Source organism: Syzygium oleosum, unplaced genomic scaffold (genome assembly GCF_021117445.2).
Source record: "Syzygium oleosum isolate NSW1041296 unplaced genomic scaffold, Sole_v2.1 Sole_v2.30, whole genome shotgun sequence".
In the NCBI taxonomy this organism is placed as follows: Eukaryota; Viridiplantae; Streptophyta; class Magnoliopsida; order Myrtales; family Myrtaceae; genus Syzygium; species Syzygium oleosum.
The window spans coordinates 2,945,516-3,008,739 of NW_026607514.1; the positions used below are offsets into that span (position 1 = coordinate 2,945,516).

The following is a 63,224-nucleotide window of genomic DNA, read 5'->3' on the forward strand; positions in this document are numbered from 1 at the left end:
CCAAACCCAAAACCAAAACCCCAAACCCTAAACCTCAAAATCGAAATCGTAAAACCCTAACCCCTAACCCTAAATCCTAAAATCCTACACCCTAAATTACAATTTCCTCTACTACCATTCGGTATTTGCTTTGTCTATAAGGAGTAATTTTCTTTATGATTATATTAAGGTCATCTAATTCTATATCATAATATATTATTATTCTATTTCTAGTCCAATTTTATCTAAACATGAATTGTTAAGTCCCATAAACTGCAATTTCCTCGACTACCCCGATATTTGCTTTGTCTATAAGGAGTAATTTTCTTTATGATTGTATTAAGGTCATCCAATTCTATATCATAATATATTTTTATTCTATTTCTAATCCAATTTTATCCAAACATGAATCATTAAGTCCCCACCGATAATTTTATAATCAAATGAAAAAATTAGGAGTAGGAATTTTTAGTGTCCTGCTAAACCCATTTCTGTTCTTTTTCTACTCCGGGAATAGAAATTTTGGGCAGTTATTAAACACGTTTTTTCCCTCAGAAACTCGTCTAGGGAATAGAAATAGAAAAAATTATTTTTGAACATAAATTGTTTATGGGAACAAAAACGTTACTAAACAAACCCTTAAAGATCTAGCGAGACAAGGACAACTAGCAAGACGTCCTAATAATCGACTTCGATGTGATGATTCAGATTCTCGTCAAAATTCTAGTAACGAATCCGATTCTACTAAAGGTAACTCTAGTGATTATGAATACCAAGTCCCGAGGAGAAGAGAGAGGCATAAGGATAATGATCGTGAAATAAAAAATGGAGGCGCCTGAACTTGAGGGTAGTCTCAATCTTGACGATTTTGTTGATTGGCTGCATGCGATTGAACGAGTTTTTGACTTTAAGTACTACTCGGACGAGAAGAGATGTAAGGTTGCTGTTTTGAAATTGACAAAATATGCTTCTCTATGGTGGGAGAATCTAAAGTATTAGCAAACCAAGGAAGGAAAAAGTCGAATCAAGTCTTGGGATAAACTCAAGAAACTAATGAAAAAGAGGTTTTTACCCGACAACTATAAGCAAGATTTGTTCTTCCTCAAGCTGAATTCCATAAAACAATAGGGGATGAGCATTGAAGAATACATTAGAGAGTTTGAACAACTCAAGATGAGATGTGAAGTTCTAGAAGTTCCAGAGCAAACCATCGCGTGATTCCTAGGCGGAATGAAGCGGGAAATTGCTTATTTTGTTGAACTTCAACCTTATTAGTCCTTTGAAGACGTATGTAAGTTGGCAATGAAGGTAAAAAAGTAAATAAAGAGCAACAAGAGGTTTTCAATTAGAACCTTGACGAAAGGAGCATCCTACTTTAAGGTGTTTCCTCAAACAAGGCCGAGAGTTCGTTGACAAGAGACAAAGGCAAGGAGAAGTCTGGGGAGCCTGCCAAAGAACTCCACAAAAAAACTAATGGTGAAGCAAGGAAATGCTTTAAGTGCCATGCTTGTGGGCATTTGCAATCTAATTTTTCTAATAAAAAAGTTATGACTCTTCAAGAAATCGAGAAGATCGATTTTGAACTTCAAGAGGCCGAGAAAGATTCTGATCAAGATGACTTTATATCTGAATAACAAGAGGAGCTTGTAGAAAAGGATGATGATGGTGAGTTATTGGTGATCTTGATAGCGTTACACTCTATAATTTCTCCATAGGAGAAGAAACAAAGGGAGAACATCTTTCACACCCGATACATAATTAACGGGAAGGTGTGTACGGTGATTATTGATGGAGGGAGCTGCACCAATGTCGCATATACAACCTTGATCGATAAACTGAAGCTACCAACGTCTAAGCATGTTGAACCGTACAAGCTCTAATGGCTCGGTAAAGGAAGCGATCTTAAGGTAAGTAAGGGTGCGTTTGGTTTAGAATTTGCAAGGGGCTTTAGGGAAATGCAAAGTAGTTTAGCCTAAAGGGCTTTGGGGAAATGTAATGACTGTTTGGTAAACTGAGCTTTGAGAAGCAACTTTGAAAGAAATGCTATTTGGTAGAAACACATTTGAAAAGCCCCTTTAGATGAATAATTTAAGCTTTTTAATTTTTATTTATTTTAAATTGAAACAAATAATGTTAGCAACTTTCCTAACTTAAATATTGACAACAACGTTAAAGATATCGTGTAAATTTTTTCTTAAAAATTCAAATGGAAAAAATTCACATCAAAGTGGCCTCTTTCTCAATTAAAAAAAAACTTTCATTGCAATAAACGTAATAACAAAGCTTGTGTGTTATCCGCAAGTGAGGATGCTGCACAACAAAAATCATTGAAGCAAGACCAAAAGAAAGGATTAGAGGACATTCTAGCTACTAGCATAAACGTAACAGAGGCTGGTTTATCAATCGAACACATATCAATCGTCAATGTCACTTGCTCATTGTCCTATACAATGAGATTTGAGATCGCCTTTTCTTAGAGAGTGAAAGAAAAATGGATACATAGGCAACTTTTTTTCTGGCAATTGGAAGTTTAAACTTGAATTCATTTAACAGTGAACACAAAAATTGCCAATTAAGAGGACTCTTTTGAAAAAAGTTGAAATGGCAAAGAATAAGATGTCACAGACATATTAGCAGAAACAAACTAGCAAAAGCCATTGCTCTTATATTTGAAGTCATTACAAATACATCATTTGCGAAAACTCGATGCTTTTCTACCTGCAATCTATATCCATTCTTTAAGTAGCACGAATGTACATTTCCAACATCGACCTATATGCAAGACTCTGGTGAAGCTCTCATCAGATGGCAGTCTTATTCTGTCGAGTTTCTTCGTGTCTGTCTATATCTATCTATTGCAAACACAACCTGAGCCCAAGAGAGCAGACTTTCTCAACCAATACTGCTGAAATCTTTGCCTCGCATATTCCTTGTAGTCAAAATCGATGTTATTCACACAACCCTGCAAATGAACAGAGACTCAGAACTTCTATCATTTTATAAAGAATTGATATGAAATTGATGTAATGTCTTCACACAAATCTATATGAACTTGTATCATCAAACTAAGGACAAAGCAAAATGAGATCCTCATTGGATTGAGAAATGCAAACACGGTCAACATGCATTTGGTTCAATTCCAGCATGTTTTCAACAAAATTCAGCAAGATTCCAGCATATTTTGACAAAATTAAGGTTGTTTGTACTGTATGCCTGCAAAAGAATGAGGTCGAGAACCTATGCACGAAAGTTATCATATTCGAATTGAAAACAAATCTACTTTGAGCACAACAAGAACAAAACCAGCAAACCCCACTTCATAAACATCCAACACGAATATCCATCCCTATGCGATATAGCAATTACTCAGCTCAACTACATGCTCCACACATGGATTCCAGAATCACGTCTTGAAGTCGCATAACCAATACACCAAAGCCCACAGCATACGACATAGAACACAACTCAATCAAATGTCTACTCAGCTAAAGGAGAAATCAAATACCAGAGCTTAGAGGGATTGTTTAAATCCATTAAACAACAACAATAGCATCAACAACACCCTTAATCTAGAGCTGAAACCCTCGAAACCCCGACCATGACATAGGACATGCCTAACTGCCACAAAACGAACTAGATCCGGCCACCGTAAGACACACACAACAGATCGTATTTCAGCAACCCGAATCAGACTAGAAAAAGATGCAATCAGGCGAAAAGGCGCATATTAGAACCTAATATAAAGATCAAATCGAGAAGAAAATTTCCCGCGAAAGCTCGTTAGCATGCTAGATACACCAATCGCGAGCTAGAGAGAAGGAGAGGAGAGGGTACCTAGTTGTTAAGAGAGAGGTATGCTACGAGAAGCGAGGAGCAGTCGCAAGGGTGAGAGAGCGGACAAGTGGGGGAGTAAAGAGAGAGCAGTCGAGAGGGAATGTGGAGTGAGCTTCTAGGAGAAGGGTTTTGTTTTTGAAAAAAAGGCATAATTGGGTTTCTAAGAAGTTTTTTAGGGCAAAAGGGGAAATTGATCAAATTTCATTAATCCATGGATTTAGTATTCCGAAAATGCTGAATACTCATGGCAGGTCCTTGAAAGCCTTCTCAATGCTGGCTTTCACTTGAAAGCCCATCGGGAGATGGTTGCAAACACCCCAAAATTCTCCCAAGGGACTTTCAAAATGCTAAACCAAATGCACGCTAAGCAAGCCTTGATTTCGTTTTCAATTGAGAAATATTATCAAAATCAGATTCTCTGTGATGTTATTCCTATGGAGGCATTCCACTTGTTATTGGGTAGACCTTGGCAATATGATAGGAAGGCTGTTCATGATGGGCATAAAAACACATATTCATTTAACAATGAACAAAAATACATTACTCTTGTACCCTTGAATCCAGTCATGAACTGTAATAATCAACCTGGGGAGGGAAACACTAGTAAGGAAAGCCTATTCTTGAGTGAAACACGGGTTTAGATTATCAAACAGAAGAATGCATTTGCTTTGCTTATGGTTGAGAAGAAAGAGAGTGAGATAGAGAGACCCTACACCCAAAATTGCATTCCTTGTTCAAAGAATTTGCAGATGTGTTTACAAAGGAATTGCCACCTGGATTACCTCTCATAAGAGGCAATGAATATCACATTGATTTGTCTCCTAGTGCTCATTTACTGAACAAAGGAGCTTATCGATGCAACCCAGAAGAGACAAAGGAGTTACAAAGACAAGTCAATGAAATTATCGACAAAGGAAATGTCTCAGAAAGCATGAGCCCATGTTCCATTCCATCTTTACTCGTGTCCAAGAAAGATGGTTCGTTTAGAAAGTGGATAGTCGAGCCATCAACAACATCACCATTAAGTATAGGTACCCCATACCTAGAATTGATGATATGCTTGATGAATTATATGGTTCTACTGTGTTTTCCAAGATAGACTTGATGAGTGGCAATCACCAAATCTAAATGTGCGAAGGAGACGAGTGGAAGATAGCCTTCAAAACTAAAGGACGTCTCTATGAGTGGCTGGTTATGCCATTCGGACTATCTAATGCTCCGAGTACCTTCATGAGACTCATGAATGAGGTTCTTATTGCTCGATTTGCTGTTGTATATTTGATGATATTCTTGTTTACAACAGGAATGAGGAACAACGTATCTCTAATTTGAAGCAAGTCTTCGACATCTTAAGAGAACAAAACTCTATGCTAAAATGGAGAAATGATAATTCTTCTCTTCAAGTATCGTATTCCTTGGGTATGTTGTTTCAAAATATGGGATTTCCATTGATCAATCCAAGGTGGAAGCAATGAAAATATGATCGGTTCCAAATTCCATCTCTGATGTGAGAAGTATTCATGGACTTTTTTCTTTCTATCGGTGATTCGTGAAATATTTCAATACCATCATGGCTCTTATCACTGAATGCATGAAGAATAGTTCTTTTGAATGGACAAAGGCTACTGACGACGCTTTTGAGTTAATCAAACAGAAACTTTGTGAGTCCCTTGTTCTTGGACTTCCTGATTTTGATAAAGTATTTGAAGTTGAGGGTGATACAAGTAGAGTTGGCATATTTCAGTGAGAAGTTAATGGATTCGAAGAAGAATTATTCAACTCATGACAAGGAGTTCTACACCATTGTTAGAGCTCTTGATCGTTGGAGTCATTACTTGAGGCCAAAACAGTTTATTCTTCATTCTAATCATGAGGCTCTCAAGTTTATTAGCGGTCAATGCAAACTCAATTCAAGACATGCCAAATGGGTAAAATTTTGTCACGCCCCGAGACAAGGCCGTTGCACTTGATCTCGGCTCGGCCGTGATTCATGTAGGTTCCGGGGATTTATCTCAATGTCCTGTTATTGTTTTCTTGATTAAGCACAAGAGGAAGCAATTATCAAACAATAACGAGAACACAAAGTGAGCCAAACGACATATTATACAAACATGCTATATTTACATGATAATGGATTATTTATCTTACAAGCCCCTTTTTCTACGGGCCTTCGTTACTATGCTTACATCCGGATCTCGTCCGGTATTTGCTCACATACTCCGTATTACTGGGTTAAGCTTAGCACAAAAAGAACAAAAGGTTAGTCTCCTTCCCAAGCTTGGTTATCTCCTTACGGTTCCTCCACTCCGGCCTCGGGTGGTCCACTATATCCTTCAATGGGTCCAACCACATCTCCATCCACTAAAACGAACTATGCTATGTAACGGTGGGGGACTAACTCATTCACATTCACTTGAACCCAAACGGTCGTGCTATACTTTCGATATGTGACACCGGCCTCTATGTCAACGATATCTACCACCCGAACATGCATTTCTACGGGACGACCAAAACAGACGGGAGGTGACATGGCCATACCTACAAAGCTGAAAATAAATAAAAGTGAGTCGACAATTAGTAAGTTAAATTCACTATGCTCTGGCTATGAAATAGCCTCGCATTGAACAAGAGAAATACGCATTACCATTGGCTTGTCGATGGTAGATCAATAGCAAATGTATCTTACCTTGCCTTTGTATTAAACATGGCGTATTCAACAAACAAGAAAACATCAAGCATGGTTTTCAATGTTGCATTCAAAGATCAACTCACAGGATTCATCATTTCATAATTGAAATCTATTGATCCTTCCGGCTTACCACCGGGCATCCGAGTACTCCCTTAGGCATCACCTCGAAATCCATCGAATAGCGGCATCGTCCCGAAATCCATCGAAGACAGCATCGCCCCGAAATCTATCGGCGGCAGCAATGTCCCAAAATTCATTGGTGACGGCTATAGTCCTCGTGTGATCATACAATAAGCAACACACATTTCCGGATCTTACCTTGATGTTATTAACCCATGCAAACATGCGGTGCTCGTGTAATTCATGCTCTCTAGGACAATTTGTCTAACATGTGGGGCGTGGTCAAGGGCATGTGACTTAGTCTACCATGCTGAGTGTCGGCTCGGAGCGGGATTTGGGCTGGTTCCACACGCCTCAATGTAAAACCCGCACCAAGCCGAGCTCATCTCGGAACACCACAACATGAGTACGAGATCATACGATGCCCCATTTCGTGCCTCGATTGTGCCACGACTCACGGTCACATGCAAAACAACAAGACATGTGCAAACTCAAGCATCACAAACATAGTCACTCCTCGAGTCCAAACGTGCAATACTATGCCCTAACCAAAGTATAGGGAATTCACTTATAACTCGGAGGCTCTAGGGCATTTAGTGATGGTGCGGTGGTGAGAGTGAGTGACCGGAGAAGAGATGGCCGAGAATGAGAGAGATAGAGGTCGAAGGAGTGAGAGGCCGAGAGAATAGGGAGAGGAAGAGAGGCTTGCTCGGTTTTTGGAGAAAAGAAGAACGTAGCTTGGTGTCTCTCTATTTATAAGCCAATACTTCAATAATTGCCATGTCAAGTGGTCCAATGAAATTCATTCAAGTGGCACATAATAATGAGAGGCAATCTTGGAAAGTCTTAGGGAAATTTTGACCAAATCCTATGCCTAATTATTTGATGGCCCAATCAAATACCAAGTGTCCATCTAGGGTCATAATGCCTTATCTTAGGGAATATAAGTCACCACATGCATTAAATATCTAGAGGATACTTAAGCCTATACATTAATGATCTAGAGGATACATAAGCTTCTATTATTGGTCTCTTCATTAATGATCTTGTCTTGGCTCCCATTATTGTCCTATATCTAAAGATTTCAAGATCACATGCATTAATGAATATCTTATCTTATAAGATTCTTCTAATAATGACCCTCCAATTATTGGTTCAAACCTTGACTTAGTCAACTTTGGCTTCTTGCTCCCCCTAACTTGGTCGAAACTTGCTGATTTTGTCCATTAATGGCACCTAATAACTCACTAAAGACAATCGGCTAATGGCACTTAAGCATATTCTCCAAAAATCAATAATTATACTTAGCAAAATACCTAAGTAAAGGGGGAAATTCCGAGTTTAAAATGATCGATCATTCTATCCGGGTCGAGGTTTAGTGTAGAATTTCCTCCAAATATGATCAAACATAACCAAACTAAAGTCCAAGTCTAATGGTGTAAGCTTGGGTCAGTCGGGTTGCCCAGGTGCATGGCTTGTACAATCGAGCTTGACTGGGTACAGGGCCAGGCACACTTCCGGGCTACACGGGCATATGGCCAGGCACGTGGCCGAGTGCACGAGCGCGGTGCTGGGATGCACGAGCGGTGCGCTGAGCATGATGCCGATTCGAACGAGCAAAGGGCCGGTTTGTGGACCAAACACATGCATTGGCTCATGAATAGGCATAATGCATGGCTCGTGGCCAAGTTCATTGGGCACAGAACTAGGTCGAAGCCGGATCTGACGGGCATATTGCCTGACACAAGGGTCTCTGACGGGCATAATGACTGGCACACAGCCGGGCACATTGTCGGTCTGTGGCCTAGCTGACGGGCACAATGGCCGGTCATGACCGGGCACAAGGCTTGGCCGGTGCGGTTGGCACAATGCCTGGCCCACGACCAAGCCACTAGGCTCTTGGCCTGGCACATGGCTCGTCCATGGCCTACCTAACTCAACACGGCAATCCGTGGCCGATTCGCGACTGATCCACATTCGAGTATCAACGATCCCTGATCAACCCTCGGTTGTCATGTAGCCTCATGGAATCTAGTATCCCGGGATCAACTCATGGTCATCCATGATCGATGCATGGCTGTACGGTATCACCTGCGACTGACGTATGCCGACACGGCACTAATCCATAGCTATCCCATACCATCCCACTAACGTCCCTTACGGTCGAAGGATCAATCCATAGTCGTATCACTCTAATTGACTTGTGTGATTAGGGAATCATTCCACTGTCGATCCGTAGGCCAATTTATGAATAATCTTTCAATCGAACCATAACCAACCCTCAATACACTCGTTCCGACTAGTTTATCAATTCCATTACCGACCCTCGGCTCGATTACTCGCCCGTTCTATCACCATTTACCTTTGGCTATCTTGGTCCCAAATTTGGAGATGTCACAAATTTCTTCAATCCTTTTCTTTTGTCTCAAAATATAAACCTAGCCACAATAATGTTGTAGCGGATGCTTTATCGAGGAGATATTCTATGCTCGCTGTTTTGGATTCTCTGACCCTTGGTTTCCAATTGATAAAAGGATATATATTCGGAAGACCCGGATTTCTCTTTCATCATCGACGATTGTAAACACGGAGTTCAGGGCACTTATTATATCCAGGGTAGATTTCTTTTTAAAGGAATTATGTGTGCCAAAGAGTTCCTTTAAAGAGTTATTGATTTGTGAGACACATGGTGGAGAATTGGCTAGTCACTTCGGTGTTAACAAAACTCTTGAGGTTCTTCAAGAGAATTTTTATTGGTCAAAGATGAATGGAGATGTGCATACTATCATCTCGAGGTGTGCAACTTGTCAAAGAGCCAAAAGTCATTTCCATAAGGGGTTATACACTCCACTTCCAGTTCCATTGCAGCAATGAGAAGATATAAGTGTGGACTTTATTGTGGCTCTTCCAAGAACTCAAAGGGGAAAAGATGCTATCATGTGGTCGTTGATTGGTTTTCTAAAATGACTCATTTCATTCCATGTCACAAAACTAATGATGCATCTCATGTGGCCGAGCTATATTCAAGGAGATCATTCGCCTTCATAGAGTACGGAAGACCATTGTGTTGGATTGTGATTCTAAATTCTTGATCTATTTCTGGAGGACACTATGGAGAATGCTTGGCATGCGACTTTCATTCAGCACCACTTGTCATCCTTAAATTGATGGCCAAATGGAGGTAACCAATTGCACCCTCACCACTCTCCTTCAAGGGTTGGTAAATCTTTAAAAGACTGGGATTTGAAGCTTGCGCATGCCGAATTTGCTTGTAATTGATCACCGAGTTACACTACTGATTGATCACCTTTTAAAGTTGTGTATGGAATTAATCCTCTCACACCGATCGATTTGATTCCAATTCCATCCAACTTGCAAGTGAACTTCGATGGCAAAGAAAGAGCTAAATCGATGAAAAAGCTTCATGAACAGATTCAATCCAAGATCGAAAAGGCTAATGAGTCTTACAAGAAGAAAGCTAATTAGCACCGGAAAAAGGCTCATTTTTAACCAGGTGATATTGTGTGGTTACATATGAGGAAAGAAATATTTCCATCTCATCGAAAGAACAAACTAATGCCTAGAGCCGATGGCCCATTTACAGTTCTTGAGAGAATCAGTGACAATGCATACAAAATTGATCTTCCTAGAGAATTTGGAGTTTCAACAACTTTCAGTGTGAGAGACCTTTTTCCTTATTTGGAAAGTAAAGACTTAATAGATTTGAGGACAAATCTCAAACAACCTGAGGAGAATGATGCGAGAGCATCCGATTCTCTGAAGCATTCTTTAGGTTCCGATTCGATTACATTAACGAGTCCAGCACTATCGATGATCATCCAAGCCAAAGCTAACTTTGGTTATAACTTGCTTCGATGGGTCAAAGAATGAAGATTTCAATGACGAGACTATCGACCAAGATATCAATTAAATTACTTGTTGATTCTTGATTTAGCCAATTTAGTATCATTTCACCAAGATTAGTTGCTGATTTCAAGGCAGATCGATAACATATCGATGGAAGGATGTTCCAAGCAATTTCCTAGGACATTTGATGATTTATTCATATGGTTATCCTCTTGTCAAAGATGGTGGACAAATTTTGAAGATAAACCATAAGGTTGAATAGTCAAGAGTTCAAGTCTCCATGTCTTTATTGCATTTCATAGTCCCTAAGTGTCATCAATGCATTTTCTAAGTTCCTAGGACTTTATGCATCTTAACTGTTATGTAAGTTTCAAAAGTCAAAGTTCTAAGTTCCAAAGACTTTAAACGATTCTAGTTTCCAGGTCTTTAATGTTAGGTTCTTTCCTATATCTTAGTTCCTTCATAAATAGAGGAGAGTCTTCCATTGTAATGCAGACAAGACTTGTTGAATGCAATACATGAGATTTTCCTTTGTGTGATCGATTATCTTTGGAAAGTGGATAACTCCTATTATGGTTTCTTTATCCTTGGAGATTGGATTACTCCTTGGTGGTGAGCTAATAAGCGCTTTATCCATGGCTGATGGTTTTTCCCTTTAGGCTCTGGTGGTGAGCTTCTCCTATCTCAAAGTCCCTCAACTTTGGCGGGTGGCTTGTCCTATAAGCCTTGGTGGTGAACTTTGTCAATCTCGATCCTCATCCTCGATTGATGCACATCATTTATACCTTGGTGATGATCGTAATTTATGCTTCGTTTCCATTTTAACCCATCGGCATACATCCCGCAAACATACACCCATCTATACACATAGCCCAAAAAACCTCCATTTCTGGAATCACTCGCCCACGCACGCATCATTGAGGCATACAAGCATTGTCCTTAAATATAATTCTGCCCCTCAAAATACAAAACTCTATTCGACAGGCTCTAACGGCTATCCTTTAAGGATACAATAGATCTTCCTCTTTACCCTACGCAGAATAAATAGAGGGAACTCGAACAGCAACCTTACAAGTAAAATCCGGCAAATAAATGAAAAGAAAAGTTTTTTTTGGGTATATTTTGATTGTGATTTAAATTTTCTCTTTATAGCCAAAAGGAGAGGGTTAATAAAAGAAATAAATTAAAGCAAACGTTATAAAACCATTATAAATTGATGGTGGTCATAATTACCATTAGAGCTAATACAAAACAATGGCTTGAATATTTCAAATCGTTAAAATATCCAATAATCCCTACGTATTCCAAAAGGTTTTGAAAAGAAAGTAAAAAATGAAAGCTGGGTTAAACTCAATTGAATGTAATGCATCGAAACTAATGCCTTTCGAGCTATGAATGAGAGCTAGAAAGAACGAAATATAATTCACAAAATCATTGGCGAAGTTTGAAACTTCTATGAACCAAGAATTTCTTTTGTGAATTATAATTTTCACAAATCACATTACACCCCGATAACTTTTGTTGTCCAATGCGTTTTTGCACTAATAGGCCATGCGCATGCTTGGTTTATTCATAAGTGCTGTAGAGATCTTGCCAAAATTCTCATAGGAGCGGCCCCACTTCACACTTATATAGGTGATTCCATCAATTGTAGACTGCAGTTTAATACACTGCTAATAATGGCTATGAAGATCATTACAAGCTTAACTCAATCTTTCTTTCATTGTTGTCTCGCATAATCATACTTAGATGGGATAATAATTATTAATAGTGCATCACCAGATCAACAAAGGATTTGTTATTACCCATATGAACCTATTTCATGGGATCACCAATCACCTAGGTTAGGTTATCATCATTGTTAATTTATCTCAACTGGCTTAAGACCCAATCCCCTCAAGGAATCATAAATTGATTTTCTTCCCAAAGGTTTGGTCAAAGAATCGGCTAGATTCACTTCTAGCTTCGTATAATCATTTGACATAATTCCATCCTTAAGCAATTACTTTATCACATTATGTCTCAACCTAATGTGTCTATTTTACCATTGCACGTTTCATTCTTTGTAATGGCTATTGTCACTTGGCAATTGTAATGCATAGACACAAAGGTTTAGTCTGAGGATTGGCCGAATTCACTTCTGACTTTATACAATCAATGAACATAATTCCATCTTTAAGCAATTACTTAATAACATTACGTCTCAACCGGATGTCTCTTTTTACCATTGAAAGTTCATTCTTTGGAATGACTATTGCCATTTGGCAATCACAATGGACAGACACAAAAGGTGTTGGTTCCATTCCCAAAGGGATACCTGCTTAGAAGTTTCTTAAACACTTAGCCTCATTTCCAAATGTGAGTTTGAGAAGAACTATTTCCCTTTCCCTAGAACGTGAGAAATTTTCGAATCACTTAGATAAATAATCTCTTCTCCTTCCCCTACGAGAGTGTAGGAGGATAAACCATTTTGTGTGCGTATATATGCTTGGTAGCACCTGTGTCTACCAACTATTCTTTCACATAATATTGACTTGGCAAATGACCGCAGTAATTATGCCATCAAAATCATTTTCTTCAACTAAGTCAACTTTTGGTTTAACATGATTTTCATTTCCCACAATTTTTGTTTAGTTGATTTCCGAGTCACAACACCTCCACCAAGGGTAAACACATATTCATTAGTGAATTTTGTCATCTATGAATCTAAGATCTAATTAGTATCACTGTATCTTTTTAATATAACATGAAATCCATTATGTAGGATGCCATAGTATGTGGTTCCTCAAATAACATGAAAATATAATCCAAGAACCTCTTACTTGGTGAGTTCTAAGTCAAAATTGACGTGTTCAAGCTATGGAAATACAAATATTCAGCAAATGAGAAATATAAATTCCACCCGACCTACTCCTACGTGAATATATTTGCTGATATTGCCAAAATAATATCCAAATGAGACCAAACCCTCATTATTTGAACAAAAATGAATACGAACAGCAACCATGAACACCTATTAAATAAATTTAAACCATGGACAACTCATATAATCATGAATTTAACCAATTCAAGGCAAGAACAACGAATATGATAAGGAATTCAACAAGTTCTAAGCATAGAAAAGATTTATAGCCACGACTCCTGTATATTTTGAACATGTATAGCAACAATAGATGGGAATCTAGTATATTCGAATGTATAGCAACAATAGGAAGTGCAAGGAGAGAATAGAGCATGTACATCACTATTTAATCAAAAGGAGAATTGAACAAATCTTCGAGGATCAACTATATGCAATTTATAACCGCGATTCTCATTGTTAATCATGAAAACGAACTTGAACAAAATCATTTGAATATGAATAGCAGTTATCTTATCAATGCAAGTCACATTTCTAGCTGAGATGACTCAGAGTCAAAAACACAAACACTTGGTATGCCAATTAAACAAAGTAGCTACTCAATAGGGAACACAAACGACGAATAAAGAGGAGAAATGCAAATAAAATCCAAGCTGAGATGACAACATGTTCCATTTTCGTTTTGGTCCCAAGCGAAATGGAAAGATAATATAATTAAGGGTTAATAGCACGAAAAACCCCAAACTGATACATCCATGATAAATTTACTAAAAACTAATTTTTTGACCACCAAAAATTTCAAATTGATACACCAGTGACAATTTTACTCTGAACTAATTTTTAACCACCAAAAACTCCAAGCCGGTACACTTGTGACAAATTTACGCCAAACTAATTTTTTGACCACCAAAAACCTTAAACTAGTATATTTGTGACAAATTTATTAAATTGGATTAATATCATGAAAAATCACAAATTGGTAAACTTGTGACAAACAAAGGGGTAAAAACCCAAACTGTTACATCCCACTACAAAAAAATCGGGTTTTTCCGACGAAAATTTCCGACGAAAAAATTTTCGTTGGAAATTTGCAACGAAAATTCCAACGAAAAATAAATTCGTCGGAAATTTCCGACGAAAATTGCTTCGTCGGAAATTTCCGACGAAATTTTCCGACGAAAAATTTCGTCGGAAATTTCCGACGGAACACTTTTCGTCGGAAATTTCCGACGAAATTTTCCGACGGAGCATTTTTCGTCGGAAATCTCCGACGAAATTTTCCGACGAAAAAATTTTCGTCAGAAATCTCCGACGATTTTATTTTTCGTGGAACTTTTCGTTGCAAATTTCCAACGAAAATTTTTTCGTCGCAAATTTCCAACGAATTTTTGCGACGAAACAATTTTCGTCGGAAATTTCCGACGAATTTTATTCGTGGCAAATTTGCAATACGAAATATGATGTATTTGATATCTGTCCCGACCCCTAATTTCTCTCTGTCGACTGATTCCTCTTATCCTCTCGCTGTTCTCTCTCCGTCTCTCTCTTTAATTTCTCTCGAATTACTTATCGGTGCACGCGCAAATCAATCTCGGTAAAGCTTTTTCGCCGGTAAGTGTCGTGGCTAATTTCATGAATAATTGGCGACGAAAACGGTTTGTCGCAAAATTATTCTTCGCTGGATTTGTATTTGTTGGTGTTATTAAAAAAAAATTTTTCCTTTCCTCACTGGTTTGGCCGATCGCCGGCCATGGGGCGAGGTCCGGTGGCTGGCCATGGCCGTCAGTCAACCTCGCGCACGCAGGCGGGCTAGCCTCACCGGCCAAGCTCGCCGGCCATGGCGAGCTCGGCCCGGCCGGCGGCGCAGGCTGGCCCTCCCCGGCACCGGCGAGCTCGAGCTCGCCCAGATGTGGGCGAGATCTGGGCCTCGCCGGCCATGGCGAGCTCGAGCTCGCCGGTGGCTTGGCTCGGCCTCGCCGCACCGGGCGAGGCCGAGCTAGCGGGCTGCTTGGCGGCCCTCGCCAGACGCGGCGAGGCCGAGCTCGCCATGGCCGGCGAGCTCGAGGTCGCCTAGATCTTGGCGAGATCCGGGCGAGCTCGCCGGCGGCGAGGGCGGAGCTCGCCATGGCCGGCGAGCTCCGGCTCGCCCTGCACCTCGGCGAGATCCGGGCGAGCTTGAGCTCGCCGGCGGCTTGGCCGGCCATCGCCGCAGCGGCGGCGAGGCCGAGCCACGGCCGGCGAGCTCCCGGCTCGCCCAAACCTCGGCGAGATCCGGGCGACCTCGAGCTCGCCGGCGGCTTGGCGGCCTCGCCGGCACCGGCGAGGGCCGAGCTCGCCATGGCCGGCAAGCTCGAGCTCGCCCGGATCCGGGCGAGCTAATGCTCGCCCGCGGCTTAGGCCGGCCCTCGCCGGGCAGCGAGGCCGAGCTCGCCATGGCCGGCGAGCTCGAGCTCGCCCAGATCTGGGCGAGCTTGCCGGCCATGGCGAGCTCGGCCTTCGCCGGTTCTGGCCAGGGCCAGCCTCGCCGCCGGCGAGCTCGATGTCGCCCAGAACTTGCCCAGGCGAGCTCGCCGGTCGCCGGACCGGCGACCGGCCAAGAAGAAAGGACAAAAAAAAAGAAAAAGAAAAAAAAAGAGAAAATATAAAAGATAATTAAAAAATTAATTTTAAGTCATTTGTTTTTATTTCAGGTACGTGTCTATTTGAAGGTCTCGCAATCCAAGTAAACGTTGCAATTCTCATCAAATAGACCACTTTCTACTACAAAAGTTTCAGTCAAATACTTGGTAAGTTTTCTTGACATGGTAATTTTTTCATTTTTTTCAAGTTGAAAGTAATTATTTCGTAAAAAAGAAAATTGTAATTGTTAGAATTTTATGGTTTTAATTAACAATATTAAACAATAGATATGATATTTTTAATATTGTACGAGAATTTTTTTATTTTTATACAGACACAATGCAAAGAGACAGGGGTTGGATGTATAATAAGAACCTACCTGGACGTCAAGGATTGACCGATGAGTTTCGAATCGGGGTGGAACTATTTTTGGACTTTGCTAGTAATAAATATGAGTTCATGGATGGAAATAAGTTAAGGTGTCCATGTAGAAAGTGCAGTAATGGAAAATTTCAAGACATTGACATAGTTAGAGAACATCTTTGTAGATTTGGGTTTACTCCGAACTATTATAATTGGACTTACCATGGTGAACCATTTATATCTGATGGCGGATATCGAAGAAGCGACCAAATGTTTGTTAGGGAAGAATGTAGCTATTATGACCAATTGAATCCATATCAGGGGATGGTGTTTGATGAAGCAGGCCATAATTTTTTTCCAGAATCGAATCATGCAAGTACTAGTTTAACTCCTCCACTTGAACAAGTGGGAACTAGTCATGCATCACAATTGGAAGAGGCAGGAGTTACAGGTTTTGATGAGAATGTGTGTGATGGAACTTTTCAATCTAATCGGTTATGGGAAGAGTTGAAAACAGCAGATGAACCTTTATGGGCGAGGTTGTGACAACCACACGAAAGTATCGTTGACAAGCAAGACTGTTAAATATCAAGGCAGAGCATAATGTGTACGTGGATTGCTTCAACTCTTTTGTTGAAGTAATGCGGGAAACAATGCCTCGTGATAACATCATGCCAAGTGACTTTTACGATATGAAAAAGCTAGTGGAAAATTTAGGTCTTCCAGTTGTAAGGATTGATGTATGTAGTATGGGTTGTATGTTATATTGGAGAGATGATGAAAATGCAGAATCTTGCAAATTCTGTAGCCAACCTAGGTACAAGATTAACAGGCGGCAAGGTCGTAATCAGAAGCGTAGACCATGTAAACAAATGTTCTACTTGCCCTTAATCCCTAGGTTGCAAAGGCTTTATGCGTCTCAAGCTACTGCTGAACACATGACTTGGCATGCAAATCATGAAACAGAAGAGGATCTAATGTGTCATCCTTCAGATGCAGAGGCATGGAAACAATTTGATAGAACATATCCCGAGTTTGCGATAGAGCCTCGAAACATCAGGTTAGGTCTGTGTGCTGATGGTTTTGCCCCATTTGGGAAATCGGGGAAAAAGTTATTCATGTTGGCCAGTTATCTTAACTCCGTACAATCTTCCACCCGGTATGTGCATGAAGACACCTTATATGTTTTTGACATTGATCGTGACTGGCCCGCAAAATCCGAAAAAGTTGATAGATGTTTATATGCAACCATTGATTGAAGAGTTACAACGGCTATGGGATGAAGGTGTCCCTACGTATGACATTTCTACCGATCAAACATTTGTAATGAAGGCTGCTCTTCTTTGGACGATAAATGACTTTCCAGCTTATGGAATGTTATCTGGATGGAGTACAGCTGGGATCTTAGGATGTCCGATATGTATGGAGATATCGAAGTCATTCAGATTAAAGCACGGTAAGAAGGCCAGCTATTTTGATTGTCATAGGCAATTTTTGCCGCTAAAGCATACATTCAGAAGGAATAAAAAAGAGTTTATTAAGAATAGGATCGAAAGAACACATCCACCATTGAGGTTGACCGGTGATCAAATTTGGGAGCGAGTGCAGGAGTTTCCAACGGTTGTTGAAAACCCTCACGGCACAACTATTGGGTACGGAAGTACACATAAATGGACTAAGCGCAGTATATTTTGGGATCTACCATATTGGAAGGCCCATCTTATTCATCATAATCTTGACGTCATGCACATAGAGAAGAACGTTTTCGATAATGTCATAAATACTGTGATGGATGTCACTGGAAAAACAAAAGACAACTTGAACGCAAGAAAAGATATGATGGATATTTGCGATCGGCCAACACTAGATGTGGATGCAAGCAGCAGGGGACCAAAACCAAAAGCAGTTTATACATTGGACAAGGAGCAGAGACGGGTCGTTTGTCAATGGTTGAAATCGGTGCGATTTCCTGATGGATATGCTTCGAATCTAGGGAGATGCGTTGATTTGAATGAATGCAAGTTGATAGGTCTGAAGAGTCATGATTGTCACGTATTTATGGAAAGACTAATTCCAATAGCCTTCAAGGAACTTTTACCAAACTTTGTTTGGGGCGCCATTACAGAGTTAAGTAATTTCCTGCACGATATTTGCTCAACAGCGTTGAAAGCATCACATATGGAGAAACTAGAGAGAGATATTCCAATTATTCTTTGCAACTTAGAAAGGATATTTCCTCCATCGTTCTTTGATTCAATGGAGCATCTCTTAGTTCACTTGCCTTATGAGGCCAAAGTTGCAGGTCCCGTCCAATTTCGATGGATGTATCCATTTGAGAGGTAAGTTTTTTGTTAAATAAATTTTAAAGTACTTCATTATATATTATGTTCCGATAAATTTTTTTGTATTGCAACTAGGTTCTTATATCATTTGAAGAAAAAAGTGAAGAATAAGGCATGTGTCGAAGCTTCAATTTGTAATGCATATATTGTGGAAGAAGTGACAACATTTGCATCATACTATTTTGAGCCGCACGTGCAAGTGCAAGAGGCGGAGAGCGGGGAAGAAATGATGAGGGCCCCATTGATCCCAATTGCAAATCATTCTCTATTTTCAATTATTTGGGTCGACCAAGCGGCGCAAGTAAGTTTCGGCACTTAACAGGTGAAGAAAAGCAGGCAGCCCATACATATATTTTACTGAACTGTCCAGAAGTTGAGCCATACTTCAAGTAAGTGTACATTTGTAAGTATATGTATTGTGTGTCAAAGATTTGCTAATATATAAATGGTATTTGTTAATAGGATTTTCCAAAATTCAATGTTTGGACTACCACCGAATGAGTTCGACCGTTTGTGCCAGGAACAATTTGCAACATGGTTCACAACATATGTAAGTTGTATGTGGAAGAAATGCAAGTTATTCGAATTTTTTATACATCATATATTAAAATATATATTATTGACATTACGTATGTGACCTTAGATTCACAGTAATCATGATCATGCGACGGAGCAAGGATTGCTATATCATCGGCGTGGGGTCCAAAGTCCAGTACGAACTTGGCCAGCATATTTCATAAACGGGTACAATTTTCACACTCGAACATATGGAATGGGAAAAGCCACAATGAATAGTGGTGTGTGTGTTCGATCATCCAATGGTGGCGAGTTCGAAAGATGATTTTTATGGGTTGTTGGATGAAATCGTAGAGATAGAGTACCATGGACCATTAATTTTGCGGGTTGTGTTATTTAAGTGCATATGGTTCGACCCCGTCAAAGGAATGAATGTGCATACGAAGTTTAATTTGGTTGAAGTAAATCACAAGAAAAGATATATGAAATATGAACCATTTGTCTTAGCACAACAAGCAATTCAAGTATATTATGCATCATATCCTAGTTTGAAACGTGACAAAGCCGATTGGTGGGCTGTATGTAAAACCAAAGCACGGAAAAAAATCGAGGAACACTGGAAGGACACAGCATATCAACAAGAGAAAGTTTGTCACATGATTGAAAGCCGATGAATATACCATTCCAACTTTACGAGATCCATGTGGAGCGATGATCGATGTGGATCCAACTCGAAATTCGCGAATCAAATTTTGAAGTTGGTATAGAACTTGATTATGAGACAGATGATGAAGATGATGCGCATGAAGTAGATGAAGACGAAGATGAAGACGAAGACGAAGCTGCAGATGAAGATGAAGATGAAGATGAAGATGAAGATGAAGATGAAGATGAAGAATATGATTTTTGATACTTTTCACTATTTATGTGCAATTATTATTATTATTGCGACATGTTTTTTTTTTCTCATAAATTTTTGTTATTGTTGTTGTCGTCGTTGTTGTTATAATTAGAATCATGACTAATTCGCCACAGAATTAAAATAGTAGGGAAAAATATTAGAATTTTGCAACGAATTAGCATTTCGTTGGAAAAATTTCCAACGAATTATCATTTCGTTGGAAACATTTCCAACGAAATCAAAATTCGTTGGAAAAATTTCCAACGAATTTACATTTCGTTGGAAACATTTCCAACGAATTTACATTTCGTTGGAAACATTTCCAACGAATTTACATTTCGTTGGAAACATTTCCAACGAATTTTCATTCGTTGGAAAAAATTTCCAACGAAATCCAAATTCGTTGGAAATTTTTCCAACGAAATCCAAATTCGTTGGAAATGTTTCCAACGAATTTGGATTTCGTTGGAAACTTTTTCCAACGAAATGCAATGTCGTTGGAAAAAATTTCCAACGAAATCCAAATTCGTTGGAAATTTTTCCAACGAAAACCAAATTCGTTGGAAATTTTTCCAACGAAATGCAATGTCGTTGGAAATTTTTCCAACGAATTTGCATTCGTTGGAAACATTTCCAACGACATTGCATTTCGTTGGAAAAAGTTTCCAACGAAATCCAAATTCGTTGGAAACATTTCCAACGAATTTGGATTTCGTTGGAAATTTTTTCCAACGACATAGTATTTCGTTGGAAAAATTGCCAACGACTTTGTATTTCATTGGAAAAATTTCCAAATTCGTTGGAACCGTTTCCAACGAAATCGAAATTGGTTGGAATAATTTCCAACGAATTATATTTTCGTTGGAAAAGTTTCCAACGACATCCCAATTCGTTGGAAACATTTCCAACGAATTTGCATTTTGTTGGAAAGATTTCCAACCAATTTCCATTTTGTTGGAAAAATTTCCAACGAACTATAAATTCGTTGGAAATCTCAAAATAATTTTCCCGCAAAAAAATATATAAGCAAATATTTTGCCACGAATATGAAATTTGTGGGAGAAACCGTAGGAAATTTCCAACGACGTCCAAAGTCGTTGGAAATTTCCCACAAAATTGAAATTCGTGGGAAATTTTCCAGCAATTTTCTCACGAATTTCAAATTTTCGGAAATTTCCCACTAACTTCAATTTCGTTGGAAATTTCGTGGGACATTTCCAACGAATTAAAAATCGTTGGAAATTTGCCTTGAATTACATCGAAATATTTTAAATCGTACGAATTTCCAACGAATTACAAATTCGTTGGAAATTTTCCACCAATTTTAGGAAATTTCCCACTAATTTGAATTTCGTGGGAAATTTTGGTGGGAAATTTCCAACGAAATTCAAATTCGTTGGAAATTTCCCACCAAAATTTCCCACGAAATTCAAATTAGTGGGAAATTTCCTAAAATTCGTGAAAATTTCCAACGAATTGAAAAAATTCGTGGGAAATTTCCCACGAATTTGAAATTCGTTGGAAATTTCCCACGAATTTCACATTCGTTGGAAATTTCCCACGAATTTGAAATTCGTTGGAAATTTTGCACTTAGTCTATTTTCGCCGACACTCCATTTTGTTGCAAGAACAATATCGCCACGAATCTCCTAAGAGCCGTCCTCGTCGCCGTCCTCCTCGCCGTCGCCGCCTTCGTCGTCCACGTCGCCGTCGACTTCGCCCAGCCCGGTAGGTAACTCTAAACTATATATTGTGTGAATAAAATGGTGACGCGGCCGTGAGGGGGTGGCGGGTGTCGCGGCGGACTTGGCCGGGGGAGGGGCTCGCGGCGGAGTTGGCTGGTGGGGGGTGGCCGCCTAGATGGCCGGAGGCCGTGGGTCGTAGCCGAGGGGGCCGGAGGGGGTTGTCGCCGGCGAGCTGGCCGTGTGGGGGGTTGCGGGCGAGTGGCCGTGGGTGGGGTCGCGGGCGAGCTGGCCGTGTGGGGGGGTCGCGGGCGGCGGCCGTGGGTGGGGGGTCGCGGCGAGGCGGCCGTGAGGGGGTTCGCCGCCCGGCTGGCCGTGGGGGTAGCCGAGCGGCCGACCGTGAGGGGGCTCGCCGGCCCGGTGGCGTGGGGGTGGGTCGCCGGCCGGTGGCCGTGGGGGGGGGTCGCCGACCCGGCTCGCCGGAGGGGGTCGCTGGCCGTGCGGGGGCCGGTCGCCGATGAGCTCGCCGGAGGGGGTCGCCGGCCGCTCGCCGGAGGGGGTCGCCGGAGGGTGGTGTCGGGCGACCTCGCCGGAGGGACTCGCGGCTATGATTTCGACACGGTTGTCGTTTTTTTAATGATTTTTGTGTTAACATATAAAATTTGGTAAAACGATGCTTATAGAGGGAACAAATTAATGTGTTGCATTTGTGGCAAATTTACTTATTGAACGTAATTTGTGATCTTTTTTTTAGGTCTGTACTAGAATTGTGCGAAATAACATATTTGGGGCATAAATTTGCATAAATGTGGCATCAGAGTTGATACTTGTTGTAATTCGTTCTGCACATTTAATATGCTTCATTTTATTTTTCGTGGAATCTGATGTGGTCCAAATTTTAATAGGTTGTTTCAACGTGGACCAAAGATTGCTATTTATCAGAGGCGATAGTCGGTTTGTTTCATTTTGTCGAGTTTATTTATTGCTCTATTAAACAAAATGGTAAGCAAAATGGCTAATGTCATTTTCAGTCCCTAATATATGTTCATATTTTTAAATATATTTGTCTAACCTTCCTACTTGTCAGTTTAAACGTGGAGGTCTCCTGCGTGGTTCGGGTTCGCAAAGAAGATTAGCCCCTTCCGCTGGCTCGTCCTCGTCCCCGACCCTGTCCTCTTCCCCTGCCCATTTATGTAACCCTCAACCACAACATGTTCATGGACAACACGAACACATTGGCCCATCCTTCGACCCTCAACAACATATTAGGGTAGAATCTCGGGACATGCGAACTGAATTTACTTCAGTTCCATCTCCGATTCGATCTCCTTCGGTTCCACTTTCTTCTTCAGTGCAACACTCGAATGATGAAGAAGATACCCGATTCATTATATGCCCATGTGGAGATTCGTAAGTACTTCATTTTTTTACGTATATATAAATTATCGATGTAAATAAAATTGTTCGTGTTGCGAATTATCCATATGCTTCATTGTCTCATTGTCCGTATTGTTATAACATGTTTTCAGATTCACGGATTCTACGCATGTTGTGAGGGAACTGAATAAAATAGTCAATAAGCTGTTGGATGGGCCAGTTTATTACTTTTAGCAGCGCTCTAGTAACTAAAGACTTTGTGGTGGAATGAGTTTAAGGTTAGTGTTGTCTTCCTTCACAAACTAAGTTCGGTGTAGCATATTGATGGTCAATAATGAATTTTGTCACGAATTGTCTGGTACATTGTAATGGATATGTGACATGTGACCCTAGTGGATAATTTTCAGTTGTTTTTCTATTAATTGTAGCGTAAGTTCACGTGGGATGAAATGGAAGAGGATGAGGTTAAAAGAATTTTCAAGAAGAAAATCGGTGATCACATGCGATATGTGATAAATAGAGCAAAGAGAAAAAATGAAAAGCCGACCTTTTTTACAACTGACAATTGGACGGAAATTACAAGAACTTGGGAAACTGAGAAGTATAAGCTAAGGTGTGAACAGAACAAGAAGAATCGAGCTTCTAGTTCTAGTGACGGGTCTGCGTTTGCCACATATGCTGGGGGCTCTATCAGCATCGGGGAGCATAAAGAAGAATGGTAAGTCTGTTTATACATGTCGGTGCATTTAATGTAATGATTAGTCATTTATGTTTATATTTTGTAGGCGAGATGAATTGGGGACGGAACCCACTTTTACAGCTACATTTGAACGCACATTCCAAAAAAAGATAAGACATGGGTGGCGCTCGAGCAAAAGCTACTAAGGTATGTAAGGTTATAGTTCGGACTTATAGGAAACTAGAATGAAAATCATGAATGTTTTAATATTTATGGTAATATATATGAATTTATTTTATTTCCATCTATAATGTTAATATAGGAAAAATATGATGAACTTTTAATGAGCATTGCTGGTGGTGATGGTGGTGATGGTGGTGGTGGTGGTGGTGATGGTGGTGGTGATGGTGGTGATGGTCGTCTGTGTCTCGAGCCATTGGTTGTGTATGGCATTATGGGTGGAGGCGGCGGGTGGGATGAAAGGAGGAAAAATATTTGGGATGGGATCCTTGTCAAGGATGTACAAATCGAAGGTTGGTGCAACTTCGTCCTCCAATGCATGTTTCAAGGAGGACACAACGTGAGGAGCGAGATAACCCAAGAATTGAGCCAAGCCAAGCGATTGCTTGCTACGAAGGACGAAGAAACGAAGTATTTACTTGGACGGAAGGACGAACAAATAAGGGTGATGCAACAACAACGCAAATTGTCATGCGACATCTCGACATCGATCGCAATGAGGTTCCTCCTCTACCTCATATTAATCCAATTGATGATGGGCATAATGCTGAGCCACAAAATGATGCGGCGAATGGTGATGGTGATGATGATGATGCTGATGATTTTATTGTCGGTCCTTCCTAGTTCATTCTCGAGTACCAAAGCGCCAACGTTTTTATGGTTGTCCGCGTTCTTTCAATGTTTTGAATGTATTACCTTATGTTCATTAGTGCTTAGTTGCCTCTTCGTATTATGAGATTGAAAATCGAATATCATCATATGAGACTTTGCAACTTATGCATTGTAGAAATTACTATTGCTTTCTTACCAAAAAAAAATTAATATTGATAATAATTAGATTTAAAATCGAAATTATCGCTAAATAAAATTGTCGCAAACTTAGCGACGAATTTTGTCACGAATAGCTTTCGTTGCAAATTACCAACGAAAATTGAATTTTTGATGGAAAAAATCGAATTTCCAACGATTTTTTCATCGAATAATTAGCGTCAAATTTTGCAACGTATTTTCCCACAAATGTTGTTTTCGTTGGAAATTACCAACGAAAATTTTAACTTTTTGGATGAAAATTTCGCGGATTTTCCACGATTTTTTTGCAACGAATAAGGATGAATTTATATATTATTTTTCGTTGGAAAAAAAAAACAATTTATATATTATTTTTCCAACGAATTAAATTTTCGTCGGAAATTACCAACGAAACTTGCAATTTTTTGTCGGAAAAAATTGCGATTTCCAACGAATTTTTTTTTCGTTGGAAATTAACAAGGAAAAATTTTTGTCGGAAAAATCCCACATTTCCAACGAATTTTTTTTTTCGTCGGAAATTAACAACGAAAATTGTAATTTATTGTGGGAAATATTCGGGATTTCCAACGAATTTTATTTTTGTCGGAAATTACCAACGAAAATTCGTTTGTCGGAAAAATTCGAGATTTCCAACGAATTTTTTTTTCGTTGGAAATTCAAAACGAAAATTGTAATTTCGTGTGGGAAATATTAGCGATTTCCAACGAATTTTATTTTTGTCGGAAATTACCAACGAAAATTCTTTTGTCGGAAAAATACGAGATTTCCAACGAATTTTTTTTTCGTTGGAAATTAACACGAAAATTGTAATTTCGTGTGGGAAATATTAGCGATTTCCAACGAATTTTATTTTTGTCGGAAATTACCAACGAAAATTCTTTTGTCGGAAAAATACGAGATTTCCAACGAATTTTTTTTTCGTTGGAAATTAACACGAAAATTGTTTTTGAGAAAAATTCCCGATTTCCAACGAATTTTTTTTTCGTCGGAAATTACCAACGAAAATTGTTTGTCAGAAAAGTTCGCAATTTCCAACGAATTTGTTTTTCGTTGGAATTTCAAAACAAAAATTGTAATTTTGTGTGGGAAATATTCGAAATTTCCAACGAATTTTTTTTTCGTTGGAAATTAACAACGAAAAATTTTTGTCGGAAAAATCCCACATTTCCAACGAATTTTTTTTTCGTCGGAAATTAACAACGAAAATTGTAATTTATTGTGGGAAATATTCGGGATTTCCAACGAATTTTATTTTTGTCGGAAATTACCAACGAAAATTCGTTTGTCGGAAAAATTCGAGATTTCCAACGAATTTTTTTTTCGTTGGAAATTAACACGAAAATTGTTTGTGAGAAAAATTCCCGATTTCCAACGAATTTTTTTTTCGTCGGAAATTACCAACGAAAATTATTTGTCGGAAAAGTTCGTAATTTCCAACGAATTTTTTTTTCGTTGGAAATTAAAAACGAAAATTGTAATTTCGTGTGGGAAATATTCGAAATTTCCAACGAATTTTTTTTTCGTTGGAAATTAACAACGAAAAATTTTTGTCGGAAAAATCCCACATTTCCAACGAATTTTTTTTTCGTCGGAAATTAACAACGAAAATTGTAATTTATTGTGGGAAATATTCGGGATTTCCAACGAATTTTATTTTTGTCGGAAATTACCAACGAAAATTCGTTTGTCGGAAAAATTCGAGATTTCCAACGAATTTTTTTTTTCGTTGGAAATTAACACGAAAATTGTTTGTGAGAAAAATTCCCGATTTCCAACGAATTTTTTTTCGTCGGAAATTACCAACGAAAATTATTTGTCGGAAAAGTTCGCAATTTCCAACGAATTTTTTTCGTTGGAAATTAAAAACGAAAATTGTAATTTCGTGTGGGAAATATTCGAAATTTCAACGAATTTTTTTCGTTGGAAATTAACAACGAAAAATTTTTGTCGGAAAAATCCCACATTTCCAACGAATTTTTTTTTCGTTGGAAATTAACAACGAAAATTGTAATTTATTGTGGGAAATATTCGGGATTTCCAACGAATTTTATTTTTGTCGGAAATTACCAACGAAAATTCGTTTGTCGGAAAAATTCGAGATTTCCAACGAATTTTTTTTTCGTTGGAAATTAACACGAAAATTGTTTGTGAGAAAAATTCCCGATTTCCAACGAATTTTATTTTCGTCTGAAATTACCAACGAAAATTGTTTGTCGGAAAAGTTCGCAATTTCCAACGAATTTTTTTTTCGTTGGAAATTCAAAACGAAAATTGTAATTTCGTGTGGTAAATATTAGCGATTTCCAACGAATTTTATTTTTGTCGGAAATTACCAACGAAAATTCGTTTGTCGGAAAAATACGAGATTTCCAACGAATTTTTTTTTCATTGGAAATTAACACGAAAATTGTTTTTGAGAAAAATTCCCGATTTCCAACGAATTTTTTTTTCGTCGGAAATTACCAACGAAAATTGTTTGTCGGAAAAGTTCGCAATTTCCAACGAATTTGTTTTTCGTTGGAAATTCAAAACAAAAATTGTAATTTTGTGTGGGAAATATTCGAAATTTCCAACGAATTTTTTTTTCGTTGGAAATTAACAACGAAAAATTTTTGTCGGAAAAATCCCACATTTCCAACGAATTTTTTTTTTCGTCGGAAATTAACAACGAAAATTGTAATTTATTGTGGGAAATATTCGGGATTTCCAACGAATTTTATTTTTGTCGGAAATTACCAACGAAAATTCGTTTGTCGGAAAAATTCGAGATTTCCAACGATTTTTTTTTTCGTCGGAAATTACCAACGAAAATTTTTTTTGTCGGAAAAATTCGGGTTTTCCAACAAAGTTTTTTTTTCGTTGGAAATTAAAAACGAAAATTGTAATTTCTTGGCCGAAATATGAGGGATTTCCAACGAATTTTGTTTCGTCGGAAATTACCAACGAAATTTTTTTGTCGGAAAAATGCGGGATTTCCAACGAATTTTTTTTTTCGTTGGAAATTATCACCGAAAATTATTTTTCGCAAAAATTCGCGATTTCCAACGAATCTTTTTTTCGTTGGAAAGTAAAAAAAAAAAAATTGTTTTCCGAAAAATTCGGGATTTCCAACGAAGTTGTTTTTCGTCGGAAATTACCAACGAGAATTGTATTTTTTTGGCGGAAAATTTAGCGGATTTCCGACGATTTTTGCAACGAATATTTTGCAACGAATTTTTCCAACGATATTTAGCGACGAAATTTGCCACGAATTAATTTTCGTCGGAAATTACCAACGAAAATTGAAATTTTTTTTCGTCACTATTTTCATTGGAAATTACCAACGAATTTTCCAACGAATTTTCCAACGAATTTTTCCCACGAATATTTCCAACGAATTTTTCCAACGAATTTTTTCCAACGAAAGAATTTCGTTGGAAATTACCAACGAAAATTTAAATTTTTTGTCGGAAAATTTTGCGACGACTAATTACCAACGAATTTTTTTTCGTCGCAAAATTCGTTGGAAATTCGTTTTCCAACGAATTTTGACGAATTTTTCGTTGGAAATTTCGTTGGAAAACTCTTGTTTTTTTGTAGTGTCCGTTAACTACCACGTGTCATTAAGCTTATCAATTTGACAGTAAAATTTAACGGAAACTAACGGAGGGTAAATTTATCTTTGGTGTAATAGTTTAGAGTTTTAGGTGGTTAAAAAAATTAGTTCGGAGTAAAATGTCACAGATGTACCAGTTTGGAATTTTTGGTGGTCAAAAAATTAGTTTGGGGTAAATTTGTCACATGTGTACCAATTTGGGGTTTTTCATGGTATTAACCCTATAATTAATGGAAATGCCGAATAATTTAATAACTTGTGTTAACTAGACATGTGGTTGCCTTAACATTTTAATGCCAAAAAATAAAAATAAGAAATATTAGCCCGATATCTTTCGATTGTTTTCCAGGTTTTCGTTTTCTTTCTCTTTCCAAGAAGCTACACTAAATCACAATGCGAGTTTAAATATTTCTCTATATAGGTAAATGGAAAATTTCTAAACATTCTCCATAAAGAGTATAGAACCCCAAATTCATGGAATATGCTCGATTCGATAAGTCAAATTCGAAGAGAACACATGTGACAAGAATATACTAGAAATTTGCATACAAGATGTCGAATTTCCAAAATTGGAACGAAAGGTCACAAGCTACATGTATGTTCGTCGACTTCAAGTGCCACAACAATGATCGGAAAAGCATGACCTTGTTCGTGAAGGGCGGACTTTACCAATTACCTGTTGGAAAAATCCCTTATATTGTTTTGAAGATCACAAAATAATTAAATGCTACTAATGTGTGTATTGGTTGAGTAGTACCATGTAATATATACACAAGGCATTATGCATATGGTGTCAGAATCAGCACCAAGTGAGCTAATATGAGGAGTGCTACGCCGATATCAAGGGATCGTTGCCGATATCAAGGGTAAACAAGGTATTGAGCATCGAGATGACTACAAACTAGAAGGATCTTGAGGTAAAGTGAACATTTGGAAGGACCTTGATTGAGGGTAAATAAGTCGGGACGAATAGGGATGTTCGTTATGACTTGGAGGTACCAAGATTTGGTGAACAAATTAGATGGACCTATTGATGTTTAACAAGCCTAAGACGGGATGTTCAGTAAAATTTGAAAGGACCATGAAGATGAACAGCTTGATAAAGTCATAATTACCAATATGCTTGGAAGGACGAGAAGATAGAAAATTTGATCGTTATTAGGAACAGCGGATCGTTATTGGAGCTACAGATTGTAGGCGGGAGCAGTTCCGTCCATCAGGGGAGGTGGAAGACTATGATGATACTGGTGACCTATATGAGTTCAGTGAAGACAGATGAAGATAGCGACAAGAGGAGAACCTGTATAATATGATAACGATTTCATAAAGAGTTGGAGGTAACATGGTCAATCTTTCATCAATTAGATGTCTTGAGAAGCTGACATACTTATAAGGATCATTGGACGATTGATTGTAAGTCATTCCATACGGTTTGACCGTGGACAACACCAACAGACTAATAATAATGAGCACTCCTGCTTATGGGTAATGGATCATGCTGATATCAAGTCTTGGAACGTGCTGCTAACTTGCTCATATGATTGGAACATTGATCACAACAAAAAATATTCGTATCAAGAGCACTGGAGTTGATCAGGAGCAGTTTTGGCAACTTTGAGCAGGAGATAGACTCTAACAAGAGCATATTGACTAGTACCCTATCCGGGCGGTTCCTTTTGCTCCCCCTTAATTCGAATAGCGTTGACTATCATTATTTTAGGTGCACGAACTAAGGCTTCAAAATTCATTATGGCAATTATGTGTAGGATGATTTTGTTGGTAGTTTGTTTGTAAAACAAACAACGAGGTGCCTTGTCCCACATCGAAAGCATGTGAGTGCGCACGTGGACAAGATTTGGCACTAATCAACAATCATTTTTATTTATTTATTAAATTTTGAATTTATTATTATAAAATAAATGTTTTGTCATATTGAAACAATGTGACTGTTTCCAATAGAGTAGTGGTTTTATTTTAATAATTTAATTTCGAGTTTATTATTTTTTGCCTAACGGTTATTAGGCGCTTTTACAATCTTTGGAAGGTTGTGTCTATTCGGATATAACTTCTTAACCTTTGGAAAGTCGTGTATGTTCGTACATAACTTCTTCACATTCAAAAGATTATGTTTGTTCAACGTATAAATATTTCAACATTTTTGTTCATTAAGAACAACAATTTTTCATTTCTTCCAATATATATACAGCCATTTTTTCTAATTGTTTCCTTTGAGAGACCTTGGAGAAATACCAGAATTGCTGTCTGGTATTCTCATTGAGACATTGTTGTATTCTAGAGGATTTTTGTAACAGCCCGAATTTCGATGTAATTCCGGGATCAATAAAATTGACATTATTTCGCATTTCATTTTAATGAGTCTTGCCCAGAGTTGATCACTCTCGGGATACTAACCAATAGGGTATGGCTAACTAGGAAACCGGTACGTGGACCAGGGACCCGATCGTGAATCGGGCACCAATCACGAGAAATGATGAGGGAATATTTTGGGTCAATGTGGGCCGATCTCAGGAAAAGTGACAGATTTGGTTTGGCCAAGGCCAACGATGTACAATCGGATCGCAGGTGATTCTACACGACCGAAAGTGCACGTGGCCAACCAGTCCTGAACTGGAACCGAACGATCGCGACCTCTGGGACTAGTGATAATTTCTCATTCTCTCGATGATTGGGACCGTCATGACTCGGATAACACTAGGTTGATATGCGTAAACCCTAAACAGCCGCCCGTTAGTGAGAGACCCTGAAATTGAAAATTTAGCGAGTTTTGGTCACGAGATTGGACTCAGATTTCGGTACCGATTTTCGAGGACTTGTACAGCTATTTTCACGATTCTGATGTCATATTGTGCTGGCCACACACGTTTGGGGATAGTACGGTCGAAAAATGGAATTTCGACCCGGAAGTCAAAAATTACCATTTTGCCCCTCTGGACATCGACGTTGCTTTTTGAGCCCGTATGAGATTATTTTTCGAGGCTGATGACATTTTGGGGTGGCCACGTGCATTTAGAGTTGTTTCGGTCAAAAATTGGAATTTTGGCTCGGAAGTGAAAAATAATATTATTTTATTCCCAGGACTTTGCAGTCGATTTTCGAGGGCTTAAGAGGCTATTTTCGCGATTCCGACGCCATATTATGTTGGCCACACCCATTTGGGGTTGATATAGCCAAAAATTGGAATTTCGCCCCAGGACCGGAAAAATGACCGTTTTGCCCCTGGGCCGTTTTCAGTTTCGAATTTTGGGATAATTTTGGGGTAATTATATCTGGATTATCAGCTCAATTATTGGGGGCTAAAGACCCTTTTGCCCTCAATTATTGGATAGGATCGAATGAGGACCGTTAGATTAGGGGCATTTTCGTCAATTGCCCGGATCGGCGACACTTGGCACTCTAAGCCCCCAATATTTGACCAGCTTAGACCCATTTCTCTCTCCTCCCAGCTCCCATTCAGCCAGAACTCTCTCCCTCTCTCCCGAATTCCTCCTCCTCCTCCGCCGGCTTCTCCCTCTTGGCCGCTTGGAAGGCCGCCGCCGCCGGAGCTGCTGGTCGCCGGCCATCGCCGCTGCTGCTGCTTCGTCCGACCACCACCCACCAGCGTCACCACCCTCACCCCGTCTCTCTCTCTCTCTCTCTCTCTCTCTCTCTCTCTCTCTCTTTCCGTCCGGCCAAAGGACTGCCGAAGCAAGCCGCCGCCGTGCCGGAGCCCGATCGGCCGAGCTGCTGCCGCCGCGACCTCCAGCCTGTCTGTACGTCGCCGTACGTCGCCGTCCGTACGGTCCGTACAGTGTCCGTACGGGCGTCCGTACCGCCGTCGCCGTCGTCCGCCGGGAACGCCGCCGCCGGTTTCACTGTTCATCGGTGATCGGCTGCCATTCCTCGTCGTCGTGGCCTAGAATTTAAGTGAGTGTATTTCCTAAACCCGGATTAGGACTGATAATGCATTTTCTGGACTGGGTTAAGTATTGTCGGTGTTTATTGGGAAAAATTAGAGCATCATTTGGTGAGGTATATTACTAGAATAATATTGGTGATTTATTGGGCGAGCATGGATTAGTTGAGGATTAAGTGACTGGACTGCCGGGTATGCCCGGGCTGGATGATTTGTTGATTGCTGTGCTCAATTGTGGGAAATTGAATAATGCCATGTCGTGTGACTGAGTGGCCGACCAATGCGGAGCGTGATTGACCAATTGATGGCATGAATTTGACTAGATGTTTGTAATTGTTGTTGCGCATGGTGTATTGTACTGCATTGCATGGCCACGCATTTCGAATACCGAGAATGAGGCGTGTGATAAAATTGTACGAGAATGCGTGCCTGCCATGAGCATGTGATCACTTAATTATACCCTGATGCGTTTTACGCGGGGTTCAGATAATAATTGGCAGTGGGTGTATGTGTGATCACAATTCGCCCTGATGCATGTTACGCGGGGTATGCCGTCCTCATGCACTTTGAAGCAGGACGATACCCGGTACGTCCGGATGACGACCATCCTGATGTGTTTTACGCGGGCTTTGGTTCGTGAGGAGATTAGTGCTGCGCCTCATACACTTTGAAGCAGGCAAGAGACACTAGGCGAGATCGGTGTTGTGCCTCATGCACTTTGAAGCAGGCTAGACGCACCGGGTCAGGAATTGTGTTGACTCGAGTCGTAATAAATATTAATAATTGAGACAGTGTGCAGTGTGAATTGAATCAGGAGCATGGCATAACATTGACATCACATGCATAGAATGCGTGACCCGGCATGCGAGATGAACACTGTGAACATGAGCATGTGTGTGGCGCACGTGTGCCCATTGTATTCGCACTCGTATCTTGAGAATTTTAATAAACTGCCTAACCTGCAGGGTAATTCTTATGTTCTATTTGAGCCCGAGGGTCCAGGTTATGGTTTGCATATTATGTTGTTTTGCCTGTGAGGAGAATGCATGTTAGCCTAGCCTAGGTTTAGGGGTTATACTCATTGAGATTCGTCTCACGGTTGTAATAACTCACCTTTTCATACCCCCAGCCATAAGGATGCCGAATCCACCGCTTTTTGGAATACCTATACAGATACATCAGTATACAAGTACATACCCAGCAGGAAATGGGGAATCTTATGTGAGATACCGATCCATGGTGTTTGTAAACGTGGGAGAGTATTTTCATCAGACTCAGGAATATGTAGCTTGGTGCTTGAGAGATGCAGACAGAAACTTAGGGCAACCTCTTAGGACTTTTGACGTGCCGGTTGGTCAAGATGGATTGATGGATCCACAAATGGCTGATGGTGAGATTGTGGATCCCCAGATCATAGACGAGACGGTCGATGTAAATCCGATACCCGCTATGTGGTATGAGGACCCCAAACCGATGGAAGAGGAGCCGGAACCCGAGCCGATGGATCAAGACTCAAGCGAGGACGGAGAAGTCGCTAAGGTAGGATCTGACGAAGAGCTGGGAGTGGACGACGAGTTAGGTCTACACCTAGATCCAGAGTTGGAGCAGGACTCTGAAGATGAGCGAGCCCAAGCCGAAGATATGGATTCTGAACCGTCCGAGTCTTCATAGCATCCTTCAGAGGAGCCGTCGGATGACACTACTGGGTCTTCCGACCCTGAGTGGGAACCCTAGGTTTATCTTGAGCCATAGCTAGTAGTGAGGGCTGGTAACTTTTTGACTGTAGCCCTCTCTTTGAGTTAGTCTGACCTCCCTAGCCACTTCCCTTTTTGACCCCCGTGGCTGCTGACTGTGTATGTGTGGACTTGTATCTTTTTATAGTTAGGTATGGATGTTTGTAAAGAAGTTTTCAATAGCAATGTATAGTGCAGGTATGTTTTCATCATTGTTGGTTGCTTGTTTGGTTATCCTTGGCTCATGTATATACTGTCAGGGTTTATTATTTATTACTTCCGCTTGTGCTTTACTCTCTGTTTGGGCGTTGGGTCGGCGACGCTTCCTGGGACGTCGCACACAATCAAATCGACCTTTGCGTGGGATGTTACCACTTCGTGGGGTACGGGGCGTGACAATTTTTGCCGGTAACCATTAGCAATGTTGTGGGGCAAATAATTCCTTAAAGAAAGTGATATCACGCCTCAAAGTCTAACTTCATTGTTCATCCCGTTTGAAGTTGAAGTTTCTTTTCTTCTACAAATTCGGAGAAGCATATTTCCCCAACAATTTTAAGGAATTATTTTGCAACAATAGAGTTAGAGTCAATCAAAGTCATGAATTAAGACATGATGAAACTGGATGTTTTCATGATGACAATTTTGCTCGTTGGACCAACAACTGCAACCATGGCTATGCTATCAACATTGCGCAAAGAGCGCAAGAGCAAATTGCAGTTCCAAATCACTCGCTAATCCGAGCAAGAAATCGCTCCCTCCATCCGAGCCCATGGTTGTCGACAATTACAAGGGCGAAGAGAAACAGTTTGCTATGGAGGAAATCTCATCCATGATCCTCATGGAGATGTGAGAGATCGTTGAGGCATACCTTGGTACGACTATCAAGAATGCCGTTGTCACATTCCTTGCCTCCTTGCCTACTACAATAACTCCCAGAGGTAGGCCACTAAGGATGCTGGTGTCATTGCTGGCCTCAATGTCATGCGTATTTTCAATGAACCAATTGCAGTAGCCATTGCCTATGGTCTTGACAAGAAGGCGACAAGCACTGGAGAGACAAGATCCCTCTCATTTCAACCCCAAGAAAGAGGACTGTCCGTTTTTACATTTAGTTGGTCGAGCAACAACAAGACGTTCCGAGCCGATGATGTAGCGATCATCAAATGAAGTTATGGACAATGTTGTGATAAAAAAAAGACAACAAGCAAGGACCTCGACGGATGGTGCTTAATGACCAATACATTATCAATCTGAAGATTTGATTTTGAATGCATAGACACGGCCACTGTTGTCGCAATCTCACTCGGGAGTACAATCTATCTCTGCCTACTGTGTCGCTCAGTGTTGTACCTACAATTGCGAATCCTGGGTCTTCGCATCGAATATAGCGGGGGCTGTCCACGTCTTGTTGGAGTTTTGACGAATTCCTGTTTCCCCTACGACGCTTGGCTTCCACGGCCAAGGTCGCTCTGCGGTTGTTTTTGCACGGATGTTGTCTCGTTGGGGCAAACCAAAGACGGTTGTGGCGTCGAGGATGATGGTTTCTATAGCGATGCCGATAAGGTTTTGATATGGGGAGAAGATAGCCTTCCGGTTCTTCACGTGGGCGGGGCACCAGGAAGATTATGAACACGAGCATCAGCCTTATAATGCGATGATCGACATACTATCCAGTACAAACTACAAGGCAAGCAGTTTTGAATTGTCTGTGATCTGTTGGATTAGGAAGTGTTCGTACAGAACTCTATGATAAGGTTTTATTCTCTCTATGGTGTCTGGCTATGCATGACATGGCCGGGAAGAGATGCCTTTGTGCCGCTAAATAAGATGAAGGAAGCAGGGTTACAGCCAGATGCGATCACTTTTGTTGGAGTCTTGAATGCATGTAATCATGCTTGGATTGTGAAAGAAGGTTAGCTTGTTTATGAGTCTCTCAGAAACTTAATATCATAAAGAAACGAGGTAAGCCACGAATTCGTTTCACGATGCTTCATGAAAAGATAGAAAATCCATTTGACTTATTTATTCATATCAGCCGTTTGGTCATATGGAGGGCCATGATGATGATGCCTAGCTGATCTTGTGCCTAAGACTGCCCAGCTTGTGCTGCAGGTGGTCATATGGCTATATTTGATGTTAGCCCTAGTCATCTGAGACTCTTCATTCTGTAATAGAGTGGAAGACGATGATGATTGCAGGTACTTATGATGGCTTACTGTCTCTGGATGTCTCCTAGTGCAGCAAACTATAGTTGTGCTGAGCTTCCAAGACATGTGTGCATGACTTTCATCAACTTTTCATCAACAAGACATATGATTCTATTCTGCTAACCATTTTCAAAATGTTTTTAGCACTATTGATTCAAAGGACACTAAGGCCTTGGAATAGAAGGAATGCATGTGCAAGTTACTTTTCTTCTTTTCATGATATTTTAGTGTGCTTATACGTTAACGATATGCTTATATTTGGAACCAATATGACTGGAATCATTGAGAGTAACAAGTATCTGACTTTCATTTTTAAAGTGAAAGATTTGGGTGAAGTGGATACTATCTTGGGTATTAAAGTTAAAAACATAGTGGGGGTTATTCTTTGAACCAATATGATTACATTGAAAAAAATGTTGAATAAATTTGAACATCTTGATTTCAAATAAATGAGTATTCCATTTGATTCCTGATAGAGGGTCTTTAATGTGAGCGCTATAGGGTCTTTAATGTATGCGATGCATTGTATTATACCTGATATTGCTTATTCTATATGTAAGTTGAGTACATATATTTGTAATCCAAGTATAGAACATTTGAAAGCTATTACCCGAATTTTTTGTTATTATAGAGAACTAAAATTTGGGACTCTTCTATAATAATTATTCGGTTGTATTAGGAGGATACACTGATACTAATTGGATTACAAGCGCGGGTGATAAACAATCCACTATTAGATGGATTTTCACATTTGATGGCTGTGTAGTTTCTTGGACGAGCAAGAAACAAATGTGTATAACTCACTCAACTATGGAATTTGAATCATTACTTTAGCAGCAATTGAGAAAGAGGCTGAATAGATTAGGAATTTATTGTTGGATATCACATTATGACCTAGTCCTATGCCTCATATTTCTATCCATTGTGATAGTTAGGCTATTTTGGCTAGAGCTTATAATAGCACTTATAATGATAAGTCTAGACATATTAGTCTAAGACACGAGTATGTGAGACAATTGATTAAAGATGGTACCGTAACAATTGTCTACGTGAGGTCAAGCAATAATCTAGCTGATTCCTTGACAAAGGCTTTACCAAGAGACATGGTAAATATGACCTCACAAGAAACGGGACTGAAACCCTTTAATTAAAGTCACAAGTAATGGTAACTCGACCTTTTGCTAGAACATCACTAGTTACAAGGTTTACTGGGTAAAAACAAGTTACTGAAGTGATTGTTTGATACTAACATGAGCCCGGACATGAGAAGTCAATATCATCTGTTACGTTTATAGGTTGAATTAAATTCTTAATGAAGTATGGTTCAAATGTGTTATTAGTAATAGAAACACATGAAAGATACTTCATTTATATGAGCTTAGAAGTGGTGCCGCTTTTTACGAAAGTAGGGATTGCTTTCTAGAGAACTTATGAAACAGGTACAAGCACATGATCATAATAGTGCTGAGTAATATAAAAATTTTCGTTGAAACAAGAGGTTATTATATGTGTGGTATGTCCGATTCTATTATTTAAAAGTACAAGTTTAAAGTCGAGCTACTTGTCACTTTGATAGAGTTTTAAGATACTTGCACTAAGCAAAGGTTTAATTCGAAAGACACCTTTATGCATGTATATTAATCTCACGGAAATTTTGGCCGTATATTTTTAACGTTTTATTTCAATTTTGTTTTACAAACAAAGTGGGGGATTGTTGGTAGTTTGTTTGTAAAACAAACAACAAGGTGCCTTGTCCCACATCGAAAGGATGTGAGTGCGCACGTGAACGAGATTTGATACTAATCAACAATCATTTTTATTTATTTATTAAATTTCGAATTTATTATTATAAAATAACTGTTTTGTCATATTGAAACAATGTGACTGTTCGCAATAGAGTGGCGGTTATTTTTTAATAATTTAATTTCGAATTTATTATTTTTTGCCTAAAGGTTATTAGGCGCTTTTACAATCTTTGGAAGGTTGTGTCTATTCGGACATAACTTCTTAACCTTTGGAAAGTCGTGTCTGTTTGTATATAACTTCTTTACATTCAAAAGGTTGTGTTTGTTCAACGTATAAATATTCCAATGTTTTTGTTCATTAAGAACAACAATTTTTCATTTCTTCCAACATATATACAACCATCTTTTCTAATTGTTTACTTTGAAAGACCCTGGAGAAATATCAAAATTGCTATTTGGTATTCTCATTGAGACTTTGTTGTATCCTGGAGGATTTTTGCCGGTAACCATTAGCAACGTTGTGGGGCAAATAATTCTTTAAAGAAAGTTATATCACATCTCAAAGTCTAACTTTATTGTTTATCCCGTTTGAAGTTGAAGTTTCTTTTCTTCTACAAATTCGGAGAAGCATATTTCCCCAACAGATTTTGACCTCCAAGTCACATTGGTTTGGCTTATACCACACGCGAAGCCAATCCTTTTAATACCGCGTCCTAAGAATTGGCTTTGCAAAATAAGGGATTTGTTCTAGCTCCTCGAATATTCAACCAGTTTATATTAGGGGTGTGCAAAAAACCCAGGACCGCCCAGGACCGCCTGGGACCGGACCAGAACCGGTGGTTTCCAAGGGGACCGGTTCGGTTCCCGGTTCCAATTTTTTGGAACCGGTGGGTATCGGTCCGGTTCTCGGTTCCCGGTGTGGAACCGCCCACCAGCCCACCCGGACCTGACTGATAATATAATAATAATATATTTATTTTTTAAAATTTTAATTAAAAAATCTGACCAAAAAAAAAAAACGTAACTAGACACTCATAACTCTCTGCTCTCTTATCTTTGGACACTCATTTGATGGGTACCCACTTGATTTATGGATGATGTGGTTAATAGAACCGATCATAGTATAGGAATTGTATGGAAAGTTATGTTCTTTTCTTTTTGTTCCGTTGATCCAATGTTGATCCACATATTTTTTTTTATTTGTCCAGGAAAACTTGGTGGGACCGGTTCCATGGACCCGCCCGGGAACCAGACTGGACCGGCGGTCCGGTTCCCGGGCGGGTCCATGGAACCGACGGGCGGTCCTCGGTCCCAAAATTGAGGACCAACACTGTGCGGGTTGGTCCTAGGGTTAGAGGGTGGACCGGCCCAACCCGGACCATGCTCACCCCTAGTTTATTTCACCCTTCATCACTGCGCTGTTTATATTCAACAACAAGAAGAAGCATTCTAGGGACAGTTGAATAATGAAATCGTATTCTGAATATAGCGGCCACCTAGTTATGAATAAATATAGATTTCATTTCGGCAGTGCAACGGCCCAAAAACATGCATTGATCAGCAACCTCAGCGAGCTGTCTAAGATCTAAAACTGCTAGATTTTCCTAGATATGTTTTTTAGTCAAATTTAAAGATGGAGAGTGCAGCAACGAAAGGTGGAGTCACTATAAATTATTTTGGAATCTCTTAACCCCTTACTCCATATAGCTGTTGATAAATGATACTTGGTCTACACAGCATATTTAGTCTGTAAACTTTGCTTCATTCTCTAAGTGTTGTTTTATAAAATCTTATAACAACCAATTCACCACCATCTTGATTGTTAAGTTCGGTCCAATTCATTTGTCAACCACTACACGAGCCTAAACAGCGCTTGCATCGCGCCTTATATGGAAGCTTAAGGCTTGGCAGCAAGTGTATTACGTGCAATTAGCTGTGGTTTGATCGCCTCGTCGTACTTGAATAGGCTGCCGGTGTGGCGCATTGCGCTAGCAGAGCTTCGCCTAGACATGGACATTCGAGGTTAAGTTTCTCTTGGTGCCTCCTCAGGTGGCCTGTTCCACCTCCGGATTCGACGGATAACTTAGATCACAAATCATGCACACCGCATTCTTCTTACCATTGAGGAGGACCTTGATTTTCAATGTCTTCCAAACAGTGGACGTTGGTTGCCGCCAAGTTTGCACTGCATCATTTGGAGTTTGCTGACTGTTCGCGTCGGGGATTGGGGTTTCGTGGAGGGGAGGGGTGTTACCGTCGCCCCGAGAAGGGGTGGCGGTCCACCGTCGGCTTGCATTTCTGAATAATTATCCGGTTGCTGTGTCCCGTCGTCGTTGTCGTGGAATTTCTGTCATTGCCCGAGTGGAGCAAGCACATGGGGAGTTTCCTCTGTATCAGGGGCAGTGAAGGATTCGTAGCGCCACTGCTAGTTTGGAGTCACGGACTTGTCAATTAGGAAGTGGGTTGGATAGCGGTTGTGATCCATTGCAAGATTGAAATAGGGAGGAAATTGTGCATACAAAGTCAGAAGTTCTTTTTTTTCTTTTTTTTCTGTTTTAATCTAACTCTCAACTCACTCTCAAAGTCAAAAATTGTTAGAAAGTAAGAATTTTTGAGAATTTGTGAGAGATTGATGAAAATAAAAAGGAGAGAGAGACCTCTAATTTATGGGAAAATTTTCATCTATTTAATATTTTGGCCGAAACACGGTTAAACAATCACTGCCCTCTGGGGCCCCATTTTAATTTTTTTTTTAACCCGATGCCACATGAGCTTAATCAGTAGACTCAGCTAAGAGAAAAACTTTCAACCCCGGGTTGGCCTAGGCTCACCCGGACCAGTTCTCGGGTAGTGGCCCTAGAGGACAAGTGTCGCGCTTGGCGTGCCCCCTTTTACCTACTGGGCCCAACCAAATACGGTCCTTCACATTGAGTGGTCGTGCCAAGCACGAGTCCAATCGTGTCGTGTCGTGCCAGACCGTGCCGATTGGCTCGGGTACATTTTGAATGGACTCGTATTTGACAAATGGATAATACATGGAATTTTATGATTAATTTTAGGCTCCTTTTGTTCCGCGGAAAATGAGTGATTTTGAAAACGTTTTTCTAAAAATGATTACTTATATTACTTGATATAATTAATCAATAAAAAATATTTTCATTATCGATAATAATTTATTTATAAACATTTGCATAAAACAATGATGATAGTCTTAATTCATTCATTTTAGTGACAGATACAAACAATCATTTTTAAAAAAATAATTTTCAAATTACTAATTTTTCGAGAAATAAATAGGGTTATTACCACGAAAAATCCCAAACTGGTACACCTGTGATAAATTTACCCCAAACTAATTTTTTGACAAAAAAAAAATCCAAAATCGGTACACTTGTGATAAAATTACCCTATGTTAGTTTCCGTTAAATTTTACGGTTAAATTGTTTTGTTAAATGACACGCGGTAGTTGAATGATGTACCGGTTTTAAGTTTTACCATCCATTTGTCACAAGTGTACCGATTTGTAATTTTTTTTTGTAGTAATCTAATTTAACAGAAACTTAAGGAAAGTGAATTTGTCACAAATGTATCAGTTTGAGGTTTTTGGTGGTTAAAAAATTAGTTCCGAGTCAATTTGTCACATGTGTACCAGTTTAGGATTTTTGTTGGTCAAAAAATCAGTTCGGAATAAAAAATTTTCAACACGTGTATCGATTTGTGATTTTTCGTGATACTAATCCAAATTAACATAGGCTTTCTAAACAAAAACCGTGGCGCAATAAAGGATGACGAATGAATTTCCCGCGATGATGTCACACCCGGGACACATTATAATCATCAGCCTATCTTCGACGCGTTGGTGTAAATTTGTTACGGGGTATCAGTTTGAAATTTTTTGTGATTAAAAAATTAATTTGAGATAAATTTCTTACGGATATATAAATTTGAAATTTTTCGTGGTATTAACCCAAACGAACGTAACCTTGCTAAACAAAAACCGTGGCGCATTAAAGGATGACGAACGCATTTCCCGCGATGACGTCACACCCAGGACACACCGGAGGACACATTATAATCATCAGCCTATCTTCGACGCGGTGGTGGTTCGCCTTCCTCCGCCTCCCTCCGAGCTCCACCACCTTCCGCACCAGCTCGTCGGAGCTTCCGTCTTCCCCTCCAAAGGTAGGCCCCTCCCTCCCCCTCTCTCCCTCTCTCTCTCTCTATCAGATCTGAGCTCGCTTCTCCGTAGCCCTACCGGCCCCGGCGCCGCCGTCGGTCCGATCGGATCCGGCAACCGATCGCCCTTCCCCTGCTCCCCGACCGCCGGCCGGCGTCGCCGTGCCCCGCTTCGACTCCGCCGCGCCGGGACCGGGGCGCGATTCGGGTTGCAGCCGCTCTGACGTTTGCTTGCTGATACGATCGTGATGCAGGGACCGGGGAATCGCGAGGGTTTTGAAGCCGCGGCGGTGAGCAGTCCGAGGGGCGGCGGCGGCGGCGGATTGTTTTTGTCGGGAGCGATGAATACCAGAAGGTTGGTGTTTTGCTGTTTTGATTCGCCATTTGCTGCTGTCACGGCCTTTGCTGATTTGAATGAACCTGTTTTGATTGGTTTTACTGCGCGTTGAATTGGAAATCGTTGGATTCGCTAGCTTGTTGGGGCTGAGATGGTGCTTGAAATGAACTACTGTTGCTTGCTCTGTCTAGTGCTACCGTCAGTTGTTGGGGCAATTGTTCGGACGGGTTTTGCTTAATGTCAATGCTTGTCGTTGTCCGGCTGATCCAAGGTAAAAGTGAACATTTTGAGTGTTTCATGAGACATCGGTTTCTTAGGCAGTATAGTCGATAGATGTTACCCCAGATTACCACAAGCAGGATCATCCAAAAAATTGATGACTTGAATCCTAATGGTAGCCAACCAAATGATACTCCGGTCGACAATATGGAGAACTAAGTCTGGACAATAATAGTCTGTATAAGAGTGTAAATAGTTTTAACTGTTTGTAAGATCGGAACTTGCATTGGTTGGAATTTTAGGTGAGTTCAGTTCAAGCAGTTGGAGTGAGCTGAGTGTAAGCTTGAAATACTTTTGCCTCAAGAATATTTTTTTGTAATCATTTGAGACTGTTGTTGGTCTTGCAAATATCCTAGTCCTTAGACACGAAAATATTCTTTTTTGTTAGTGTCTGCTATTCATCAAATCCTCATAGGGGTGAACTTTGTCAAGTGCCTACTTTCATGGAGCACATATCCTCCCAAGCAAGGCTGTTCAAATTGCTTTTTGTTTTTCAAGTGAGATCAGGGTATGGCCAGTAAAATTGGATGGTGCTATCGGAGTTCATAATCATTATAGTGGACAAACTACTAAAGAAATAGCTTAAAACATGTCATCCCTATCATTGTGAATCGAGTTGTACGAAATTGTAACAAGCACCAAAAGCCAAAACGTTAATATAAACCAAGTAAATGTAATAGGTAAAAGAAAAAACATGATAGAAACACAGTTTTCTCATTCAACTTCATGTGTAAAGCTCCTTGGAGAGACAAGCCAAGTAAGCTTAATAGTCCATAATGATACTAAAAGTTCATAACGAAAAGCACTATTTCATCATCGCAGCTGCTGCTCCTTGTTTCTCGTCATAAAGGACACTCATGGAGCAGACTTTTGTTGGTTGAAACATTGAAATGTTTGTATACGAAAGCCTAATTCTGGATTCACCTACTGTAATTAGGATAGATATAACACAAAACTCATTTACTTTAGTCTTTCGATTTTCTTTTTAAGAATTTCAAATGTGAACTCAACTTGTTCAGTTCAATATTTTACTCTTTTCGGGACAAACTTCATAAAGTGGACAAAGATGAAAGTTAGTACGACTTTACGATTTTGTTTGATTTTTACCATTTTTACGGTTTTCAATGCGGGGTCCAGCCATGATCTTGTTTAAAATTAATTTTGGAAAAATTTGAGATCTTAAATCTGATTTAGTATCGTAATATCATACAGTGACACAGTCAAAATTGTAATTCTAACAAAAATACTCTATAGACTTCTCTTTTACAGGCTGTCGTAGAATTTTGCTATTATTTCTAGATGTTAATTCTTGTTTTGGACCGTAGGAGACCTAGCGAATGGGGAAGTATTGATAAATAAATTATGTGTAACAAGCAAGAGTAAGTGTTTCTTGGTGTGTTTTATTTCTTGGTATATGCTTTCTAGGTGATATAATTTTTGTTGATGAACCACAAGCAAGAGTAACTGATGAACTCAGAACTTTGGAGGGAAATGTTGGAATCCAAGGACTTTCATTTAAATCTGTCGAAGCTAGAATACTAAGAGTGTAAATGCATCAGTAGAAGTTCAGACAACATTTGATGAGAATTAGAGATCAGAATTCCCAAAGAGTGAACATGCTAAACATCTAGGATATATTTGGCAAGAGATGGATATCTTGGCCGTAGAGTAGAAGAACGATGGATGGAGTGGGGAAAAGTGTTCGGTGTTTTGTGCGACTGTCGAATACTGATTGACTGCGGCGAGGCCAACAATGCTTCATCGCACGGGATACTAATTAAACACCGACATGTTCACAAAACGAGTCTAGTGGATATGGGAATGCCCCAGTGGTAGTTTAGGCACACGAAGAGAAACAAAATTAGAAATGAATTGAATACACCAGCTTTCACAAGATGTTAAAAGAGAGTTGCCAACGAGATGAAGTAAACTCAGGAGGCATTGAGGAAAAGTACTAGTCGCTCCATTGAGCAAGACTGAAGCTCGTTTGAGATGATTTGGTCGCGTAGAACGTAGACCTCTGGTGCTCCAATGAGGGGTCATGTGATTAATGGATGGAGACTTGGGTTGAAGGGCAGGTGAAGCCCTAAAATACATGAAAGGAGGTTATAAGAGAAGTATGAGGCAATTAGAGCTTATAAAAGACTATATTGAACATAAGGCAATGGTGACAAAAGATTCATATTGTGGGGCCACTTAATGGGCTAATAGTTTTTGTTGTTGTCGTTGCTGCTTCTGCTTCTGCTATGGGAAGAGGGGCGGATGACTTCTAATGTTTTGAAAATTAGGTTGCTTAAAATAGGTTTTTTTTAACTTTCTCTAGAATTTTTCTGTTGGATTATGTTCCTTTGGCATGTGAATAAAAATTCCAGTTGAATGGTGAAATTCTTGATTGCGTTCCTGACATGAACAGAGAAAACGATGAATGCTCGTACTGATTGGAGTGTATGAATAATTGGTGCTAAGTTATTGAAAAAGGTCTGAACTCTTGATTCACTGTCCATGCACTGCAAAGCTAATTCTGGGAGATATACACTGTTGATTGATAAGAAGCTTGTCAAGGCACAATATAATTTTTCATTTGGTCACTGTCCTTGTCTTGTATTTGCATCAAAGTGTTGCTGATACAGTTTCCGTGATAAATTTGCTATTTCTAATATCTATGAGGAAGTTATGATGTTTACAGTTTCTCCAAATCATGTCTCTTTGCTTTGACACCTTGTCAGAGTGATGTTTCCATCTGTATGCATCTTCAGTGTAATTCTTTGTTTATTTAGCGTGCGAACTGACTTAGTTAATTTATGGTTTAACTTGACCTCTATGAAATCAAGCCTCGTCGTTAGCTGTTCATGGGCTCATATCGACTTGCTAAACTTGCTATGTTGAATAATACATTTTGTCTGTAGGGACGTTCGTGCCAATAGAGCTGCTCTCTTTGATGGCATTGAAGAAGGTGGCATTAGGGCATCATCTTCTTACTCTTCTCATGAGATTAATGAGCATGAGAATGAAAGAGCAATGGATGGCTTGCAGGATAGAGTCATTCTGCTGAAGAGAGTGAGTATTTGGAAGTGATATTCTGTTGTTGTGGGATCTTTTAATTTGGACTAAACTGCTCAATGCCATATGAAGCTTCGTCTATAGTCATGCAGTTTTCACTCCTTAACCAGAGAAGTATGGCACGACAAAGAAAATGTGGATTTCACTAGCAATATAGGGATGGAATTCGTATAGTGTATCCTTTTTGTCATGTCATCTGAGATGCAGCACTGTCCTTTATATCATCAGAAGCATGTCTTATCGTGAATTTTTCTTCCACTTCAGAGAGAAAACGAAAGTATTTTTGGATGCCCTACTATTTCTACCATTTCTTATTTTCAATGCCAGTTGTTGATGCTTGTCACTTCAACAGTTGTCTGGTGATATAAATGAAGAAGTGGAGACCCATAACCGCTTGTTGGATAGAATGGTATGAATCAGCACCCCAAGTCCTTTCTATAGGTTCTTTAATTCACTTAATGCAGGATTTTCAATATCACACCAACGAACAAGTTCTTTGTATTGGCTTTATAGTTTACTTAACAGGGATTTATATCTGTTCAGGGCAATGAGATGGATTCTTCCAGGGGAGTTCTGTCGGGAACGATGGATCGTTTTAAAATGGTAAGCTTATTGTCATTATCCCTATCAATGGATTTTATGCTGCAACTCCCCTATGTAAACGGGGTAATAGTTTCTTTTTGGTTGGTTTTGCATCAGGTGTTTGAGACGAAATCAAGCCGGAGAATGCTTTCTCTTGTTGCATCATTCGTGGTGATTTTCCTAGTCGTGTACTATCTCACTAGGTAATGGGTCGCAATACGTTGAAGGCTTAAAGCTGCTAGAGATTAAAACTTTGGGGGGTTGCTGTGAACACCTTACTTTAAGTAAATACTCTTTGGCTTGTAAGTTCGTGGTCCTCTGTTTAAAGATCTCTGGATGTGCTTGAACTGTTTTCAAAGGCTTCGACGTGGAGTGGTAATAATAGTAGTATAGTACCAGCCTGACTAATCTGCAACATCTTTTCCTTCACAATCTATATATCAATATGTAAATGAATGTCTGTACATTGGTTTGGATGTCTTGGGGTTTGCCATTTCCTTCAAGTTCTTGCATCAGAGTTGACACAAATGTTTCTAGTGCTCATCCGGTTCCGACTGTAAATGAAAATATTGAAATGAACGACAACAAATGATTTCAAGAAAGGCATAAGTACCTCTGTCATGACTTGTAAAGGTCGTCGGCGCATCAGGAAGTTTGGCATCACTAACCACTCATAAAGTACACCTGGCGTCTTGAATGATGTATTCCATCTGTCACCACTTTTCAGCCTGATTTGATGATGGTTGCTTTTCAAATCAATTTGTGAAATACCTTCGAACCAGCTATCCGTTCAAGCCCCTGATGGAAAGGTTATTGAATTCTGATGCATAGTGTCACGCCCCGAACTCCCATCGAGCTCGCGACATTCCCTGCTCCGGTCGAATAGTCGCGATGTCCCAGGAACATCGCTGACCCAACCCAAACATCAGAAAACACATGCGGAAGCGAAAACAAAACCCCTGACTATAAAGACGACGATGGGGTAGCTCAACAAGTCAGACAAAGAACAATACATTCATTAATGTACATTACTATCATCCCGAGCATACAAACCACTTTACATACAACCAGCAAAACAAACATCCATAATTCCACCGATACATCAAAAGATCAAGGGTGGGGTTAACTTAGCTTCACTACGGTTCTACTTATCTATACAACCCCTAAAATACCCTAGGGAAACCTAATGGTCGCCCTCTTTCAACCTGCTCCTGAATCTTCTGGCTTTTGCTCCGGAGGATCACCTGCAGTTCCACTGGACACCATGGGCGGCTCTTCAAACTTCAAAAAGGGGAGGCGGGCCTCCTGGGTCTAAGGCTGGGGGTCTGAAATTGTGGATTATACAACTATGAGACGAATCTCAATAAGTGTACAACCCAAACCCCACATAGGCTCTCACGTACCGCCAGACGAAAACACGCATAACACACGACAATCAATCAAACTAACAACCACACACGACCCTACCTGGAATCCATCATACACGTCCCCGCACGTTAGACAATAACACAGCCAACACACCACAGCAATAAACCACAGTCGTGCCTGTGCCTCGATTATAAAGCAAAACCTACTTGGACACGTCCCATACCGTGCCTAGCAGTATTTTACCCCATAATCGAGCACCATAGCACTCGAGACAAACACACTCACACACTGACTCACACCACGCATCACTTTCGCAAACCTTGCACCTCAAGCCAATTCTCGCTCATTCTCAACTTTTCCACCACTACCGCGCCCGCGTAAAACGCATCAGGCCAACGGCCTTCTGACCTCGTCAGGCATCGACACCCCGTCGGGCCGGGCATCATCACCTCGTCAGGGACGGCATCGTCCCTCGTAAACGAACACGCCTCAGGACGGAATCCTACACACACTTTCCTTCTACCGCGCCCGCGTAAAACGCATCAAGCCAACGGTCTTCTGACCTCGTCAGGCATCGTCACCCCGTCGGGCCGGGCATTGTCACCTCGTCAGGGACGACATCGTCCCGCGTAAACGAACACGCCTCAGGACGGATCTTTTCCAACCAATCCTACATTTCTGTATCCCCGTTCCACTCAAACCACACATACACACGGCCAACCACACCCACGGTCATACACAACCTCACGCCTCACACACATTCTACAAATGCACATTCTCGTCACACGAACACCACACGACTATACACATTTAACACGCAACCCCAATATACGATCACACCACTACTACCACATCCACGTCCACACACACGCGAGGCACACGACCACACTATCACGCCACATTTAGTGCAACAATCACTCGAAAATCAGCCAACAATCTCTAATCACACAATTATATGTACGAGTCCATTCAAAGCATAATTTTACCAATCATCAAGCAATTCAGCCCCTAGTCGGTCCACCACACCTCAGCCTCACCCGGGCCTACTAAACCACACATAATTAGTCACCGAATCAGTCCACAACAGTCCGCAATCCAGCCCCCTTACACATGCCTTAAACAGCCCCTAAACTACCCAAACCCAAACCGAGACCTAAACCTGTCCAACAATACCCGAGGTCCTAGGGAGGGTTTGGGAGTGTCACTTACCTAAGAAAAACAGGACAAACTGGCCGGACAGGGCTGGAACAGCCGGACCAGCATCAGCAGCAGCAGCAGCGTCGCCGGCGGCCTAGTGGGCGAGCGGCTGCTCCACGGCGGGCGGGTGGCTGGCGGGCGGTTCACGGCCTGCTTGGGGCGGCGATGGTGACGTACAGGGCAGGGGAGGACGGCCTTGGGTGGCTCGGCGGCAGCTTGGCCGATCGAAACAGGGAAAGACGGAGAGAGAGGGGAGAGGCGGACGGTGATGGTGCTTGGCCGGGAAAGGGAAGAAGCGGCGGCGGCGGACGGCTGGGCTGGGCGGCGACCGGCGGCGGCGAGCTGGTGGCCGGCCAGGGGGGGCTTCACGCACGGGAGAGGGGAGAGAGAGAGAGAGTGTGCCGATCGGTGGGGGTGGGGTGAGGAGAGAGAGAGAGCGTGAGTGAAATGAGAGAGGAGAGAGAGAAAAATAGATTTAAATATTCTACCCCCAATGATTGACTCCGGAAATTACTAAAATACCATTCCAACTACCCCTCCGATCCAATGGCCGAGATTTAATCATATCCTCATTCGACGGCTCACGCTAAATCGTATCCAACAAGCCAAAGGGCACACATGTAATTATCCAAAAAGGGGAAGGGGCATTCTTATCCTTCAATTTTTCGGCCACACTGGGTATTTCTCAGTCCCCCGACTTAATCCAGTCCTTAAAATTGGGAATAGTGAAAATTGGGCACAGGGGCATTTCCATAATTTTCCGGTCTAGGGTCGAAATTTCATTTTTCGACCGCACACACTTCAATTATGCGTGGCCACCCTAAAATGGCATCGGCCTCGAAAAATAATCTCATATGGTCTCGAAAATCGACGTCGGAGTCCAGAGGAGCAAAATCATAATTTTTCCGGTCCCGAACCGAAACCCATTTTTTTGCAGAAAGGGATGGCCCCAAGGTTGGCCAAGCCAAAAACGTCATTGGTCGCTCAAAATTGTCACTTTCAAAATTCTCGATTCCCGAGCCCGAATTCCAAGAAATGACTAAGATCGAACAATCGCGACTTTAGTTTATCTCTTGCTAACGGGTGGCTCATTAGGATTACGCGCTCTCGTCCCGTGACCGACACTAAGTCAAATCACGTTTAAGTTTGCTCGAACCAAGGCGACCTCGATTGTCATGTAATTGCGAGGGTCTGTCACTAGTTCCCTTTAGACACGATCAATCAAATAGACCGGTCTCTGTTGGCTCAAAACATTCCCTCGTCAATCCTTATGGTCGAAGGTCGAACCAAGGTCGAGTTCTTTGGTCGTGCGAACTCAGTCCCGTAATGGCCTTACCCCTAAGGTTAGCATCCCGTGAATGCGCATTTCCGAGTGAGATCTCACTATAAGTGCATTGGCCAAAATATTCATTTCTTAAATTCCGGAAAAAGGATCGAAAATTCAGACTGTTACATATAGTCCTCCGACAACATGGAATTTTGCTTTAGTGAGCGGAGTTACAACTCCATGGCATAATCAACAGGCACAATTTGCTTTTGCAATCTCACCCTCATATGTTGCCAAGTGCTGATTTTCGGCTTGCCTTATCGTGCACGTTGCTCCTCATGTCTCTTCCATAGAAATGCAATGCCTTTCAATTTAAGCTTCACAAACGGCACCTTCCGCGGTTTTGCCATCATTTTTCACTCAAAGTGAAGTTTCCGCACTAGCTTCCCATTTTAAATAAAATTTGGCATGCATCTTTCCACGGTAATCTGCAACTTCCACTTTCATTCCACCACCATTCTAAATCTAGGGCGAAAATCAGTATCAGGCTGATCCTTATTTCAGCCACAATATAGCTAAGTTGCAGGAAGTAAGTAGTGCAAAGGTGATCAGTTATGTATCCATAAGGTTCTTTACACGAATAGATTATACAAGAGCTTCATGGTAGTGGCTTTGGGAGGACATTTCAGCAGGGATACAACCATGTCAATATGGTGTCAGAGCGAAAAAGGTCCTAACATACGATTAGGAAACCATATTTGTAAAGTATTATAAGTGATCGTGTTTTTGGGAATGTAGAAAAATTGAGCATTGTTGAAGTATATTCTTCTCACTTCAACACACAGCAAGAAATCAAGAAAAACGATTCCTTCTTACCAAGTCATTATTCTCTAAGCTTATTATTTTTAGTCCACGGTAAACATTTTACATTGATCGAATAGTTTTACGTAATTCAAATACCGAAAAAGTATGGAATTTTTTTTTCTCAAAAATGGTTTTTCATCAAACAAATTGACCCTGAGTTAAATAAAGAAGATGGTAAAACAAGATCTCAATGACAAATTTTTGTGAATATAACTATGAAAGTAAATTCCTCTGGGCACGGGAAAAAATCTTGCCGACAACACAAAGGTGCGCTAAAGCAGTGGCGGGTCTTCTTTTCCACATTAGGATGACCCATCTTCTTTTTCTTTCTTGTATTGCTTTATGTCTTTTCATTATCACTTTGCTTTTAACCAGATTTTCCTTGGATTCTTGCGGGCCGGTTTCGCCGTGAACGACGGTTGAGGTCTCTAGTGGGTTTATTACTTTGATAATTGATTGATAGGCGGCCAACATTCGATAAAAGATTTTTTTTTTTAGCCGGCAGCATTTGATAAGTAGGGCTTCTGAACTTTTTTCTCTCTGAACCGTTTCTCAAAGAAAAGATCAAGTGAGATCAATGGAGGGGAAGCGATGCTCGGTTTATTCATCATTGGATTGATCATAATCCGGACTCTGAAAAGCTTATGATATTGTACGTGCCAACTTTTTACGGGTGACTTTGGTTGGCTAAAGAACGGTTGATAAAAGATGATTTTGGCAGCTGCTGCTTATGTTGGTTGTCGTCGGGTCAGTATCGTGAAACTTTAGTTGCGAAGTGGCTATTTTCTATGGGGAAACACAAAATGTTCAGTTACCACAAAATTGACGTAGAAACTTGAAAAATACTTACAAAATAAACACCATATGTTCAGAGAAAATTTGATCTTTAAATAGTCTAATTAACCAATCGTGTCATCAATCATCAGAAAAGTTGATACTGTCTAATTTAACTAAATGAAAATTACGAAATTGCCGTATACATATAGTTTTGCCTTGCATCGAAATGCAATCACTAGATTAAAAATTGCAATAGCTACCACTCTCCAAAGAAAAAATAAAACAAAAGAACAGCGTGGGGGGAGGGGGAGGAGGAGATGTGTGTCACAGAACTAGAAGGGCAAAGTCAAAGTATTCGAAGACTTGGACTACGAACAGTCCGTGAACCAGATTTCTCAAAGAAGGAATTCACACATCGACCAAAACAAAAAGGAATCACACCAATAATTCATTTTATCTGCGCGTGTGGGAGAACAAAAACGTCAAAGAAAATCTCCGCGATCAGGCACAGGAACAGCAACTCATATGACCAGACGTGGGGGGCTGTGTTTTTCCCAAAATAGCCCCGACTCGACACCCAAACCCCGAAAGTGACCCCTACAATTATGTACAAGCGGAAAACGCGCCCGCGGGCAAGTGCGCGGGGGCATTCATCGCAACGCGGTGTTGTCAGGAACTCCACAAAGACAAAGATTATTAAAATTCAAAAGTCTTTTTAGAATTCCACTAGTTTATTTACTCCGCAATTGTATCTTCCCTGTTTTTTTCAATTGCGTTATGACGGTGAAGATAAAAGAGAAGAATTGAGTTGGGAGGGACCACTTTGGTTTTGAAAAAAAACTTGCATTTGTCCACTTTGACAGGCTGTAATGAATCATTCTTATTTGACCAATTCTAGAAAACTGGCCCTCCGCTCTATTATGCATATGTAGCCAATCCTGTCTTCTACGTTTAATGACCCACAGAGATCTCCGTTTGTTAGTTCTGGCTTCTAAACTTTTTACATCTCGGAGTTGCCACTGCTTTTGCTGCTGTACTTTTCGATTTTTTTGTTCCTTGAAGAGAAGATCAAGTGAGATCAATGGAGGGGAGGGCGAAAAAAAGACGCATCTGTGAAAATGATGGAACAGCAGGAGGCGCTTCTTCTTCTGGCACTTCAACAGAAGGTCAAGGAATGGCTACTTCACCAGGACATGACTATGAAGTATTCTTAAGCTTCCATGGATCAGATACTCGAGCAGGTTTTACCGACTTCCTTTACACTAGTCTTAATGATGCGGGAATCCGCACATTTAAGGATGACAAAGAGCTCAGCGTCGGGGAAGAGTTTGCCCCAGAACTTCTCCAAGCAATTAATCAGTCGAAGATCTCAATACCTATCTTTTCGAAAGGCTATGCCTCTAGCGTATGGTGTCTCAAGGAGCTAGTCCAGATGGTCGAGTGCCAGAAAACTGGAAGACAAAAGATCACCCCTATTTTTTATGATGTGGCGCCTTCAGCGGTGCGACACCAAACAGAGGGTTATGCACAGGCCTTTCTTGCACATGAAAACAAGAAGCGACATGACGAAAAGACTATTCAAGGGTGGAAGGATGCTCTCAGTGCAGTGGGAGCAATAAACGGATGGGACCTGCATAGCAAGAAGGAGAACAGGTGATTGCTTTAAGCATTCCATCTCATGTACCTTGTACCATTAAAACTTGATGTGTTTCAGGTTTCTTTTCTAGATTTGTGTTAGCCCTGTTTAAATTGAATTCTGTGTTATTGACGTTATACTGCTGAAATCTCGCTAAGTAATGGCACAATCCCAATTTTGTCCCATTTTATTCCAAGCATCATTTTTTTTCCAGTTTATTTCATTCATTAACTGTAAGTACCAACGCTAATTCATCTACAATGGAATAAATCCTTGAAGAACACATTCCGAATTTAATTTGGTCTTGTCAGAACATAGTTAATTCAACACAATTTTCTAACTCATTGTCTTTTGCCTCCAACAAACGCTAGGCGAGAAGGAGAGTTCGCAAAAGAACTTACCCATAAGGTTTTCAGCGAGTTGAAAAAGGGTTATCTAGCGGTATCAGACTGCTTGGTCCGTGTCGACAACCGTGTGGATGCAATCATGGAAAAGATAGGTGCTGGGACAAGTGAAACACGGATTATAGGAATCCACGGGATGGGTGGCATCGGAAAGACGACTATTGCCAAAATGATCTACAATAAGCTTTTACACAACTTTGAGAATTATTGCTTTCTTCGCGATATTCGAGAAGTGTCAGAACGTAATGGCATTCACTGCTTGCAGAATCAACTCATCTCGGGCATCCTCAAAATGAAAGGCATGGATATAAAAGACATTGATGAAGGAACTCAGACAATTAAAGAGAGGTTGTCTAATAAAAGAGTCCTCCTGCTTCTAGATGATGTGCATGAAAAGAATCACGTGGATGCACTTGTAGGTGAGCGTGATTGGTTTGGTAAAGGGAGTAAACTTATTATTACTACCAGAAACAAAGAAGTTCTTGATGTTCTTAAAGTGGACGACCGTTATGAGCTTATGGGCATGGATCGCGATCAATCTCTTCAACTCTTTAGCAAACATGCTTTCAGAAGAGACTCTCCTTTGATTGAGTATATCGACCAATCCAAGAGGGCGATAGGCATTGCTAGAGGCCTTCCACTAGCTCTTGAAGTCATAGGTTCACTTTTATCTCGCACTGAAAAGAAAAGATGGGATGACATATTGGAAACGTTGGAAAAGGTTCCTCATGTGGATGTTCAGAGTAAGCTAAAAATAAGTTTTGATGCATTAGAAGTTCGGCAACAACATATATTCCTCGATATAGCTTGTTTTTTCATTGGATATGACAAAGACACTATAGTTTATTTTTGGGAAAAATCTATTTTTTTTCCGAAAGTAGCTATGGAAGTTTTGCAGAACATGTCTTTGATAAAGATTGAAGAGCATAACAGAGTGTGGATGCATGACCAACTCAGAGACCTTGGAAGAGAAATAGTTCGTCAAGAAAGTAACATGAAAATAGAGAACCAAAGTAGGGTGTGGGATCCTAAGGAAGGATTGGATTTGCTAAGGAAACATAAGGTAACCCTCCCCCCGGTCAAAAAACAAAAATTCCTAGTATTTATGGATTTTTCCTTTAAAAAAAAAAGCTAGTTACTTTTTGTGTTGTCTAGCACCATTACGACTTCCTCAGCCTAAATTTTTGCTCTTTTATGATTACAGGAATGATGGGAACCGCTAAATATAGTGGAATTGAATTAATGTGTTTCCCTTCAACTTTTTTGTGTTAAAATTTTACCTTTGGGCAGGGGAAAATAGAAGTTGAAGCTTTACGTCTCAATTTGGACAATCGGCGGCAGTATCGCTTTACCTATGAGGGCTTTGAGAGCCTATCATATTTAAGGTTCCTTGAAGTGGGCGGTGCGATGGAAAATTTCCGTGCAGAAGCGAGGCTTCTTTGGCACGAATCGACATCAAATGTTCCTCCAGCTAATGAGAATTCAGATCTCCTTCCACAATTACGATGGCTTTCGTGGCATCGTATTCCCCTAACATTTAACATTACAAATTTCTCCATGGAGGATGTGGTTTTTCTTGATCTATCTTCCAGTGAAATCACAGATGATTGGAAGGGGTGGAGGCACATGGAGGTATCTCATATGCTAGACAACACTTATTATTCCGTCTTATGAGATTCAAAAGTAATCTTTACATAATTTTTCTTTTACAGGTGATGAAGAATTTGAAAGTTCTGGATCTGTCCAAGTGTGAACACTTGAAGAGAACCCCCAACTTCTCTGCTCATTCAAAATTAGAACGTTTGATCCTATCGAGCTGTCAATCATTGATCGAAATTGATAGATCGATTTGTCAGTTGAAACGCTTAGTTTCCTTATATGTGAGCAATTGTAAGAATCTTCAGAGGCTGCCAAATGAGCTGGGTGGAGATCTTGCAAGCCTTAAATACCTATCTCTGAGTGGTTGCATATCGTTGGAGAGGCTTCCGGATACAGTCGGGAATTTGGAATCGCTGATTGAGTTGGATATATCCTTAACGGGGATCAAAGAACTACCCGATTCCATCGGAAAATTGGAAAATTTGAAATTAGTGAAGATGGAGCATAGTGTCATAAGCAAAATACCCGATGCCTTTTGGACGATTGAGAAGCTCGAAGAAATACGTGCCTACCAAATGTCTGCTCGCAAGCGTTACCATGTGAATATTGGCAATTGCATCTCCAGAAATCAATCCCTGAGGATCTTGAGATTGGTTGGGGTGGATATATACGCGCTACCACCGAGGCTTCCTGAAAGTCTCATCGATTTATGGCTGCAGGAGTTGTGCATGGACACGTTTCCAGATCTCTCGAACCTCACTAATTTAAAGAAACTGGATCTGAGATTTAGCGGACGTAATTATGATGGGAAATCATATGGGCCAGTGGAAGATCCAATACCACGGTGGATGGGGAACTTGAGCAATCTGGAGTCTCTGGCCCTATGCTTTGATTGTGAGACCTCCTTACCAACAGACCTAAGCCTCCCTACTCAACTCAAGTCACTTGACCTCGAGTGCGGGATTACCACCTTACCAACAGGCCTCCCTCCTCAACTCGAGTCACTTAGCCTCTCGAGCCCTAAACTGTGTCGCCTCCCGAGTCTTCCCCCAAGTTTATCCTCCTTACGTTTGGAAGATTGCAACTCACTTTGCTCGATGGAGGATCTATCGGAGTTGACGAATCTATCATCTCTCCACATTTCGGGCGCTGCAATTGCAGAGATTCGAGGCCTTGGTTGTCTAAAGGACCTACGAAATATGAAGCTTTGGAGCCTTGGACAGGTGAAGATACTACCTGATCTAAGCAATTTAAACAAACTGAGGAATCTTGATGTATGGGGTTGTTTTAATCTGGTCGAGATTCAAGGGGAACTACCACGGTTTTTGGATTATTTGCATATTTCTTCATGTCCTTCTTTGCTGAATTTGCCCGATCTATCAAGCTTGATGGGTAAGCGACAGGTTGTAATAAGTCATTGCGATAAATTAAATGTGGAGGCAATTCTTGTATATGCTCGGATCAAATCACAACATTTGTGGCTTCCAGGCTTTGACCAGCTGCAGATCCTACCTGATCTAAGTAATCCAAACGAACTAAGAAGTCTTCATGTATCCTGCTGTCGTAATCTGGCTGAGATTCAAGGCGAACTACCACAATTTTTGGAAGAATTGAAGATTTCTTCCTGTGAATCTTTACGGAAGTTGCCTGATCTGTCGAGCTTGAAGGGGTTGCGAGAGATTTGCATAAGTAGTTGTGGTAGTCTGGCAGAGATTCAAGGCGAACTACCACAATCTTTGGAAAAATTGAAGATTGATGACTGTGAATCTTTACAGAAGTTGCCTGATCTGTCAAGCTTGAAGAGGTTGCGAGAGGTTTGCATAATTAGCTGTGGTAGTCTGGCTGAGATTCAAGGCGAACTACCATAATCTTTGTAAAAATTGAATATTTCTTTCCGTGAATCTTTATAGAAGTTGCCTGATCTGTCGAGCTTGAAGGGGTTGCGAGAGGTTTGCATAAGTGGCTGCGGTAGTCTGGCTGAGATTTAAGGCGAACTACCACAATCTTTGGAAAAATTAAAGATTTCTTCCTGTGAATCTTTACAAAAGTTGCCTGATCTGTCGAGCTTGAAGGGGTTGCGAAAGGTTTGCATAAGTCGCTGTGGTAGTCTGGCTGAGATTCAAGGCGAACTACCACAATCTTTGGAAAACTTGGAGATTTCTTCCTGTGAATTTTTACGGAAGTTGCCTAATCTGTCGAGCTCGAAGGGGTTGCGAGAGGTTTGCATAAGTAGCTGCGGTAGTCTGGCTGAGATTCAAGGCAAACTACCACAATCTTTGAAAAAATTGGAGATTTCTTGTAACATCCTGAATTTTGACCCTTTACCGGGATCAATAAAGTGTACATTAATTCTCGTTTGATTTTAGTAAATCTCGCCCGGACTTGATCAATCACGGGATACTAACTAGATGGGAAAGGCTAAATAGGAACCGGTACGTGGACCGAGGAACCGATCGTGGTTGAGTACCGATTTCGAGAAACGTCGAAGGGATATTTTGGACCAATATGGGCCGATCTTAGGAAAATGACGGATGTGTTAGGGTCAGTAACGTATGATCGGATCGCGGGTGATTTCGCACGACCGAAAGTATGCCTGACAAACTAATCCTGAATTTAGTCCGAACGATCGCAACCTCCGGTACTAGTGATAATTCCTCACGTTCTCCCGAAATTCGAGACTATCACGACTCGGACAACCTCAGGTCAATACGCATAACACCTAAACAGCCGCCCGTTAGTGAGAGGCCCTAAAACTTCAAAACGAGCAAATTTGGTCGCGATATTGGAACCGAACTTCGATATCAAAATTTCAAGGGTAATTACGACTAATTTGCAAGACTGACGTCATTTGAGAGTGGCCACACATGTTTGAGACTAGTACAGCTGAAAACTGAAAACTCGACAAAAAATTGAGAAAATTACAATTTTGCCCCTAGGGACCCCGATATTCGTTTTCGAGGCCAAACGAAGTTATTTTTCAGAACCGATGCCAATTTGGAGTGGCCACGCATGTCTGGAGTGCGTGCGGTTGAAAATTGGAATTTCGACCCCGGAACGAAAATTTACGGTTTTACCCCTCCAGACTTTTGGACTGATTTTCGAGGGCTTAAAGGATAATTTTTATGGATCCGACACCGTATTATGCTGGCCATGCATATATAGGACCGGTATGGACAAAAATTGGAATTTTGACCCGGGATCGGAAAATTACGAAAATGCCCCTAAGGCCATTTTTATCTAATTCCGAATTTGGATAAATTTTGAGGAATTAACCAAGGTTAATTAGACTAAACCAGGTCTGGTCAGCCCATGATTGAGGAGAAATGACCCCTTTGCCCCTTGCATTATTGGATATGGATGAATACTAGCCATTGGATTAAGGGCAAAAATGTCCAAGCCCTTGGATGATTGACACTTGGCTTCCACTAACCAAACTTTGACCATACTTGACCAGCCCATTTCTCTCTCTCCCTCCAAAAAACCTCTCGGCAGCCCTCTCTCTCCCGATCACCTCCCTTGGACACCATCACCGCCTGGAAGCCAACCGCGCCGGTGTCGCCGCCGTGCGCCGCCGCCGGTGTCGCCGTCCCTGTCTTGCCTCGTCACCCTCATCTTCAGCTGACCGTCTCCTCCTCCTTCTTCTTTGGTTTCATTTTGGCGTGGACAGCAGCCCATCACCGTTCACCGCCGGATGCCGGGAAGCCTCGCCGGCGAGCCACCGTGCACCACCGCCGTCGCCGCCGTGAACCGCCGGCTTGCCCCCGGGACGCCGCTGCCGATTCTTACCGCGTGTCGGTAATCGGCCACCCGTTCTCGTCGACTCGAGTTAATATTAGGCGAGTATAAATCCCTAAACCCCGAACTAGTCTAATTGTGCTTTAGGGGTTAGTTTAGTGTTTAATTAGTGGGTAGTGTTTAGTGGATGATTAGGGGACCTAATTGGTGCTTAATGAAGTGTGTTAAGGGTGGTTTAGTGCCCAAATCAAGTTCTGCCCTGGTACTGTTCATGCAGTACCGAATTTGCATTATATTGTCTAAGTTGAGCATTAAATGGATTAAGGTATAATGGCTGGAATTTGTGCATTCTAGGGGTAATTTAGGGGTTAATTAGGCTTAATTAGGGCCTAATTAGATTTATTTGGGTGTAGGGTGATTAGGGTATGTGATTAGGGCTTAATGAGGTGGTTTAAATGTGATTTATGGCCTAAATGGTATTCTGTCCTGGTACTGTTCACGCAGAACCGAATTTGTGCAAAGTACCTAAGTTGGGACTTATTTGGTTCATTGATTAATGACTTGAATTTAGGTAATTGGGTGGCTATTTAGGGCTTGTATAAACCCTATTAGGCGACCCCGTGATGGTGAGAATGTCTACTGAGATCGAGTTGCCCAAGGCGGGCCTTAGGCGCATTAAATTTACTTTGGAATAAATGCGCGGAACGATTGCCGGTTTGATTGGACTAGAATGGAAATAATTGGGAGTATCGATAATGCATTGGATTCATCTAAATTGAGAGCGATTGCATTTAGCATATTGGCGTTGAAAGTTGGCATTGGGTGTCCTGGCTTGAAATTCATATATCATGTTGTTGATTAACTGGAATTGGGCGCATTAGTGTGCGTGTTTGAAGTGATTCAAACTGTTGGCCTTCGGGTCGGGCCTACCGGTCGTTTTATCAAACTGTTGGCCTTCGGGTCGGGCCTACGGGTCGTTTTATTTAATTATGGCCTTCGAGTCGGGCCTCCGGGTCGATTTATACAACTGTGGGCCTTCGGGTCGTGGCCTTCGGGTCGTTATATTTGTGGGCCTTCGGGTCGGAATAATTGCACGTGAGTATTTTTGTTGTTGAACACCTAACCTACAGGGTTTCAAGATAATGTATTGGGCTATGGGCCCGGGAGAAATTTTAGTGATTGACTGGTTCTTTGCTTGATGTGTTTTCTCACGGTTGTTGTAAAACTGACATTTCAGATCCTCGACCATGAATTTTAAAGACACGCCGTTACGTTTCGGGATCCCCACCCATATAGAGCGCTCGAGGACAGTTCATCCTGTGGGGAATGATGAGGTGTACATACGGCATTATACGTTAGTTTGGGTAGACGTAGGTTTAGCTCACTATGAGACCCACGAGTACCTAGCTTGGTGTTTCCGGGACCGTTTTGGAGACGAGTTCGGTCCCATCAGGTCTGCTGATGTCCCGTTTGTCGGAGAGGGTCAGTTGGACCCGCAGTGTCCAAACGGCGATATTATAGATGTGGATATGGAGAGTAACCAAGACTTGGAGGTAGAGTATGAGATTGTGGAGGATGAGGAGGAGCATGAGGAGCTAGGTGGGGTAGCTTTTGAGCCAGAGGTTGTGGACCCAATCCCGGAGCAGGTGTACGCGGAGGCCCCAGAGCCGATGGATATAGCTGAGGCCGAGGAGCAGGAGCCTTCCGAGAGTTCTTCATATTTGTCGGGTTCTGATCTCGACTGGGTACCCTAGGTTAGACCTCAGTTGTAGGAGCGACGGCCGATGCTTTTTGACTGTAGCCCTTCTATTGGTAGTTGACCCAGGCCGCTGATCCCTTTTTGTCTTAGTGGCCCTATCGTTGTATCTTTTGTTGTAAATGGATATTGTACATAAGTTATGGTAAAGAATGTTTATCTCGTTTCAAATTGTTCGTAAATTATTTATCTGGTGCTATTCATGGTTACTTTGTTTATTGTCCGGGTGTATATATATATATATATATACATACATCATTTCCGCATGTGTCGTGTTTTTCTCTGATTTGGGTTTTCGGGTCGGTGATGTAGCCTGGGAGCGTCGCACCACAATTTTGACCTGTACGCGGGATGTTGTCGCTTCGTGGGGTACGGGGCGTGACATCCCCGTTCGAATTGGTATCAGAGCAAGGCCTGCTCGATTCAATATGGTCGAACCCAGGAGTGATAAAGGGTAGTGACCATGGGTAGCTGTAGGGTGACCTTGCTTGCTAAGTGTATCTCCGGATTGCCTGTGTTTGAGTATTTTGGCAATTAATTGAACCAGTGTTATGCAGGTACGGCAGGACCGAGGTAAGTGTGCAAGTTTCTGGGTGAAATTTAGTGCCGTTGTGTTAAGCCGCATGCTGAGTGTTTGGCTGTTACTATGTTGACACCTGCCTAGGACTTAGACCGGTTAGTTGGTTCAGGTCTCTAATTCCTGAACGGAATTATAACAGGTAATTAAACACTCAAAGTTGAAGTATGAACAGGAGAAGGGGAAAGGAACCCCAGGGTCAGTTGAGTTCAGGAGGCCAAGAGGCCCGAGACCGCAGACTAGAGGACGTTATTCAGACTTTGAACAGGAGAAGGGGTAAGGAACCCCAGGTGCCATCCAGCACGGGTGGCCAAGAGGCCAGAGATCCCAGAATGGAACAAGTCATTGAGACCCTAAGGGAGATAGGAAATGTCATGGGCAGGCAGGCCCAAGATAGAGTCGCCGTCATTGCCGAGGCTGCAGCAGCTGCTGCCATTAACGGGAACCAGGCTCAGCAAGCCCAAGCCCAAGCCCAGCAAACTCAAGCCCCACCAGTGGTAGCAGCTAGACCGATGCACCAGTTGGTGGAGCAGTTTCTCAAGCTGAAACCGCCCAAGTTCACGAGCCGAGGTGACCCAGAAATCGCCCCACGTTGGATGGAAGAATTAGAAAAGGCGTTTGATTTGTTGGGGTGCACTGAGACCGAGAAGATTTCATTAGCGACTTATCAACTGCAAGACAATGCAAACGACTGGTGGAAGACCGTCAGGGATAGAGTGTTTCCAGAGAATGTAGAACAGACCTGGACAGTATTTGTGGAGAATTTCTATGGGCAATATTTCTCATAGAGCGCCCAAGAGAAGAAGATGGCGGAGTTCATGAGACTTCGTCAGGGCTCGATGACAGTAGTCCAGTATGAAGCAGAGTTTGCACGATTGTCGAGATTCGCCCCAAGAATGGTAGAGAATCCGTTGGATAAAGCTCGAAGATTCCGGGATGGGTTAAAACCGGATCTTCGCACCCAGATGCTCCTGCTAAATATCAGAGATTATAGGGAATTGTATGAAAGAGCCCAAACGATCGAGCGAGATCAGATGGAAAGAGCGGCAGCATCAGGATCACGGTTTAATCAAAATCGGGACAATCGTCGCTTCGGAAAGAAACCGATGATCAGTAATAAGCGATTTGTTCCACCGCCCAGGAGAAACATTGTAAAACCCAATCAGCAACCAAATAGATTCAAGGCTTGTTTCCGCTGTGGGAGCTTGGAGCACCAGATTAAGAACTGCCCCCAGCAACGCCCTTTGGGACCCCCAAGGCAACATCAACAGCCTAGGACGGGAAATCAAGCGGGGAATCCCCCACCGGCTATCCAGGGTAGACCACCTGCACAAGGAAGAGTATATGCAATGGCGCGCAAGGATACCGAGGACGCGCCGGGCGTGGTCACAGGTACCATTTCTCTCTGTGATCATGCTGCCTATGCGTTATTTGATCCCGGGGCAACCCACTCGTTTATCTCAGAACAGTTTGTTAGATTGATTGGTATTGAGCCCGTATTACTTGAGATTATGCTATGTGTGACGACCCCACTGCATG

At 41.1% G+C, this 63,224-nt stretch overlaps 2 protein-coding genes across 3 annotated transcripts; both read left to right on the forward strand.

Moving 5' to 3' along the window:
* The first annotated feature begins 31,499 nt into the window (after positions 1 to 31,499).
* Positions 31,500 to 57,909, forward strand: LOC115667060 (disease resistance protein RPV1-like). 2 transcript variants are annotated; one of them, XM_056304000.1, is made up of 5 exons: positions 31,500 to 31,505; positions 53,276 to 53,631; positions 53,986 to 55,081; positions 55,309 to 55,650; positions 55,731 to 57,909. In XM_056304000.1, exons 2-5 carry the CDS (start codon positions 53,411 to 53,413, stop codon positions 57,483 to 57,485), a joined length of 3,414 nt encoding a protein of 1,137 aa, XP_056159975.1. In that variant the 5' UTR covers positions 31,500 to 31,505; positions 53,276 to 53,410; the 3' UTR covers positions 57,486 to 57,909. The 2 variants fall into 2 exon arrangements, with proteins under 2 accessions (XP_056159975.1, XP_056159974.1); XM_056303999.1 differs by lacking the exon at positions 31,500 to 31,505 and having other exon boundaries at positions 53,023 to 53,631.
* On the forward strand, positions 42,069 to 46,981 carry LOC115677560 (bet1-like SNARE 1-1). Its single transcript, XM_030600740.2, has 6 exons — positions 42,069 to 42,253; positions 42,502 to 42,602; positions 45,770 to 45,920; positions 46,276 to 46,332; positions 46,467 to 46,526; positions 46,623 to 46,981. Exons 1-6 carry the CDS (start codon positions 42,086 to 42,088, stop codon positions 46,710 to 46,712), a joined length of 627 nt encoding a protein of 208 aa, XP_030456600.2. The 5' UTR covers positions 42,069 to 42,085; the 3' UTR covers positions 46,713 to 46,981.
* Positions 57,910 to 63,224: the final 5,315 nt, after the last annotated feature.

Coding starts and splice junctions, on each gene's coding strand:
- LOC115667060 (XM_056303999.1), top strand. CDS start 53,060: ATGGAGGGGAGGGCGAAAAAAAGACGCATCTGTGAAAATGATGGAACA. Junction 53,632..53,985: donor CATAGCAAGAAGGAGAACAG/GTGATTGCTTTA, acceptor AACAAACGCTAG/GCGAGAAGGAGAGTTCGCAA. Junction 55,651..55,730: donor AGGGGTGGAGGCACATGGAG/GTATCTCATATG, acceptor TTTCTTTTACAG/GTGATGAAGAATTTGAAAGT.
- LOC115677560 (XM_030600740.2), top strand. CDS start 42,086: ATGACGAACGCATTTCCCGCGATGACGTCACACCCAGGACACACCGGA. Junction 42,603..45,769: donor GGAGCGATGAATACCAGAAG/GTTGGTGTTTTG, acceptor TTTTGTCTGTAG/GGACGTTCGTGCCAATAGAG. Junction 45,921..46,275: donor GAGTCATTCTGCTGAAGAGA/GTGAGTATTTGG, acceptor TCACTTCAACAG/TTGTCTGGTGATATAAATGA.